Source organism: Eublepharis macularius, chromosome 2, assembly GCF_028583425.1.
Source record: "Eublepharis macularius isolate TG4126 chromosome 2, MPM_Emac_v1.0, whole genome shotgun sequence".
NCBI classification, from domain to species: Eukaryota; Metazoa; Chordata; class Lepidosauria; order Squamata; family Eublepharidae; genus Eublepharis; species Eublepharis macularius.
This window is the reverse complement of record NC_072791.1, coordinates 52588-124676: the sequence shown is the minus strand read 5'-3', so window position 1 is coordinate 124676 and position 72089 is coordinate 52588. Positions and strand designations below refer to the sequence as shown.

At 45.0% G+C, this 72089-nt stretch overlaps 1 protein-coding gene across 2 annotated transcripts; it reads right to left on the bottom strand.

Annotated features, from left to right (window-relative positions):
* Positions 1–19244: 19244 nt before the first annotated feature.
* Positions 19245–54425, bottom strand: LOC129325157 (MAP3K12-binding inhibitory protein 1-like). Of its 2 annotated transcripts, none has more exons than XM_054972728.1 (9): positions 54267–54425; positions 39103–39219; positions 37201–37422; positions 37006–37102; positions 36144–36209; positions 30114–30266; positions 24269–24366; positions 22181–22219; positions 19245–20827 (listed from the first exon to the last, which is right to left on the bottom strand). In XM_054972728.1, exons 1-9 carry the CDS (start codon positions 54393–54395, stop codon positions 20723–20725), a joined length of 1026 nt encoding a protein of 341 aa, XP_054828703.1. In that variant the 5' UTR covers positions 54396–54425; the 3' UTR covers positions 19245–20722. The 2 variants fall into 2 exon arrangements, with proteins under 2 accessions (XP_054828703.1, XP_054828704.1); XM_054972729.1 differs by having other exon boundaries at positions 20726–20827; positions 24265–24366.
* Between the last annotated feature and the right edge of the window lie 17664 nt (positions 54426–72089).

The window sequence follows — 72089 nt, the reverse complement described above, 5'->3', positions numbered from 1 at the left end:
TGGGGTTCGATGAAACATCCATCCCATCCCCATCCCAAACTCTCAGTACTGTCCTTGCCTGCAGTCCACCCCTCACTCCGTCTTCCAGTGCCAGTTCCGCAGCGCAGCCAGTAACCCTTTGTCCTCCTTTCCTTGGAACAGTTAGTGGGCCACGTTTCAACCCGTAGGTATGGAGGCACTTTTGGGCTCTTCTGAATGACCCTCATGTGCTGTGGTGCCGTGTCTGTGATGGTCTGGTACGCAGAGGCAATGACCCGAAGCACCTGTCTTCGACTGTTCTGAGTAGGCACCTGAAGATGCACCACCCGAGCCTGTGGTCTCTGTCCTCGGCCAGTGAAACATCCGTTGGGGGAGACAGAGGGCTACCAGCTCTTCTGACTTGGGATCAGTGGGAGGGTCACTGGAATCCACCCCAAGCAAGAAGTCTTGCCTCGAGGGTGCTGCTGGTGGGAGCAGAACGGTCAGGCAGGCCGGCTGCCCTTGTGGAGGTTTTTCCCTTGGAGTTGGGGACAGTGCTGCTGAAAAGGATGAGGTCGAGGGCTCAGGAGGCGGGCATTTGCGTCATGGCAGAGAGGATTGCCCTACAAAGATTCCCCCTATCCGTTGTGGAGGGCATGGGCTTTCAAAGGCTGCTTCAGCACTTCACCCCATGCCGGCATGGCGCACCATTGAGCGTCGAGTCCTGCCTGTCCTCTACCTGTCTGCGTGAGACTTGGTGCTCATGGAGCTGTCAGTCGCCAAAGACCGTACAGTATGCTTTGCAGCAGACCTCTGGAGCGGCTGCCATCATGGCTACCTTGGCATCACTGCCCACTTGTGGCAACCAGAGGACCTCCACCACCCCAGACCAAGAACAGGCACCCGAAAACAGGTGCCATGCTTGGCTACACCAGGCTACAGGGTAGTTCTTCTCCAGGCCTGGTGGATGGATGATGTCCATACTGGGAAGAACATCGCCACCTTGATAAAGTTGGCTCTGAAGGAGTGGACAGCCGGGGGGGGGAGGGTTTGTCCATGGCTTCATGGTGACGGATGCGGGAAGCAACATGTTTGCAGACCTGAAAGAGGCATCCCTCCCGGGCCTGGTGTGCATGGCACACAAGCTGCACCTGGTAATGAGGGACGTACTCGGGCTGGAGAGAAAGACAAGGGACAGCTGGGAAGAGGGAACGTTACGGACACAATCTGCTGGACAGCTGCCGTTGCATCTCTTCCCACTTCTCCTGCAGCATCAACTCTTCCCGCAAGCTGTTCCAGAGGCAGGGGGAGTGGGGGATCCCAAGCACCAACTCTTCCAGGACCTGCTCACCCGTTGGAACTCCACCTACAACATGATAAGTCATCTGGTGGAGCAGAAGGGCCTGTTTCAGGACATCCTGTCATCGACAGATGTTCTAGGGAAGGGAGAGGAGCTCAGCCTCAGTTCCATAGAATGGAGAGTCCTTGCCCAGATGTCCTGGTTGCTGAAACCCTTTAAGGAGTCCACCGAGCTCTTGTTCCTGGCCCAGGAGCTCAAGCATGAGGAAGAGCTGCTCCTCAGGGTAAGAGACTTTGTGAGGAGGATGCAGGTATGCGTAGCTGAGCGCTTGCATCCTGTGTGCCATGAGATTCTGTACCAAATGGCCTCCCTCTGTGACCCCCGTATCAAGGGCAGCATCACCATGCAGGTGGGCGAGATACAGCACTGGAAAAAGGAGCTCCACAGAGCGATGCTCCATTTCCAGAAAGAGAGGGCAGGATGGAGGGAACCGGGCAGGGCCGAGGGGCAGGCGGGGGGGAAGGAGGAGGGGGGGAAGGAGCTGGGAACAGAGCCACGCCAGGAGAGAGCCACCCAAATGGGTCCACTCGATCTCTGGGCCTCGTCAGTGGACTGTGTGGTTGGCCACAGCACAGTGGGCCCATTTCTCGCAGTGGAGGACTCGTGGGGAACATGGTGCGGGAGTACCTTGCAGAGCCCACCGAGCCCCCCCCTTCCAACTCATTGGAGTATTGGGCGAGTAAATCTGCTGTATGGCCAGACCTGTCCATCGTGGCAACCAACATCCTGTCCTGCCCTCCCACCAGCATGCAGAGCGAGACCTCCTCCGTCCCCACCGCGCTTGTCTGCACCCGGACCTGGTGGACATGTTGACCTTCATCAAGGTCAACCTCCACCTGCTAGGATATCCCTCCGTGAACCTGGACCTAGCTGGGCTCTGTGCCACCCCAGTCTAGGGTTCTAGGTCAAGCTCCTCTGCAGAGAGCTCAAGATCTCTGGCCCACTGCCTGGCTCCAAGGCCAAAGCTACTCACTGCTGTCCCGTGGCTGCTCAGGTCAGGTTTCTCTCCCTGACAAGTTCCCGGTCCCTCTTTGGACCTCTACCTCTCTGGAACCGCTCAGACCCCTCCCAACAACCTCTCCTGTCCTGTCCATCCCGTCCTTTCTGTGAAGGCAGGAAGGTGTTCACTGCTACCTCTACAAAGCTCAGTGGGTTTCTCAGCAACAGGCTCACAAATGTTGGGGGCTTCCCCGTCCTGCTGCGCAATGCAGCCAGCAAGCCTTTGTCCTCCTCTCCCTGACAAGTTCCTGGTCCCTCTTTGGACCTCTTCCTCCTCGGAACTGCTCAGACCCCTCCCAATGACCTTTCCTGTCCTGTCCGTCCCATCTTTTCCGTGAAGGCAGGAGTCCTCCTCTCCCTGACAAGTTCCCAGTCCCTCTTTCAACCACTCCTTCTCTGGAACCACTTCAACCCTACTCAATGACCTCTCCTGTCCATCCGATCCTTTCTGTGAAAGCAGGAAGGTGGGTGATGCCAGCTGCTGCCTCTTCTGGGCACAAGGGACAGATCGGTAGCTGTCTGGTTAGAGGGACACTCAATGGCATCAGCGTTCACTGCAACACTGTCTTGTCTAGGTTGCTGAATCGATTCATGAGGGCAGGACAGTGGGTGATGCAGGGGCAGCCCACAGCTCCCCATGTGGGCACCTACCTGTCTGCCCACAATCCCCTTTCCTAGGGGAACTGATGCCTCCCCCATGACCAGGGGGAAGGCATCCTCCACCGCCTTGGCAGCCAGCATGTGAGCCTCTGCTTCAACATGTTGGGGGTGGGCCCCACCTCCCACCATTGATTTTTTCCTTCCAACTGTCTATTGATGGGACAACCAAGATATTTGGGCAATGCACTTGTCTCCCTAATATCCCTGCACATGGTACCTGTCTCTCCTGTCAATCCAATGCAGGTATTTGGTGTATCCATGCATTCCTCTATCCTATACACCTACCTCTGCACCAAGCAAGGAGCGGAAAACAGCATCGGCCCTGATGCCATGATGTCCCCATCTGGTGATGTATTTTGGTTTCTCTGACCCTAACCCTAACCTTTACCCCCCCCGCCGCCGCCCTCTAGAGGGGAGGCAGCCCACCACCACCTCCCCGAGCCTACCAGACCCAGAAGCTGCTGACATCACCCAGCCTGCGCTGGAAAGTACTCTCAGGCCTGGTGGGCAGGCACATGGGGGATGCCACTGGTGGGTGGCCAGACCCCCAGACCCCTAGAGGGAAAGTGGCCTGCTACAGCCTCCCTGAGCCCTCCAGGCCCGGCAGCCACCAACATCAACCATCTTCCGGCCGTGCGCCAGAAATTACCCTGAGGCCTGGAAGGCAGGCACATGGGGGGTGCCACCGGTGGGTGGCCAGACTCCCACCCCCTAGAGGGGAGGTGGCCCGCCACCGTATCCTCTACCCCACCAGTCCTGGTGGCCTCCAACATCACCCACCTTCCGGCCTGCTCTGGAAAGTATTCTGAGGCCTGGCAGGCAGGCACATGGGGGGTGCCGCTGTTGGGCAGCCAGACCCCCCTCTAGAGGGGAGGTGGCCCACCACCACCTCCCCGAGCCCACCAGTCCCAGCAGCCGCCAACATCACCCACCTTCCGGCCTGTGCCAGAAAGTACTCTGCGGCCTGGTGGGCAGGCACATGGGGGGGTGCCAGCGGGCAGCCCGACCCCCTGCCCCCTAGAGGGGAGGCAGTCTGCCATCTCCTCCCCAAGCCTGCCAGGCCCGGCGACCGCTGACATCACCCACCTTCCAGCCTGTGCTGGAAAGTACTCTGAGACCTGGTGGGTGGGCACATGTGGGTGCCACCAGCGAGCAGCCAAACCCCCTGCCCCCAAGAATGGGAGGCAGCAAGCCATGGGAGTCCTCCACTTGTAAACGGGGCCAAAGTCCCCATTTACAAGTGGACTTTGTGGCTCCAATTGTATCAAATGGGAGTTTCCTGGGGGCATCGGATTTGAGAATGTATAACTCCAAGATCCCTATTGCAATCTTAACCAAACTTGGGTGATGGCTGTAGGAGAGCTTGCTGAACACTCCCTGTGAAAATGGGCTCTCCAAATGCCAAGCGAGCCATTCTGGCCCCCACGGACAACGAAAATGTTCATTAAACAAGTCATGTTCGTCAATATTCATTGTTCGTGGATGACAACGAACAATAAACATCGTGTTCTTATTTTTTTTGTCATTCATGCCCATGTCTAATTATGTACTCTAGCAACATATGTATTTTTGTGAGCTAAACATATAATTAGAGATGGGCATGAACAGCAATACGAACTTTAAAAAGCCAGGAACAGCGCAATCCGCTGTTTGTGAGCAAGCTGTTCGTGAGGCTCCGTTCCTGGCGAACATGTGTTCATTCCAAGCCCTCTTCGTGGCGTTCATCAGCCCTTCATAAAGCCAGACAGTTTGGCGCCTTTCAATCAATTCCCTTGGCAACATAGGTATGGACTGTCTGAACTTTGTCTGAACTCCTTCTGGCTTTCCTTCTGGCTTGTAACCCCTCAAAGTAGCTTCCAGCAGACAGTCCAGTTTTTTCCACTGCAAATTTGGTGGGTATTGGACATTGGGAAGGTCAGTTTGTAACCCCTCAAAGTAGCTTCCAGCAGACAGGCCAGTTTTTGCCACTGTGAAGAGAAAATGACATGAAAGTGGGAGACCCATGGATCATGCGTTTCTTGGGGTGCAATTAGAGAAACTTGGGGGGTCTTCAGAGGACAGTGAGGACTATGTCCCCTGCAAATTTGGTGGGTATTGGACATTGGGAAGGTCAGTTTGTAACTCCTCAATTAGCTTCCAGCAGACAGTCCAGTTTTTGCCACTGTGAAGAGAAGATGACATGAAATGGGGAGACCCATGGACTCTCCTTTCCCTCGGTCAAGTTCAGCTAAGTCCCAAGGGGCCAGTTCTGGCTCCCACAAACCCCCAACTATGAACATGTTCATGAACATGTCATGTCTGTCGATGTTTGTGAATCCTTGTTCGTGGATGGCAACAAACAACAAACATCGTGTTCATTTTTTTCCGTTTGTGCCCATCTCTAGTCAGAAGTAGGGGTGTACAAACCCAGACCGTTTTGGTATTCCTGTTTTGGTTATTACCGAAACAAGAAACTGTTTCGGTAATCGCGAATACCGAAACAGCAAGCCGTTTCGGTATTCGCGATTCGGTAATCATTTCGGTATTTCGACTTGTTTTGGCTATTGATTTCTATGGGAAAACCCTCCCCAGGCTTCCCGGAAGCCTGGGGGAGGCAATTTCCCACCGAATCAAGCCAAACTTGGTGGGGACCTTTTCCTAACTATCCTCTAACTACCCCCCAAGTTTCAGAAAGATTGGACTTTGGGGGGCCATGTTATGGCCCCCCAAACCAGGTGCCCCTATCCTCGCCTAGGAAGGGAAAGCTTTTTGCTTTCTGCTGCTGATCTCCCTTATTCCCTATTATTTGCTTGCTGCTGCTGATCTCCATTATTGCCTATGGGGAAAAAATGAAGAGGCTTGTGTGGCTGGGGGTGGCATTTTGCATGCAAAATGCCCCCAACCCTAGGGGACCTCCTCCCACCTGTCCTCCCACCCTCCACCAAGGCTCAGTCTGCTCCCACCTGGGAGGGGGGCATTTTATGGCCTCCCAAAGTAGGTGCTCTTCCCCCCCCTTTCTCCACTATTTCCAAGGTGGGAAATAACACAGGCTTGTCTTGCTAGGGGTGGCATTTTGCATGCAAAATGCCCCCAACCCTCAGGGGCCCTTCTCCTACCTTTCCTCCCACCCCCCACCAAGTCTCAACCTGCTCCCACTTAGTGGGGCATTTTATGGCCTCCCAAAGTAGGTGCTCTCAGCCCCCAAAATCCACCCCTACAGCCCCACACATACCCAATTCCCCCCCAGCAGCCACACACAGACCAAAATCCCCACATTAGCCCCTCACAGACCCAAATCCATCCCCAGCAGCCCCACACCCATCATAACCCCAGGAACAGGCTGGCCAGCCCTCCCCCTTTGTTCCCTATGCTGGGAACTTTTAAACTCTCTTTCCCAGGGCAATTCTGCACAGCCCAGGGGTGCTACAATGGTGGGCACACTTCTGAGTGCCAGCTTGTCCCTGTGAAAGAGCACCTGATACACCCCTGACACCCCCACCACCTACAGAGATGGCTGGCCAGCCTGCCCCATTTTTCTGGGAGCCAACCTCACAAAAAAGAATGAACCATGAACACACACTGAATCAAGTTTTAAACAATTTATTTTCTCACTTGCAAAGTACAATTGGGCAAAGCATCATGGCACATCACATTAGCTGTGCCCCACACAAAAGGATAACACAATTCACTTCACATCAAATAATCTTTTAAAAAATACACTTTTATAGACACTTAATTTTTGGAACTGCTTTAGGTTACACAGTAGGAGGGCACAACAGGGCATGAAAAAAGCATTCTAGACAGAATTCTAGACAGATTTAAAACAACGAACTTCAAATCAGAGCATCACCAAAACTACAAGACCTTTCCAAAAACACTTTATTTCTTGAACTGCTTTGATTTACACAGCTGTAGGGCACAAAAGGGCATGATAGCAGCTCATTACATAAAAATAACACAACTCAATATCAGACAATCACCAAAAACACAATAACCGCTATAAACACTTAATTTATGGAAAAGATGTGGGTTACATAGCAGGAGGGCACAAAAGGGCATGAAAGCATTTCACCCGACAAAAGTAACACAACACACTTCAGATCATAGAATCACCAAAAATACAATTCCTTTCAAAAACACTTTATTTATTGAAAAGATTTAGGTAGCGCAGTAGTAGGGCAGACCAACAGGCATGCCAGCATTATCCTAGCCAGAAAATAACACAACTCAGTTGACATCAAGCAGGCACAACACAATGCCTGAAAAAAACAGCTTATTTGCTTAACCCCTCTAGATAACACATCCTCCATTGCAGAAAACAAGGACAGACTAAAAAAACCACACACACACTATTTTTTTTTCCAAAATCGCTTTAATTCTTGGTGCGTGAGGCCATCTCCTATCCCTCCAAAACCAAACTTAATTGGGGGAAACCATTGCAACAAGCAACTTGCAGGGCTCCACAAGGTAGTCCCTGACCACTGCCTCCACCGAATCCTTTCTCACATTCCTCATGATCCCAGAGGGGCCGAGGGCCCAGCGGAGCATTTCCATCTCCATCAGCACTCCAGTGGTGGTCGCGGGGGGGGTGTTGCATCCCCTCTGTCGACAGGTGTCCCCTCGCGGCCTGCCTGTGTCTCACCCAAGAGCAGAGGGCGTCTCTGGCTTGGGTGAGGTTCCCGTCCCGCTTGGCAAAAGTGCCCTTAATGCGCGGGTCACACATGGTCGCCAACATGTATGACTCGTTCTGAGAGGAGTTAGCCTGGCAAATATGCCACGCTGCAGCCTTCTCACCAGTGCGCGCACCGCTGGAACGAGGTCAGCACGAGGTGCGTCTGGGTCTACAAGGATGGACAGATTCCTCTGGAGTGTGTGCACCAGGGGAATGACCAGACCCAGGGTCGCCGTGTCTGACGAGACCGTCACAGTGAACTTGAAGGGCTTTAGGACCTCCACTGTCTGGGTGATGGTGAGCCAATCCTCCCGGCTGAACTCACCCACCTGACTCGCACCGTGGCTCTCGGAGAGCCACGCGTGGAGTGCGGCCTACTGCTCCACCAAGCGCTCAAGCATGGCACAGGTGGAGTTCCAGTGAGTGCTGATGTCAGCGATCAGTGCGTGCTCCGGCACGCCTGTCCTGACCTGCTTCTGGCGCAGTTTGTGAGTGGCTGTCACGCTGCACGACAAGTGACTCGTGAGCCTCCAACATTTCTGGAACAGTAACTGGAAGTCACGAGTCCGGGGATCACAGGGTTCCTTCGAGGAGCCTACCCCAAGCACATCTCTCACCACTAGGTGAAGCTTGTGGGCTGCACAGTAAATGCGCTCTTGGCTCACTAGTTGCGCTGCTGCCCTCATGTTGCTACCACCGTCCGTCACCATGCATCCCACAGTGGCGGGTCCCTGGCCTATCCACTCCTCCAACTGTCTCCTCAGGGTGGCAGCGATGTTCTCCGCCGTGTGCGACACGTCGAGAACCTCGGCGTGAAGCAAGGCCTTGCAGTAGCTGGCCCGGTGGTCTCCCATCCTTCCCTGGCTAGCTGTAGGCACCTCCCCCCCACCCAGAACCGCCTCAGTTTCCCACTAGTGAGCAGTAAACGACAGGTACGCTTGCTGCACACTTGGGCAGGTCCAGATGTCAGATATGAAGTGCACAGTTCTCCTGGCAACCCGGGACAGCTGTGCCTTCACATGGTCCCTGGCAGCCCTGTAAAACGAGGGCAACACCGATCTGCTCAACGTCATGCGAGCAGGAATGGCGTGCCAGGGAAAGAAATCGTGGAGCAGCCCTGAGAAGCCGAAGTCTTCAACTATGGAGAACGGTTTTCCATCCACAGCTACCATATTGACGATGTGGCGCGTGAGGCACCGGCTCGCCCTCTGGATACCCTCTCTGGGCACACTAGGGCCCTGCTTACCAAGCATCTCCAGCAGAGAGGCTTGGCGTCCCTGCCCTACAGGAACTCTTGGGGGGAGAGCACCAGAGGAGCCTGCCTCCTTCTGGCTAGCTGGTGGCCGTGTGGTGCCACTTGAACTCTCCCCCCGAAGAAGCACCGCCTGGTGGTGCCTCTTCATGTGGGTCCTCATCCCAGACGTGGAGAGATGGTTCATCTAGATTTATCTCTGGCCTTTCCCCCGGGCCCCCTCTCTGCTTTCCTTTCTGCCATGCTTTCCCCTCGTGGAAGCTACTCTGACTATTCCGTAATCAAGGGAAAACAAAGGTGAACTTTGTTTTCAAGACCTATCTACTTACTTCTAAATCTGTTCTTCTTGTGGCTCTGTAACTTGTCTTGGAGATGGTCAATGTAATGTCTTTTTAAACAACCCTATTTATGTTGGGGGACCTGAGCCTGCCAAACAGCTGAATTCCTCCGGAATTGAGCTGGCCCTAAAGTGAAAAGCCTTAGACACTTACAAGACTAGTATGCCCGGGCCAGCCTGGCTCCATCACAGGTGCCAGAGATGGACAGTGGAACCCTAGTTATGGGGGCACTAACGGGAAGCCTATTAACAGCTATACCAATATGTATATATATATATGAATAGAAATCAAATATAACCTAACTCTAACTACTGCTTGTCCTACTGATCCCTATTTACTGTTTTAAACAAGCTATGCTTGGTTCCCTATTGATTAAGTTGAGGGCAATTAGCCACTGAACGCCTACAAACTGGCCTACCTCCCTAAGACACTATTTAACAGGAAAAAAATGTCTGTGGTGTGTCTGTGTGGGGTGTGGATGTGGTGTTCTGAAAATGTGCCTCCCCCCTCCCAAGCTAGCAAAAACCCACCCCTATGCCCACCCAAATGTAAACCCACAGACTCACTTACCAGTCCTGCAGTCCAGCGATGTTCAGGCAGACAGGCGTGCAGCTAGTCCTCCTCTCCTCCTCGAGGCTGTTAAGAAAGGTGGGATGTTAACAGAGAGTCACAAACTGCACAACCCCTAAAAGTCAAGGCCCAGATCTGTTTTGGGCCTGGACAGGCATAAAGCCACTGTAGAAATCCAGGCCAGAGAGTTAAAAGTCAGGAGACATGCAAGCAGTTCTCCCCCCCCCCCAGTAAACAAGCTCCCAGATAGTTTCGTTCCACTGCTTGCCCAGAAAGATGAAACAGGGAGCAGTAATCCAAGCCATAAGAAAAGCGAGGCCTATCCTGCAGAGTAGAGCATGGCCTGGTTTCGGCCTAGCCAGGCCCACAGGGCCAAAGCCACTGTGCGGAGCCAGGCCAGAGATTTAAAAGGCAGGAAACATTCAAGCAAGCAAATCATCCTGTTTCTCAAGCAGGAATAGTAAGCCAAGCCATGGGAAAAACAAAGGCCCACCCTGCAGAGCAGGCCTGTGGGCCAAAGGCAGCACAGTGAAGAGCCAGGCCAGAGATTTAAAAGGCAGGAAACATTCAAGCAAGCAGTGTTGAACCCCCCCCCCCCTCCAAATTATCCTCTTTCTCAACCTGAAAAAGTAACCCAAGCCAAGCCATAAGAAAACAAGACTAAACTGAAACATTTTTTAGCAGAGGCCAGGCCAGCAAATTGGCCCAGCATCAATTAATTTAAACAAAATCTGTGCCTTCCCTTCCTCCCATCATTCCCCTAAAGAAAAAAAAATATCCTACCAGTCCTCCTCTCCTGATGAATGTCCAGCACAGTTGATCCTCCAGAGGCAGAAGTCCAGGCAGATGTCCACCAGGTACAGTCCAGAAGTCCACGAAGGCAGGCAGCAAAGAAGCAGTCTCTCTCCTCTCTCAGCAGCAACAGAGGCTGACCCAGTCCTGCCACAAATTTAAATCCCCTGATGCAGCTTCTGCCAAAGATTTGAATCTATTGGCTGGAAGAAGGATGCAGCAGTGGGACTGGTCACTCCTAAGTCCCCCCTCCCTTGCCTTACCTCCCCCACACTCCTACGCTATCCTTCCTGCTCCCCCTCCCCTACCTGGGAATTTTGGCGGGAATCTGCTTGCTTCCATTGCTTTTCAAATGCAAAGTGCAATGCTAGCAAGTAATCAAGCACCTTGCATTTGCAAAGCAAAAGGATTCCCTCCTTTGCAAGAGTGGTGAGGGGTGAAAGAAGGTAGTGAGTCACTCACTCCTTCTCCCCCCCCTCCCCTCTTCAAAGAGCCTGCAGGAAGCTGTAGCTTGCTGCAGGATTTTGCCAGACACATGCAATGCAAACGGCTAGCAAAATCAAAATGGCGATTCTCGGTTATTTTATTTATTTTATTTATTTTTTCAATTTATATACCGCCCATCCCCAGGGGCTCTGGGCGGTGAACAGTTAAAATCGATAAAAACAAAAACTAAAATCAATATACAAATAATAAAACAAATTAACAAGGTGCAGTGGTGGGGAGAACCCTCCCCCACCCCAAAGGTGGGAGGCCAACATGGCACCGCCCCCTTCAACCACCGAACGCCTGGTGGAATAGCTCTGTCTTACAGGCCCGGCGGAACGATAATATGTCCCGCTGGGCCTGGGTTTCCATTGACAGAGCGTTCCACCAGGCTGGGGCCAGGACTGAAAAGGCCCTGGCCCTGGTTGAAGCGAGGCGGGCTTCCTTAGGGCCGGGGACCACAAGTAAATATTTATTCGCTGATCAAAGCGATCTCCGGGGAACGTACAGGGAGAGGCGGTCCCGAAGATATGCCGGTCCCAACCCACTCAGGGCTTTAAAGGTAAGAACCAACACTTTGAACCTGATTCGGAATTCAACCGGAAGCCAGTGCAGCTGGCGCAGGACAGGTGTGATGTGTGACTGGTAAGGTATACCAGTCAGGACCCGTGCCGCCGCATTCTGGACCAGTTGTAGTTTCCGGATCAGGCCTAGGGGTAGCCCAGCGTAAAGTGAGTTACAGTAATCTAGCCTGGAGGTGACCATTGCATGGATCACTGTATCCAGGTCCTGGGGCGTCAGGTAGGGGGCAAGTTGCCTGATCTGACGAAGATGGAAAAATGCAGACTTGGCAACCGCCGTGACCTGGGCCTCCATCGATAGGGAGGCATCCAGGAGCACACCCAGACTCTTTACTACTGGCAAAGTTGCCAGTGGTGTCCCATCCAGGGCAGGGAGCTGGATCCCAACATCTGGCAGCCCCCGTCCCAGCTGCAGGACCTCCGTCTTCACTGGGTTCAATTTCAGCCTGCTCTGTTTCAACAATGCTGTCACAGCCTCCAAAGCTCTGGCCAGATAGTCTGGGGCCGTGTCTGGCCAGCCGTCCATCAACAGAAAAAGTTGGGTGTCATCCGCGTATTGATGACAACCCAGCCCAAACCTCCGCACCAACTGGGCGAGGGGGCGCATATAGATGTTAAATAACATCGGGGAGAGTATCGCCCCTTGGGGAACCCCACACACCAAAGGGTGACGGGGCGATAGATCTCCCCCGAGCGCCACCCTCTGTCCCCGACCTTGGAGAAAGGAGACCAGCCACTGTAAGGCTGTCCCCCTAATCCCCACGTCGGCAAGACGGCTGGCCAACAAATCATAGTCAACCATGTCAAACGCTGCTGTGAGATCAAGTAACACAAGCAGCGCTGACCCGCCTTGATCCAGATGCCAGCGAAGGTCGTCTGTGAGGGCAACCAAGGCTGTCTCCGTCCCATGGCCAGGACGGAAGCCAGACTGGAATGGGTCCAGGACTAGAGCATCATTCAGGAATTCCTGCAGTTGTACCGCCACCGCCCGCTCAATCACCTTGCCCAGGAACGGGAGGTTCGACACTGGGCGGTAACTGGACGGGTTGGTGGGGTCCAAAGATGTTTTTTTCAGGAGGGGCCGCACTACCGCCTCCTTTAACCCTCCTGGAAAAAACCCCGAGCTCAGGGAGATGTTAACAATGGCCTCCAAATGGTCCCGTAGCCCCTCTGAGCTGGCCTTCACCAGCCAGGATGGGCAGGGGTCCAGAGGACAGGTGGTTGACCTCATCCCCTGCAGGATCCTGTCAACATCGTCCTGAGAGAGCAGCCTGAAATGGTCTAATACGGACCCAGAAGACGGCCAAGGGGTCTCCAGTTCCCTTACTGTATCAACAGTGGGTGGCAGGCCACGGTGAAGGGACAAGATTTTACCCGCAAAATAGCTCGCAAAAGCCTCGCAGCCAATAGTTGAATTAAGAATTTGGTGGTCTCCCTGAGAGAGGGAGACCAAGGACCGAACTGTTCGAAATAATTGAGCCGGGCGTGAGCTAGCGGACGCAATGGAAGCAGCAAAGAAATCCCTCTTTGCTGCTTTCACTGCCACCTCATAGGCTTTCATAAACATCCTATAAGATGTTCTTGCCTCTTCGTCGCGCCTCCACCTCCACACTCGCTCTAGTTGTCTCCGAGACCGCTTCATCTGGCGAAGCTCCTCGGTAAACCAAGGAGCTACCCGTTTGCGGGCTCGGAGAGGACAGCAGGGGGCAATAGCGTCAATGGCTTCGGAAAGACGGCCATGCCAATCATCCACCAGCTCATCTAACGTACTGCCAGGGGGCATCGGATCCCGTAGAGCCGCCTGGAAACCAATTGGATCCATAAGCCTCCGCGGGCGAGCGTAAATCCGCTCACCGCCCACCTGGGAAAGGAGCGGCATGCTCAGACGAGCCTTCAGAACAAAGTGATCTGACCATGACACTGCATCATAGGCATCCAGGACCACCATCATCCCTGCCCCAAAAATCAAATCCAGCGTGACCTGCTTGATGCGTGGGAGCCGAAACAAACTGGGAGAGTCCTAGGGCCGCCATGGAGGACACCAAGTCAATGGCCTGCATGGAGGCATCGTCGTCAGCATGGACATTGAAATCCCCGAGAACCAAAAGTTTTGTGAATTCCAAGGCCCAGCTGGCCATCGCCTCCAAGAGACCAGACAGGGAAGATGCAGGTGCAGTAGGCGGTCGGTGCACCACGCATATTGCCAACCTCTCCTCGGCGTCCAATGCTAGGCCCACACAATCAATGCCAGTAATTTTTGGGGTGGGGAGTGGTCTGAAGGAGAAAGACTCCCGAATGAGCAAAGCCACGCCTCCCCCCCGACCACTTGTCCGGGACTGGTGGAGGACTGTATAACCTGGGGGGGGCTAGTTCTTTCAAAGCGACCGTCTCGCCCTCCCTCACCCATGTCTCGGTCACGCAAGCCAAAACGATTACCAAAACATACCGAAACGTTTCAGTAATCAGTTTCGGTATTACCGGAACGTTTCAGTAATCAAGAAAAGTTTCGGTAATACCGAGACAAACTGAAACAGATTTGTTTCGGTATTTTTTCGGTTATATAACCGAATTGTACACCCCTAGTCAGAAGTCCTGCTAGGCAAAAGCCCCATCTGGCCCTGCTAACTTTTTGCTGAGCATCAGGAAAGATGTCTACGGGCACCATGTCCCCTGCTTTAGTATTTCTATACTGTGCTCATTCCAACACTCTGCATCTAAACCTAAACAGGTAGCCATGTCAATAGAAATGGACCCTAGCACTTCCTTCTCATGTCCCTTTTTATTTTTTTTTAGCAACAATACAGCAGAAAATTTTCAGGTTCTGCACCAACTCTACGGCCATGGTTCCAAAGTTTATTTACAACCGACCTAATATGCAGCAGCTATGAAATTTGAACTGGAGAACCATATGGTCGCAATTTTCATTTGCTCAGCCTCTACACTACACTTTCTACATCAGGATAGCAATTTTATTTCTATTCTTCTTGACTGGTGTACTAGATCTCCCCCCACCCCCATTCGTGGTTTAAATTCAACACAGCTCTTATTAACAAGGAGTTTGTAAGTTTTCATCAATATTTTCTGCACAATCTATTGTTTCAGTGATATTTTTGTCTGCAGTGACCACTGCAAGCTATAAATTCAAAGTCATCATGAGTAGTTTCCATGAATGGATTGCCAAACTCACTGAAACTTTCTCTCAAGGCACAGACTTTTTGTAGAAACTGAACTTGGAATAACTTTCCATTCTGCCTCCAGTGCTATCAGGTCACCAGAACTTAGCCTGACAGTAAGTTTGTCATTTGGTTGTTCAATTTCACACCATCAGGCTTCCTTGACTATATTGCAAGTTGTAACATTTAAAAAGAAATTGCCAGGCAAAGCTGAACATTCACAAGAAAAACTGGCATCTTTTGTAGTGTGGATTTGAGTGACTCAAAATGACTTGTAAAATCGTTTGCTATTTGTTAGCATTCTCTGCTGTGCATTTTCTCTTTCTCCGTTTCTCTAGCTTACTAAAGTATTGTACTGCTGCACAATTTTCTGTGCCACTTCACTTTTTCTGGAAGAATGTATGTTCCCATTCCACCACGGCCCGCTGTGTAGTGTCTGTGGATGGCTCATATGTACGTGTAAATTCTCTCAAATAGAATAAGTTGATTAGACTGAGGATTAGGCCCAAGGCAGATGCTTTCTAAAGTCATTGGGAGCCCTATTAGTATCTTGTACCGCCAGAGTATCTTGCTGAGCACTTGAGCAGAGAAAAAACCAACAGCCCTCTCTTCTGGGAAGCTACCATGATCTGGTGGAAAGCAAAGGCAACGTGTCTGAGTGAGACTCCTACAGTGTGACCCTAAGAAGAGTTATACCATTCAAGGTCCACCAAGCAATGTACTTAAAAGGTTGTAACTCTCTTTAGGATTGCACTGTTATTGTACCTGGGATGCAATTCTCCTCTCCCCTAGTACAGCTGCCTTGTTTATCTAACAGAGGTGCGTATAGAAAATCTATTTGGGTTGTTTCCATTTTAGTTTGTTCTTTAGTATTTGTATGCCTTTTATTCTGATTACAATTATTATAGATAATTCTGATTACAATTATTATAAACTTTTTGTTTTTGTTGATTTCAATAAGAAATGTGTTTTTGAATGTAACTTTTTAAAATTTTCACACTATTGGGAAAAAGTTCCCAAGATTTATATCCCCTGCCCAAGGGACCCTTCCCTACCAATTTTCAAGGTGTTAGGAGGAGTCATCTTTGCTTTATAGGAAATTCAAATTCTTATGTGCACAGGGGCATCCAGGAGGTACAAATTAGTGTTTTTTCCCCCTCCTTTCATGGAATAAGGGATGAAAGAGTTGGGGTTTTATACAAAGGAGAACACACCATTAAGGAGAGCTAAGTCTTGCCCCCTCGCATTTTTTCTACTGGCCCTGGTCCAACACTGGCAGAGAGAGGCCAGGAGAAAAAAGATCCAAGAACTGAAATAAGGCACAGCTCCTCTTACCTAGGCACAGTTTTTGTTTACACCCCCCTCCCCTACGCATACATGTTCTTGACATGTGAATGGAAGACAGCTTGTCTTTTCTCTCATCAGAGCTAATGGCAGCTGGAGGACCATGTCAGAGAACTGATGCTGCTTTTTTGTGAAATTAAAAGATCTCAAGAAATCTCAGAAAATTAATCTTTGCTGATCTCTTGTGTGGGGGGACAGATACAGAGAGGGGGGGAGAGAGGGGGAGAGAGAGGGAGAGAGAGAGATCAGATACCCTCAAAGTCCCCCCTCCCCAAGTTTTATTTGGTTTGGGATTGCCTTACATAGGGTGGGAGGAAGCCTTTGCCTCCACCCCTTTCCACGAGTATGCTCTGCTACAGCCTGCTTGCATTCCAGTGTGAAAGCAACATATTTTTCTCCTGTTCCCTGCCAGTCTGTTGCTTATTGCAGAGAGAGGGGGGGGCATACTGTGTGGCCTTAGCCTCTGCCTACCTCTCCCCTCCATCCTGCAACTGCCTCACTTCCAGGGAGTACAAGCAAAATGTTTGCCCTTGTCCCTTGAAGGCATGCTGCATACTGTGAGTGATGCTGCCAATGGGTTAAATCTAACCAGCTTTTCAGCTACTGAAAGTGTAAGGAAGGAGCCTCCTTTGAGCAATGAAAGACTATGTGGGGGAGATCAATGCATGGACAAAACAACAAAGGACAGGGGCTGCAGTGAGAAGAATCAGGAGAAATCAACTGCAAAAGCAGGTAGGATCAAACCATATGCCTTCTCCTAACCCCAGTCAGCAACACCGGCCTTCTAGCAGTGCCAAACCAAACATTTACCCAAGGCAAGCAGACAAACAAATACAGAACAGAGAATTGCAAGCAAACAGAATTCCAATGTTTATATAATCCAGACAGTTCCCACAGTGCAATGACTGGCAAAAGGTGCGAACAATATTCAGAGAACGTCTTTTGCAAGAAAGTTGGTTAACTCTTCTTAGTAGGAGTTCCTTATCAGATTATGGGTTACCCTCTCCCCTTTCTAATTTCTTTTCCTACCCTCATGCAACTGTGCCAAGTAGTGATATGTCAGAATGGCAATTTCCAAAGATTTACTAGTTTATTTTTAATGATTGAATTATTAAAGATATTAAGGAACAGAAGGGAGTTAAATTCAGGTTGTTGCTGTTTTTTCACTTAATTTCCAAGATAGCACCTGTGTCAGGTTGAAGCTGATGACATGCATTAATAGGTGGACATTTAAAAATCTATTGCAAAATTGTGCTTTACAATCAGCTTCCCCCTTTAATTTTTATTTCAGATTATTTGCTCAGCATTCAGGAGTGAAAACTCCTCAGTGGTAGTGCAATTCTCTAATTAAAACCAACAAAGAGATCACTTATGATTTATTAAGAAAAAAATCTATCACTGTTCTAAACAATGTTAGAATAGTGAATGGTTCAAGTCTCCCGAACCACTCATATTTCCCGCTGATGTGAGGGCTGTTCAAAAGGGCACTTCACTTTTTGGTTTATTTATTAAAATCTTGCACTCGGCTGTAAGAAATTAGCCTCCTAGAGATGAATCACTCCCTTCGCAAAAGAACTTGCAGGAAAAACAGACCTTCCAGAACCAGACAATAAAGGAAAGACTAACCAGTGCTGCTGTTTTTCCAAGTGTAACATTAGGGATAATATGGATAACAGTCCTCGTGGGATATTTAATTTGTGCAGTTGTGCTTGTTATTGTGAAGATTAACACTAACTGAACAAAAGCTATTGCAAAAACTGCCCGAATGACTAAACAGGAACAGAAAACTGCATTCAGGGCAAACGTATTGCAGAAGATCTTTATTTTTAATCATCTGTAAAATGCTCCGTGCTGTAGTTCAGGATGTTTTAGTGTTCTTGTAATTCTGCTACAAAAATCAAAACTACTCCATCAAAATTCAGACACTAAAGCACAGAGAGAAGAATTTATTGCCCCCTTTTCACACCTACATTCTGGATATAATTCTAGGATTTAAATAAGAAGGTTGGACATTTGTATCTAGAGAGAGGAACTTTCCAATCCATTCTGGTTCAGTGGGACATCCATAGAACCACCTTTTATAGGTACTAACTCGGAAATCAATCCCTCTCATGTAATAACTGCAGAATATCATCACATGGGTCATTTATTTATTTAACAGGTATTCCCACCATTCTTCCATCATGGAAGACAACATGGCACTTATAGAGCTCCCAGAAGGTCTTCCATCCAGGCAAGGACCAGGTCCCAAACAGTTTAACTTTAGCAAGGTGACTGTATCATTTGCCTTCCAAACACATCCTAGCACCATAATATATATGAAATGTTGCTTGAATTTACATATATGTACTTATATATCTAAGTATACATATGGCATGGGTAACTAGCATCCCACCAACTTATCAGTAATTTTGCAAAACCATCATACAGTGTGTGAACCACATTTATATATCACTAAGAGTCAAACCATGCATGATACGAATGATCTGTGATCAGATTTCCCAGTGCATCTGCAACAGACTTGGAAATTGGCCTTGGGTGAGAAGAGCTTAACTTTTTTATCCTGTTCTATTTCCATGTCCTAAATTGCCCTCCACTGACCAAAGCTATTAGCCAGGTTTCTGGGAGGCAATTTAGAATGGGGAAATAGTGCAACATAGAAGGGTTAAATACCCCTATTCCTCAGAAACAATAGTCCTCTGTAGCCCATGCGCACAGCATACCCCAAAGTTTAGTTGGGTGTTTATGAATACGAACACAGAAGACGGAGAGGCTAGCCTCTCCCCTCCAGTCCAAGGCTGTTACTATTTAGGCACTGCCTCTGCCATTGCTTTTGATAACTGTAATGGCTGGTAAGGCTTTAGTTAGACAGGGAGAACAGATCAGCTCATAACGCCTCTTGTTTTAACATAGCCAAACATATACCTTCTAAGACAGGTCAGTTTCTATCCACACACTATAGTGAGCCCCAGAGTGCATGGCTGAGGCTAATGTGCGTTCAGAGCAAGACACCTTTCAATTAGAGAGGAATGGAGCTCACCTCTGTAAAACTCTCTCTCCAATCTTAGTTACAAGTCTGATCATTTTATTTATTTATTTAACAAAATGTACATCCCACTTTTCTGCCTTTATAAAGGTTACCAAGGCAGCTAACAAATTAAAACATACATAATAAAACCACATTTTAAAATAATTAAAACTAACCAAAACAACAACTACCCATCATTAAAACAGTTAAACCAGAAATAAAAGCATATAAAGACATACAAACAATGTGACACTCAATGTGGGAAAGTGGAACACCTATTGGTCTGTACTCTTAACAAACCTATAGCAGCACCTATTGCCCCACTTATTCTGATCTATCCATTTAACTGGAATTTGAAATGCTCAGACAACCTCACAGGGAGCTTGTATGCTCACTGTTTCATTTCCCCTAGCACTGAAACTAAAAATCCCACAGGTAATAAGCATGATTGCCTCAACACCCGTGGCAGACATCAACAATGACATATAAACTGCTGATCTGCCTATTCCCCTGTAAAAGGAGGCAGGATGCATACGGAAGAAATTGCAAAGCAGTATAAGGTTCCTTTAGATGGGTTCTAGGACATGTCATTGAGCAAAATGCCACACAGCAGCCTTCAAGTAGATGATTGCTACTGCCCAATAATACTGTCCGCAATATTCTTGAAAATATCCATAACTACATTTTTTTATCTATTAATGAACTTGGTGTGACAGCAGTGGGTCTAGTACTGGTATTGTGCTGCTGAAAAGCTGGGTGTATAGAGTGTTTAGATTATTTTCTTCCTTTTGTATCTCCTATAGCTTACTGGAGATGCATACTTTACACCTTCAATTCTGGCATCTGTAGCTGAAGGTCCTTAAGATAACAAAGATTGGGAAGGACCATTGGTCCACTGTCAGACAAAGTAAACAAAATTAACAACAACAGTGTGCTTATATACCACCTTTCTGGCCAGATTAGTGCCCACTCAGAGCAGTGAACATTGCTGAATAGTACAAACTATGTGGGTAACTCTTCCTTCAATTTACAAACCGAAGTTAGAATCCTCTGTTCTCCTCCTCCATCAGAAGACCCACTAAATTAATCCTAATCCCATTAAATCCATCATGAAAACTGCAGTTGATTTCCTAGTTATCACAAGTTTTATCATTCTCTTTCATTTATTTCAAAAAGCTATATAAGTTAAATTAAGAAACCACATTTCATATTATATAGTCTCTGGATAGAACAATAGTCACAAAGACACTGTCTGATTCACAGACATCACATATAAAATATATTGTTACTTTTACACAGTGAAACTGAAGTATTCCTTCCATTTATAAACAGAAGGGACAAGATAGTCATAAGGCTACTCCCAAAGCATTCATCATTCTGAAGAAGTTTACTTGATCTCGGTTGCCAGTATCAATTAAACAAGTTTGTAGTACTTGTTTAGTTTCCTTTCTACAATGCCTACATAAACAGTACTCAGACAATCTTAAAAGAATTAAGCACACATGAAAGTACAATGAAATCACATCAGTCTCAGAGAAGCTGATCAACCACTTTGGGCCTGTCTTCATTTGTTTTTCTTAGTAATGTTTGTTTAAGTGCATTGATCTTCTCATCAAGTTCAACCAAAGAATAGTTCTGTAATTTAGAAAGGAAACATGAATTTAACATTTAGCACAGCTTCAAATATTTTTAATAGACTATGACTGTGGTAGGCTATCTCTAGCTCCAAATGTTTCATTGCTAGACAAAGAATACTTGATAGATGGAAGAACTAGAAAGAAGAACATTCAGTTCCAACCACCCTCAATAACTGAGATCCAGTACTACTAGGGGATTTATTTACTTCATTTATATACCACTTTTCTCCCCATGGGGACCCAAACTAGTTTACATAACTCTCCTCCCTTCTATTTTATACTTACTCCAACCCTGTGAGGTTAGACTGAGAGTGTGTCTGCTGGCCCAAGACCACTTAACAAGCTTCCACAGTAGAATATGGAATTAAACTTGAGTCTCCCAGATCCTAGTCCAACACTCCAACCACTATACCATGGCAGCACTGTCAGATGATAGTGAAAATTTGTTCCATTTATATCCTGCCCTTCTGTTTGAAAAGAACACCCAAGGCAGATAACAGATAAGACAACCTAACAAAATACAAATATCAATTAGTCAATCCATGTAATGGGACTAGCTTTTCCCAATGGTGAAAGGTATTTGGAATATTTAGTTTGAAAGGTGATTATTAAACAGAGAGAGAGAAAGCAGGAATTGTTAAGTGGAAAGAAACTTTCTGCTCATTCCAAAAATACTAGAATTCTGGGGTTATGATGGATACTACTTTTGCTTTAAAAGAGGAGAAGAAACATTCATGTAAGTCAGACTTATCACTGGCTATCAGCCACGAGGGATAAAATGAAACCTCCACACTGAAAACATCAAACCACTGAGTATCAGTTGCTGGAGAGCAACAATGGGGCGAGTCGTTGCCTTCAATTCCTATTTGTGGATTTTGCAGGGCATCTAGTTGGTCACTGTGGAAAACAAGATACTGAGCCAGACAAACCTTTGGTGTAATTCCTTGCAGGTGTGCAATACTGTGTAAGAAGCACACATGCCAGCAATACTGGTCCCAAGGAGATGCAATAGCATGGCTTCCCATGCAAGCCAACAGACAGCATAATAAGCAGATTCAAACACTACCAAAGCTGTCTGGACTCCTTTCCCCAGGGAAGAATTTCTGATGGTGAGCCTAAGTGATCACATGTGAACAAACATCATCTCTAAACTTACAAAATTAAGTTTTTTCTAGGACACACACTATGAATACTGACAAACAATGTGTGTGCATAAAAACATTTAAACTACTTGAGGCAGGATACTTTACTCCACAAGCTAGCAAAAGAGGAGCATGGAGATGGAAAGGGAAGGAGTGTTTTTGAATTCCCAATCTGTAGGTATGAAGATACATGAATCAACTGCACTCACTTGATTCGGTTGGCTTTTCCTTCTTTTGCCAGATAAATTCTACAAAACATCAACAAACTGAAATGTAAGTAAATCTTTACATATAGGTAAAACAAATACAATAAATTATTATCTATGACAATAAGAAATCCTCACCCATCTCTTCTTGGTAAATAACTTTTCTACTTTAAAAAGTCCCCAAAGTGAGAAACAATAAAATCAAGCTAAAACTAAGAGTAAATAACAAAGCAGCTTAGGATGGTTCCCAATCAGGGGTCATTTCGTAGAAAAAGCTGGAGGAACTCATTAGCATAACTCATTAGCATATGCCACGCCTCTTACCATCACTGGAAGTGTGTCATTAGTATAACTGATTTGCATATGCCACACCCCGACATCACCTATTCCGGCTGTTTTGGACCCAATCCTGGCTGTTCAGGGCCGAAATTGGGCCCAAAATGGCAAAAAGGGGCTGAAAATGGGCCCAAAATGGTCAGGATCAGGCCGCTAATGAGAGGAAGAGTGATCCACCACCCATCAGAGGCCTGATCTGGGCCGTTTCAGCCCCAATCCTGGCCAAAACAGGCCCAAAATTGCACAGAGTCAGGTGGGCAGGGCTACCTGACATGTGACCTCTTTGGGGAACTGCCGAACTGCGTTCCTGTATGTTCCCCCTTGAAATGAGCCCTGCTCCCAATCAATACCAATCAATTCTGAAAACTTTAAAGGTCAAACACATCTCAATGTAGCACTTTCAGTGAAAAAGAATGTTGGCGCCTTAAGAAGCTATCAGGGAAAATACAGCATAAACAGGGTCCCATGACTAGAAGGCCATGACTTAATTCTGAAGGTGAAAGAACCTGGAAGAAGAACCTCTGATGCTGATTTTCATCTGGACAAGTTCATATAGGAGAAGGCAATCCTGTAAATTTCCGGGGGGGGGGGTCTATTTTCTATGACCAGGAAATACTAGTATCTGAATTCTCTCCTTCTAAAAAACTCTCTTATACCAATCCAACTAGATTGGTATAAGAGCAATAGGGGCACTTATTTCCATCTGTCCCGCACAATCCAGTAGTTTTATTTATTCATTCATTCATTCATTTATTGTCATTTATAGTCCACCTTTCTCACTGAGACTCAGGGCAGATTACACAGTGTGAGATTAGTTCAGTCAATATTAAGGACATTTCCATAAACAATGCCATACGGTAAATAAATACACGTTTACAAAGACATAACATTAGCAGTAATCCAATACAGAGTTGAAGAAATGCTGAAACAGAGTATAAGCAATTCTAGGACTAACATAAGACAACATGAAGCACAGGTAGCTCATAGGAGCACATGTTTAAAGCAACAGATAGTACATAAGGAAACAGTGGTGAAGTCTATGGTCCCCAACTCATTAGTGAAGCATCTGAGACCTCCTCCCTACAATACCACCTTCCTATCTGAGTAAAAAGCCTTTTTGAGTAATTTGGTTTTGCACCATTTTAGTTGCACAAGATTAAAATTCTGACAGTCTGCTTTTTGGGAACGGAACAGTGAGTGGGTTGCATGTCTTCCCTAACAGCTGATCAGTGAGATTTTAACCTTTTTGAAGGGACTCTCTGCATGCACCCCTGACTGATCTACACTTTTCTCTGGATTGGGGCACCTGCAGAAAAACAAAAAAGGGTTCTGGCTCAGCTTTCTCTTAATGTGCTAGTTTTAACCATGTAGGGGAACCTTTGAATTCACACGATCCACACCCCACCCCCATCTGAAGGATATCAGGAGAACCCCACCAGCATCCTTTCCCCTTACATAAGTAGATCAATTCTTATAAAAAGAAGTATTTGCACTTATGTAGCTGGTAATAAAATAAAATAATAAAGTAAAGTAAAATAAATAAAATAAAAACAAGTCAATTTTCCCAGTGCAGAGCCCCACAGAACTGCTTGAGGTAGCCTGACCTCAAGTAAATAATGAAATCAGCATGAAAAGCATTGAAAGGGTCTGCAGCAAGTTTATGAACTGGAACAACTATTTGTTCCTTTATACAAATGCATACCCCCCTCATCAGGATATGGCTATGAATGGGCAAGAGATTTAAGACTTACTTACAACAGACTGAAAATATTCAGGCGACATCCCTTCCAATTCAAGAATTTTATCTTCAAGTTTTTTAATTCTCTGATAAATGTCTTTTGGCACTGGTCCACCTAGATATAATTTTTTTTTTCAAAAATGAAGAGAAGTATCAAAAAAGCTAGCTGGAGTAGAAAGCCATAAAATTACTCTTCCAACCCAAGATGTGAATGTGTGTGTGCGTGTGTGTGTGTGAGAGAGAGAGAGAGAGAGAGAGAGAGAGAGAGAGGGAAAACCTGTATGAATTTGAAATTGTGTGAGAAGTATCCTGCTGGAATTCCTAGCAAAATTAAAAGCCTGGACCCCAGTTGGAAACTTCCCTGCATACACATGAATACTGAATATTGACTCAGGGTACCAAATGTAATTAAGAGACAGTGGTTTTAATGTTTTGCTTTGGAGTCTAACCCTCAAACAATAATGCGGCATTACCGGCTTACAGCTTGCTACCTTAAGCTGGGAGCCATTTCTTTGCCGCCCTAGCAGAGACAGAGGCAACGCTTGCTCTCCCGGGCATACGGGTATGTGGGGATGGGTGGCACTAAGGCCATTTAGGCATCTCCGTTCGTTACTCCCCAGCAGTTGCCGTTCGCTAGGAGAGACGTGGGAGTGTTCCCTCCAAGTGGCGAGGGAGAGCAAGGAAGGCTACTGCGGTGGCATGCGTCGGAGCAGTGGTGAGAGTCAAGGCGGCGTGCTCAGTGCAGCTCAGAAGCAGCAGAGCTTGCAGCAGCCAGCACTGCTCTTGGGAGCACGTGCGGAGGCATTTTGGGGAGGCGAGTAGCGGGCTCTGTCGGCCCGCCAGGCACTGGCAGGTTTTTCTTTGCTTCAGGGCATAGCGTGGAGCAGAGGCATTCGGGGAGGCAGGGAGGCTGTGGCTGGGAGGAGCGGCTTTCCTTGCCTTACCAAGGCGTCTTCTTGGGTTTTCAGGCAGCCTATTGCAGGGTTACAGCTTTAGCCTCAACAGGCTGGGAGCATTTAGGTCCTTGGTGGGCGAGTTTTTGCGGCGGGGCGGGACTGGAGTGAGCAGCCTTCAGTAACACTGTTTGGATCTTTGAGCCCTCGGTTATTGGTGTCTCTCTCATGCTACAGCAGTTGGGCCTGAGCCACTAGGTGGCTTGGCCTTGCTGTAGGTTCTCCCCCCTTGCACATACATCAGAGTACTTGAGCCTGTGGCCAGATATTCCACAGCCGCCCAGGGAGTGCTAGGGCAGGGTGTAGTGTAGGGAGGGGGCGGTGGCCATTTTGGGCCAACTGCCTTACTTGGGACGGTGGCCATTTTGGGCCCATCCATTTACACTGGTGCAGCCATTTTGCGGCCATCCCCGACCATTTGTGCTCAGTCCGTTACACTTCGTTTGATCAGGCAGTAAAAATGGTTAGACAATGTGGGGTTGCTGCAGAGATGGCCAAATGCGACATTAAGTCTGCATTTTGCCTTCTTCCAGTTCATCCAGCGGATTTCGAGTTGTTGTAGTTCGCTTTTGAAGGGCAGTATTACATGGACAGCGCCCTTCCCATGGGCTGTTCTGTTTCTTGCGCTGCCTTTAAACGCTTCAGCTCCTTGAGTGGGCCATTTGTCACCAGCTGGGCAGCCGGGGCATTGTCCACTACCTGGATGATTTCCTTTTTTCAGGCATGGCGGGATCTGGACAATGTGCCAGGCTCCTGGCTGGGTTTGTTAGCTTAACCAGGGACCTCAGGGTCCCTTTGGCCCATGAAAAGACTGAGGGTCCAACCACAGTGTTGACATTTCTGGGCATAGAGTTGGATACAGTGCGGCAGACATTTCATCTGCCCCTGGAGAAGCTAAGGGATCTCCGGGAGCATTTGGCCTTAGTGAAAGGGCAGAACAAAGTTTCTCTCTTGGAACTTCAGCAGCTGGTGGGCCACTTGAATTTTGCGTGCCGAGTGGTAGCGCCTGGAAGGGAGTTTTTGTGTTGCCTATATGACGCTATGGGAGCTCTCCGCTTACCCCATCACAGGTTGAGGATTAACAGAGGTATGCGGGAGGATTTGGAAGTGTGGGAGCAGTTCCTTGACTCTTTCAATGGGGTGACTTTCTGGAGAGGGGATTTACTTTTGGAAGCTGAACTTCAAGTTTCTACTGACGCCTCTGGGTCCTTGGGTTTTGGGGGCATATTTTTGGGGCCATTGGTGTGCTGATCATTGGCTGGCTGACTGGTTGGAGAGGGGCCTTAATCGGGACTTGACCTTTTTAGAGCTATTTCCGATTTTGGTGGCTGTCTACCTTTGGGGCAAGGACCTGTCTAATCACATCGTTCATTTCTGGTGTGATAACCTAGTTGTTCATGTATTGAATTCCCTTACATCTAAATCTCCCGCAGCCATGAGATTAGCGCGGCAGCTTACGCTCCGCTTCTTGCAATTGAACATTCTGTTCTTGGCCAGGCATGTCCCTGGCTTGGACAATGGTGTGGCAGATGCCCTCTCTCGCTTGCAGCTGGAGCGTTTTCAGCAGTTTGCCCCCCAAGGCCGACTCACTGCCAGCTCGGATGCCCCAGGGCCTGTGGGAGTTTGGAAGATGGAGGCATACAGGGCAATTCACCTAGCTATGGCACCCAGCACGCAGAGGGCTTATGGTAGGTCGTTATGCCAGTTTGTAGGGTTTAGGCGGCAGGGCTGCATCAGGTATGGCCAGTTCCTGTGGAACATCTGATGCAGTTCTGTGTCAATCAAAGAGGTAAGGGATTAACAATAGTCTATTAGGACACATTTGTCTGCCTTGGCCTTTGCCAGTAAAGCTCAGGGCCTCAGTGAAGCTACAGGTGATTTTCGAATAAGATGTTTGAGGCTTGGTCCCGGGAGGCCGGGCATCGAAGAGATGACAGGCAACTTATTTTCCCTACTGTCTTGTTGGGACTGAGTTCTTTTTGGGGTTGCATTTACAGTTCTGGATTTGAGGAGAAGCTGTTCCATGCAGTCTCTTTAACTGCATTTTTCAGTGCCCTTCGGGTAAGTGAGTTAGTGGCTTCATCCCTGAAGGATGAATCAGGTAAGGCTCTGCTGGCCCAAGATGTTAAGTTTTCGGGGCACAAGCTCACAATTACCGTGCGTTGCTCAAAGACTGATCAGTCAAGGAGGGGATCGGCTATTGTGCTGGGGAGTTGTGGTAATAAGGAGATTTGCCCTGTTGCCGCCTTGTGGCAGTACATGACAACACGAGGGGATGAGGTTGGGGTGTTGTTCAGTCATTGTGATGGAAAACCCCTCACAAAATATCAGTTCTGGGAGGTCACCGGACGCACGCTGGCCAAATTGGGCCTGTCTGGTGTGAAATTTGGAACCCACTCATTTAGAATCGGGACAGCCTCTACAGCCGCAGCTATGGGTTACCCTGAGTCAGCCATTCAGAAGGTGGGCAGGTGGCAGTCCTCCGCTTATCATACGTATGTTCGCCCCGTCAGGAATGTAAATTGTGTTTGGTTTCTTTGCAGAAACTGTGCTGCGCCACAAGAGGCTGAGGATCCTCATCGTTGGGCACAGCATGGTGTTCTGGGCGGCCCACCAGGCTAAAAGAACGGTGGTAGGGACCCAGCTGGGTTTGAGTGATCATGCCATAGTGGAATGGCAGGGTCGTCGCGGCCTTAGGTGGCCGGGCCTGCTTCCACTTTTGTTCGAAGGGAGGACTTGTCCTCCACCCCGAGTGTTAGTCATTCACCTGTCTGGGAATGACCTTGGTTTAATGGAAGGAAGAGCCCTATCTATCCAAGCAGAGGCCGATTTGCGGGTGGTCAGCCAGCGCTGGCCAGGAGTAATGATTGTGTGGTCCGCAATGCTTCCATGTTGTGTGTGGTGGGAGGCTTTGGATCGGAAGTTGATTGAACGGGCTAGGCGGAAAGCCAACAGAGCCTTTTTCAGAGCAATGGAGGGCGGTTTAGGGATTTATTTGCCCCATCCGCAAATTCAGGCTGAATTTGCGGACCTCTACTGAAGGGATGAGGTTCACCTTTCAGTGAAGGGCAATGGCATTTTCCTTAATGACTTGTGACAAGGGCTTAGTTTGGTGGTAGACCACCTGCGGGGCACAAGGGCATAAGCAGAGGCTTGGCCCTGGCATTGGCAGGATAGAGTTTGGAAAAAATCAGTGGGCCGGTGAGCACCCTTGGCACGTCCCCATTTGTGAGGGAAGCGGGGTCTGTCAGGATCACTGGTATTGTTTGACGGCTGCCAGCAGAGAGAGCAGACTGCCGCATGGGGCCTCCCATACAAGTACGGCCCCTCATGTTTGACGGCAGGGGGTTATTAGGCTGGTTCCATACGCCTGGCCAGCCGAGTGCCAGCCATACCTTGGATGGCTTGTGTCCGGGGCAGAGGAGCTCGCCCAGACGGGTCAGGGCGGAGGTCTATGGATGACCCCAGGGCTTGACCTGTACCGCTTAGCTTAGCCCTTGCCGTTATTATTATGCTGTTGTCAAATAAATGGCCTTTAGTACCCAACATTTGCGTCTGCCTCTTCATTCCGTCTGGGGTGGCAAAGACCCTTTTTCCATTTCTCTGGTCCTCAGAAAATATCATTTATGCCACTCTATTTACCAAGAATTAATGGAATTAATAGCTTGTTCACATTGTTTGTGTGGCCTGTATAGTGGCATTCACTCCATTTATTTATTATTAACTACATCTTGTTATTATAGTTACAGTCTTTCTTCTTTTGAACACCTATATTTATATACTTTCTATGTCGCCTTTTGTAAGTGCACTGTACTGAAAACAAAACATGATCAGTAGACAAAATTAAAGTTGGTACTTCAGATTTACAATTAGTCTGTATCCTGGACCTAGGATAGGAAACACTATTCCACCTAATCTTCATTTTCAAAACAACCTTGCAAGTTATATGTTATTTCCATTTTACAGATAGCAAACTGAAGGTGGTAGTGACCTGGCAAGGCTGCCCAGCAGGTTCATGTGTTAGTGGGTTTTTCACTTAAATAAAGGCTTCAAAGCAATTTACAAAATGGATGAATGGTGACATTAATTAAGGTCACTCTTGTTAAAGTTTGTGATGTAATGATTGGTTGTTAATTAGTCTGTTAAACTGTAATAGCGGCTCTGTCCTCTCAGCTTTTCTGGGAGATGATCAACAGTGAAATCCTAAGCAGAGTTACTCCAGTCTAAGCCCACTGGGCTTAGACTGGAGTAACTCTGCTTAGGATTTCACTGTAAGTTTAAGTAGTCATGTACAATCTCTTCAGAGCCTAAAGTGGAATATACATGCAGCACGTCTCCACAAATCAAGCCCCTATCACACACCCTCAATGACACCTTCCCCTTAACAAAAACAGAACAATGGATGGGCCATAAGCAATGGGAAGGGATATAGAATCCTCTTTCCATGGACAGGCTGATCACCCCAAGTGACTAACTGAAAAAAGTCAGTCTTCAAGAGATTATAGCAGAATACAAAAGCGTAACAATGGCTGTGATGTGAGGTAATTAAAAGAGGCTTTTACTATTACCATATATAAAAAGATCCTAAGCCACCATTACAGAGCAGTATGCCACTTTTCAGCTAGCCGAAAGTGATTGTGAATACTTGCAGAGAAATGATTCCTAAGGAGGACGTGGGAGTTGAGAAGACAGTGCAATTTACAGTACTTATTGTACAATTTAGGCCTACCAGAATCAGCTACTTTAATCCATTTCTCACCGTAATTTTGGAATCCAAAAACTAAGTGGTACAGCATATGGGAGACAAGTGTAGCCTTTTGTACGATTATGCTATGAATTTACATTTTTGCCTGTTTCTGAAAGAATCACAATGTACGGAGTCCAAAATATAAAAAGCCTCTCTACTAACCCATATGTAACCTTAAATGAGCTTCAATATTTTGCAGTCGCTCTTCTATGGCTTGATTCCCACAGTCACGAAGGAGGGTGTTAGCTTTATGACTGGACCCATGAGCAACTTCATTTCTAGTTTGAGGGCCGTAGGTATTTACAACTCGAGAAACTAGAATTAAAAAGGACGGACAGGATTAAACTTTACACACCAAGAAAAGAAGTCATACATACCACCATATAGTGACAGAATATAAAGCTTTCTCATCCCCAACCATATAATATCTGCCATAAACTGCAATCGCTATTCCAAATTCCACCTTTCCTGTATTAATTGAGAAGTAGTATCAGGCTAAACATGCGTGTCACACCCATCCTGCTGTCACACCATTGGCTACCGATCAGTTACCAGGCTCAATTCCAGGTGCTAGTTATCATCTACGAAGCCCTTCATGGCTGCATACCTGTGGGACTCTTTCTCCACATGGCAGCTTTGATATCTAAGCCAAACCTTCTAAAGGCTTCTCCTTGCAAACTGGTAAGATCAGCAACTGCACACTCACATGCATTCTCCGTGGGGGCTCCCATCTTGCAAAACAGTCTGCCTGAGGAGGTCAAGAAGGTTCCCACAGTACTATCATTCCTCAAAATGTGCAAAGTATAATGTTCAGGAGGGCATTTCTTGCAACGGAATAAGAACTGCAGTGGGACAGAATGGTTCTGAAGGGTGCCTTCATACAGGAGTGTGGAATGAGTACTGCATTGGTAAACCCACATTCTGCATCACTAACACTACGTCAGCCTGGGCAGTTTGCTGTTCACATTGTCATTTAATTTTGCATTTCTAGTGTCCTGCTATATGATTACATTTTCTCTTCTTTCTGTACTCTAATCTGCCAAGTCTTAGTGAGAAAGGCAGGCTATAAATAAGCTAAATACATAAAATAAGCAACACCCCCATTATAAAGATATCCGCAATTTCCCTGTAAATATAAAGTCCATTCACATTGTATTCTGATCATTCATCCTCAACTGTCTTTACTGCAGCAGCATGACTGGAATCACTGATGCATAATTTTAAACAAAAAAGGAGGAAGGGGAAATAATACACAAAGAAGGAAAGAATAACTACAAACAGAACCGAGCCCTGGTGGCCAAGCAGCAAATTTTAAGTTAAAGCATTTAAAAAACAGGTTCTAGATTTTTTTTCAGCATTCATAAAGTTTTTCTTCTTTTGTAAGCAATCCATTCCATAGAACCCAAATTTACCATTTCTGCATAATTTGTATTTCTGAGATGCTCTTTGCAGTCCACACATGTAGCTCTGGACATCTGATAATAAACGCAGTATGCTGGAACCAAGTTTGTTGGTAGCTAGTCTATACCCACACCACTTTCTATTCCAGCAGCAGCTGTCATACTGCATTATATACTTCACTTTTGTGTTGCTAATTTTTATTATTGACTTGAGAGGCAGTTTGGTGTAGTGGTTAAGAGTGGCAGGACTCTAATCTAGAAAACTGAGTTTGATTCCTGACTCCTCCACTTGAAGCCAACTGGGTGACCTTGGATCAGTCACAGCTCTCTCAGCCTTACCCACCTCACAGGGTGATTGTCATGAAGATAATAACAACATACTTTGTAAACCGCTCTGAGAGTGGCATTAAGTTGTCCTGAAGGGTAGTACATAAATCGAATGTTGTTGTTATTGTCATTACTCCTGTTCTTTGCAAACATGATGCTAGAAAAAAATTCCACATAAGTATCCCATGCGACCATTCTTTACACATCCAGTTTAGTGCCTACCTGCAAACTACAGTTTGTTGGGCAGCCTGCATTCAGATTATTATTATTATTATTATTAATTCAATTTGTAGCCTGCCCTCCCCACAAGCAGGCTCAGGGCGGGTTACAGCAATAAATAAAAATACAATGATAAAAACAGTAAAATCTCACAAACATAATATTTCAGCAAGTCAAAAGCTGACAGGCATAAATTCCAGTATCCCAAGATGGGGCCCCCTTCATCCTTCACTGCGCACCATATACAAGAAAAGGTTGGAGTTCTGAGTTAGTATTCTGTAACTACTCATGCATATGTGGCAGATGGCCATGTGGCACCCCTGCTGGTAGGAGACCAACAGGGAGGCTTATTTAGTGGATCTAATGCTGGCTTCAACCATATGCCTGACAGAACATCTCTGTCTTCCAGGCCTGCCGAAAGGATGCAAGATCTTGGTGGGCCCGAGTGTCCTCCAACGGAGAGTTCCAGCAGGTTGGGGCCACGATCGAAAATGCCCTGGCTTGGTCAAGGCCAGTCGAGCCTCCCTGGGGCCAGGGACCACCAGTAGGTTTACCTGCTGATCTAAGCGCTCTCCAGGATACCTACGGGGAGAGGCGGTCCCTCAGGTATGCTGGTCCCAGTCCGTTTAGAACTTTATAAGTTAAGACCAAAACCTTGATGTTGTGCTTGTTAGTTTGATCCCCTAAAACAATTCCATCCTACTATTTTAATCAAGCTATGCTTTGTAAACTGTGATTTATTGTGGTAAACTGAATGCAGCCATGGTGTAAAAGAAGCACCCAGGTAAAATAGTCTAACCAAGAAGAAATCATTTTACTATCTAGCCAACTACTCTCAATAGATTATAAAAAACAGTTACTCTCTGAAGGGTCTACACAAAAAACAGCCACAAGTTTTAGAAATGGAAAGCAATTTTACCCCAACTGTACTCACTGCTACTAATATGCATGGTTCACATCTATTTGAACTTCACAGTGCAGGGTGGGGGGGGAGAAGAGATCCTTAAGCTCAAATTTTGTTGGTATTCTTCTCTCCACCCCATGTGCATGGCCAACTAATTTAGAGTTTTCCACTTTTGAGGTTAAGCTAGTTTTCTGGCTCAGGTACATCATCAAACTATGGTTTATCAGAACAGACAAATGGAAATACATACTTACTCAACAAGTAAATTGTGGAATTCCCTGCCAATAGATGTACTGATGGCCATAAGCATGCATGGCTTTAAAAAGGGGTTAACAAGACTTATGGAGGCTAGATCTTTCAATGACTACCAGGCATGATGACATTCATATCCAGAGGCAGCCAACCTCTGAATACCAGTGCTAGTAGGCAACGTGAGGCGAAGGCCTCTATGCTTGCAGTGATGAATTGCTGGATCCAACCCAGTCATTTGTGAGAATGCTAGCAAGCCTAGGGATAAATTAGACATTACAACATCCTTCTGGCAACTACAAGGACACTGCCTTCATTTTGTGTACGTATGTGCAGTCAAGTTGCTTCCAAGTTGTGGTGACCCTGTGAATTAATGACTTCCAAAACGTCCTATTATAGACAGCAAATTGAAGATTGTGGCTTCCTATTGAGTCAATTCAGTGCTGTTGGGGCTTTCTCTTTTCCTACTACTTTCAACTTTCCCAACACTGTTGTCTTTTCCAGAGAGTCTTGTTTTCTCATGACGTGGCGAAAGTACATAGCCCCCGTTTCATCATTTTAGCTTCTAGGAAGAATTCAGGCTTGATTTGACCTAGAACATACTTAGTTGTCTTTTTGGCAATGCATGGTGCCTGTAAAACTCTCCTCCATTAAACATTACAAATGAAAGAACTTTTTTCCAGTCAGTCCAACTTTTACATCCAAGCATTGTAATAGGAAATACCATAGTATGAATTATCTTGATCTTGGTCTTCAGCAACACATTTTTATCCTTAAGGATCTTTTCTAGTTCCTTCATGGCTGCCCTTCCACGTTTCAATCTCATTCGGATTTCTTGGTGCAGTCTTCCTTTGGGTTTGTGATTATGCTCTGTGGATGAGCATAAATCAGCTTGCCGCCTATGCGGGGGGGGGGGGGGGCGCGGCGGGGAGACGGCATACTCAGACGAGCCTTCAGGGCAAAGTGATCTGACCATGGCGCTGCTTCTAATTCAACAAGATCAACATGAAACCCCATACCAAAGAGCAAATCTAGTGTGTGGCCTACTTGATGCGCGGCAGCTGATACAACGTGGGAGAGCCCCAGTGTCACAATGGAAGACACTAGGTTTGTTGTGAGGAGGTAGTATCATGGTGGGGGGATGCTAAAGTCTCCCCAAGACCAAAAGCCTAGGAAACTTCAAGGTCTACCCCCCCACCACCTCCAACAGGCTCGATAGGGTTGCTGCTGGGTGCACTAGGCAGTTGGTACACCAAACAGACAGCCAAACTCTCCTCCACATTCCATGCCAGGCTCACACAATCAATACCAGCAATCTTTGGGGTGGGGAGTGGCCTGGAGGAGAAAGACTCTCATATGAGTAATGCCACCTGTCCAGGACTGATGAAGGACCAAGAACCCGGGGAGGGGGGGTGAGTTCTTTCAAGGTGATCATCTCACCATTCCCCACCCAGGTCTTGGTCATGCATACCAGGCCCATATCATTCACTGCACAGTAATTGTGCAGTGTTCCAGTCTTATTGTTTATGGACCTGGCATTGTGCAACATCAGTGTCGGAGGAGGGTTGTTCAATATCCTAGCCCCAAAACTAGCATGCCTCAGGACAGGATGTAGGTTGGAAGGACACCAAGCCATACCATATTTCCTTAGCCTTCCCCTCCAAAACTGTGTCCCACCACCATACCTCCCTCATCCTCGGAGTACTGGGATCCCCAGCTCCATGTCTTTTATATTGAGGCAAGACATAGCACAAGCTATAGGAGCTATAATGCAAAGTCTGACCAAATAATATCAGTCAGACTTCACAGAAGGCCTATCAACATAACCACCATTCAAATTTAAGCTCCAACTATAGATGCAGAACAGGAAGACATTGAAAGCTTTTATGCAAGTGTCCAGGAAGAAACTGATCATACATCTAAATGATGCTCTGGAATGCAAGTGACTGGAATACAAAAGTAGGAGACAAAGTAGAATCAAACGTTGGAAAATTTGGATTAGGACTGCAAAATGAAGCAGGAGAGTGACTCAAAGGTTTTTGTGAAGCCAATAATTTTGCTTTATTCTCTCTACTAAGACTAGGAGATGATTGTGGTACAGATCACCAACTGTTAATATCAAAAACCAGAATAAAACTAAAGAGAACATTTAGCCTCAAAGCCAAAATATAATCTAAACGAGAATCCTGAACAATTTGAAGACCATGTAAAGAACCGGTTTGCTTTACGAAACTAGGGAACTGGAAGGGAACTGATAGTGAACGGAAACCAAAAACATTATTACGGAAGAATGTGCAAAAGCTATTCCTTTAGCCAAAATAAAGGAGAAGCCTAGACGGATGATGGATAAAACTCTTAAAATTGCTAAAAACAGATGTGAAGCAAAAGCAAAACGTGTCATCATTTTAAAGTCTGTTAAAAATGCAAGGGGTGGATTTCAGCACTTGATAGTGCTGTGGGGGGACACCTCAGCCTGCTGTGCTGCTTCTGGCATTTTTAAATGACTTTAAAATGGCTGTGGCATCTTTATGGCAGCCACAAGGACATTGTCACATCTAGTCTGCCTCCCTCCATCACATTTACTTCAAGCAAGTCCCACTGAGTTGAATGGGGCATAGAAATACAGCTGATGAATTTCCTTTAATTAAAACTGCACACACACACACACATATATCAGCAAAGCTACTTTTGAATACGTAATGGCAAACATTTCTAATGCAGCCACATAAGACGCCTGCTCGTGGCTTATACAATGAACTAAAACAGCAGTTTAGTGCAAACATTTATGAATAAAGCCCAATGTATTTAGTGATAAACATGCATATGATTAAGCATATGTCACATCACTCTGTTTCTGAGAGAGAGAGAGAGAGAGAGAGAGAGAGAGAGAGAGAGAGAGAGAGATTCAGTTGTACTGTGAAACAATGTATTTATAAAGCATTTCTTATAAAGCATTTCTGCTTGGCTCAAGCACCTAATAAAACATAGTCCTTTCTTATCATACTAACTGTGTGCTTTATCTTGTCTTTAAAAATTATTTTAGAGGAATCCCTCATTTAATATATTGATAGCAATGATAATAGTACTGCTTACCCTTTATGTGACTTTTGAATCCTGGATAAGGTGTGAACACTGCATCAGTTCTAGCACAGCTGTTTTCTAAGGAAGTTTTTAAAAATAAGTGATCATTACTGCCATTTTTATTAAATCCCATGTTCTAGAGACTGAACGGAGAAGGCTAACAGATAAGGCTAAACAAAGGCTAAACAAAGAACAGACAGCGTGCAGAAGAGTCGCCGCAGATAATGTTCACATTGGGTTCTAGTTACTTCACCCCAAACTACTTACACAGAAAATAGCCCTTACATCTTCTAGGGAAAGTATGAGAATATTTCAGAAAGAAGCATTAGTTATACCGTAGAGATTTTCTCCAAGGAAGGGCATTCTGGGGATGATTGGAGGAGTCACCCAGATTCAGAAAATCCTTCTCAATGAGTAGGAAACAAATAAACAAAACATCACGCTGGATTTTGTTCACGACAAAGCATATCCTGGAAAAAGGGTAAGTCCTCCTATTTATTTTCAGGATGTCCTTCCCAACAAGCTAAATATCTCTTCTTCAATATGATTCTTACTAAAAGGGATACAAATCAATTCTACAGCTGAACCCCATGAATCCCCATTGGGACTAATATGAAATAAGGACAGTATTTAAATTGGAAATAAGTTTTGTTTAAATAACTGGAACTCAGCTAAGTGTAAGATCATGGTGTTATAAAAAACTAAAAGATATTCTCTGAATTTTGTCTAACAAATAACTCTTACATTGTACTTAAAAAAGATCTACTTTTGCTTTTTTACAAAAAGTTTTTTTTTAAAAAAAGAGATGTTCAATTAAGGGGTGAAAAATCATGCTTGAAGGACTAAGAGCATTAAACCCTGACCGGATAGTTACCTTGATTACAATCAATAACATTGCAAAATTCTCTGACGTTATTTTCATTGATCTCAGCTTGTTTCCTTTCCATGAAGGCTGATATTCGTCTGTCAATCTGCAGGTAACAGGAACAACTTGTATTTAGATTTCATTATTGCCATTCAAAGTGAAATTGGTTAGACTAGGGGAGGGAACGGCCCCAGAGTCACTTACTTCAGCTTTTCTAGCTTTTATCTGTACTACTTCTGGGTCTAAATCAACATAAGTCTCTTTCGGGCTTACAGAACCACAGGCTGTATCTTTCACTTCCATCTGCACGTCTCCCTCTGTTACATTTGAATTAGTCTCACACTTTCTGCCTTCTGTCTTACTAGAATCATCAGTGGGTATAGTGGTTCTTTCTTTAATCAAAGACTGGAGTTTTTCTATAAATGGCTAAGCAAGAAAGAGAGAGAGAGAGAGAGAGAGAGAGATATTAAGCTCAAACTGACAATACTTTTTTAAAACAGGAATTTTAAAACAATTATGCTTAAAATTATTGTGGAGGCCACACGCTATTTATTACCTTTATATGCATAATCCAATCAAACTGGAATTAAAATATAGCATCTCCGAGAGTCACTGCCCTCCTGATCACTGCCTTTTACTAATCTATGTATGAAAAAAAACCCACACTCTCTAGAGGGTCCAGACTATCTGAGTAAATCTGCCTGTTACTCATCTGTTTTGTACCAAATCAAAGCAACAGCCTTTGGCACCAATACCACTTAATTTACATGTCATTCAACTGCTTACTCAGAACATTAAGGCTTAAGTATTTTTCCTTCTTAACATGAGAGCCAGGACTCTCACTCTGTTAAAGCTCTTGCCTTAAACACTACATCATTGGCAACGTCTCCACTTGAAACAGCAGCCATCCAAAATGCATGAGAGAATACAAACACTGCGCTCCAGACGTGTGCTTTTCTCAACATGGCGAAATCCCACAGAAAGCTAAATAAATGCTATTTATTTTCTCATCTCATTCAAATGATTAATACTTGTAAAACTGGCAAAAAAAGATATATGAAATATTAACTATAGTTCCTTCCCTCCTTCAAAAGTTTGTATTTACACTACTAACTGGAATGTATTAGCTGGCACTAGCAAGTAGTTTGAAATAGAATAACACAGAGATTTAAGAAATTATACTATTATTTGGTACACTGACATAAAATCCACTTTCTTTCTTTGCAGCCCCGTTAAGTGTAAAAAATTCTTACATTTTTATTTTGATACAACATAGACACTTGTATGAGGGCACAATCATTTTGAAACTTCTGCAATCTAAGCACTGATAGAACAAATAGGAGATATGTAATAGCATCCTGGCTTTTTCCAGTATGCCTTGCACAGGAGATATTCCCAACAACTTAATTCAATAGTAAGGCAACATTAAATATGTTTGTCTTGTGGTTCCATGCAGAAGCTGCAAGATTTATGCTTAGCAGCAAACCAAGACAACAGCTTAAAGTAGGCAAGAAGTATGACTTAACATTAACAAAGGTTTTAAAAAGTCAAATAAAAACAATGTAACACAGCAATTGGTTGCATGATGAGCTGAAATATTAAATGTCTAAGAAGTTACTTAGAAATAAAAAAACTGTGCTGAAAATATGGTTAATTGCAAAGACATACCAGGATGTTTCATGCTGGGATAATGCCACTTCTTGATCCACTGAAAGCACTCCACGAACCGCAGAACTCACCCAACGCATGGAATCATTATCATAGCATGACACACACCTGCCGTGTTATTGCTTAATTATAACCCACCACAGATGGAAATGTACTGCATTTACAATGAAAGCACAGAAATCAACAGGACTGCATTTGTACAGTCTACTTACCCACAGTTGCCTGCAATGCAATTCCCATAACTCTTCTAATAACCGCATTAGATAATAGGTTTAAGTCCTTTAGGACAGTCAACAGAACGTGAACTGTGCAATACAGTCACACCATACCCTTATCCAGGAGTCCTACCAAAGGAGCTGAGATTTTTGCAGCACGCAAGCTTGCTCAGAAGGATTAGTTTGGGTTCTTCTACTTAAAAGAGTACAACAAAACATTTACCTGTAAATCTAAAATATGCTGCTGCAGAGCATTAAAGAGCAACATGGGCTGGAGTGGTGCTGTATGTTGAAACTTGTTCCAGTCGATGTTAATTTTCACATCTTCTCCAAGATTAAGCTTCAAAAATGTAAACAAACAGTGTCATAAGGGGACTTCAGTACAGAAACCTTATCCACTATACAAACAGGCTAAGATCTTAAATGAGACCCGCCTCTCAGTCAAAAGTTAAAGCACATGCACGTACACACAGAGAACTAGAAAGAATTGCAATTCTTACTAGGCAATATGCTCTAACAATTTCCATTGTTTTATTTCTCTCAACAACTTGTGGTTCTGGTTCATTATACTGATTTCATTACATAACAATCTGCATTTTGTATATGCAAACTTATCTCCTGTTACCAAATTTCTTTGAGCATTGCATTGTTTTAAATCAAAGGGTGGTTATAATCCCGATTATCTTAAAAAATAGTTTCCATGAATGAGTGGCTCTTTTTCTTTTTTAAAAATATTATTTGCTTAGCCTATATAAACATGTGATATCACTTAGGATGGTTCAGTCAAAGAACTTCAGAATGAAGGATTGTAAGTTGCAGCACCCATTTAAATGGGAGCTCTGAAGGTTTAGCAATACTCTTAGCAGATACTAAAATCCTTCATTAGAAACTGTGTTAATTACAAAGCCAGAAATAAAGGGCACCTTTGCCTGAGAACTTCTCTTGTACACATCCCATTAGAAAAAAAGGGATAATTCTGTAACAAAATAAATGCGCTTGTGCAAATCCCATTCACCCCAAAGAGACTTCCACAAGAGACTTTCCTGTTGGATTATTGTGTCCTCTCTCTCTTTCAGATGCGTAGAGTGAATACAAAAATAACTGCTATATGAATTAAAAGAATGTTTTTTCTGTTAAATAATAACATTTTTGTTAATTCAACAGGACTCTCCTGAACATGTGTACTGAAAACTAAATCTCACTGATTTAAACAAGACTTTGGCCTAGTCTAGCAGTGCAATTCTAAGCAAAGTTTCTCCAGTCTAAGCCCATTAAAGTTTAACACACCAAACATCTGGGCTAAAACCTAGGCTTTTTACTCACAGAGAGGTTTCTTTTATGCAAAAATGTGATCCTTAGCTTCCAAGGTCTACTTCACATCAGGATCTGATCACCTTATTTTGCTCCATGTGTAGACCAGCCTGATTCCCTAGTAAGGGTACATGTCTAATAAGCTCACAAAAACACTCAAAAGGTGGAACCATTCGCCATTTTGTTTCAGTAAATACCGTAATTCAAAATCTAGTAATTCTGTAAACACAGATGCATATTCCAAGCTGCTACCGTAAGTCTCTCAGTTCAAACCTTACTTGAGTTAATGAACAAAAAAACTCCCACACAACATTCATATAACGTTCACCTTGGCTTGTTCTATTAGAGAAATGGCTTATATTATGAAGTAAACATCAGATACTTTCTTTGGAATGTTAATGCATGCCCCGCCCCCCGCCCCTACCCACCCCAGTTTTCAAACTTTTCTCCAGATCTGGGTACTTTAGGCTACAGAGGTACTGAATTTTCTAGCTAGTATAGCAATGCTTTAACCATTTAGCATACATTGTAAGTCCTCATTTTAGGGTAAACACAAAGCAATGTCCTGATTTTCTCCTGAGTGTGCACGGTGACAGGCGGAGGAATTCAGCATTCCCTCTCTTCCACCTCATGTACTTTTGTTTGAAGAAAATGCCCATGGGGCTGGCAGTGGGACAAACCACCTGCCCCCAAAGCCATTTTTGTGTAGCAAAAACGCAAGGGGTGGAAGGAAGGGAATGCTGAAGCCCCTCCTGCCACCGCACCGCACTTGAGAGCCTATTTGGCTACACACACACGCGCACGCGTGCACTATTTTTAAGGTGAGTCCTGGGTCATATGTTGAACGCAATTTGGGTTGGGTTTCCCCAACCCAGTTTGTGTTGAACTTAACCCTACAAATCAAATGTAGTCAGTCCTCCATTATGTTTAGCACATGTCAGGTTTCTAGGAGGCACAGAATAGCCCAACAGTTTTTAAATCCCTTGTGAGTCCCGAGGGGTTTTGAATAGTAAACAACTGAAATAAACTTTCTGTGATATTATACTAATCCCATCTTTAGACATTTTCAAGAAATGTCTGTTTAAGAATATTACTCTATTGAGCATGTTTAGGAATAAAATACACAATCCATCTAATATCTTTTATCAGAAGCAATCCAATGACAGTTCACAGATCCTAATAAAGAGTCCACATGGTTTGTGTTCTTGGCTTTCACTTTTGGCTGTAAACAATTTGTCTAAGGATAAGATAACCTGTTTTAGGGCTAGATGACCACTAGATCACTTAGACCAGTAGTCTTCAGTCCACTGGTGAGGTAGTCAGGAATCCTAACCTGCTGGGTTGCGAACACTTACAGAGCTACCATATTTTTCTGCTTCATATTATTTGAAGGACCTGCTCCTCATGTGCAGGAGAGCGCAAAGGAGCACACCAAGAGGAGCAGCAGGTGAGATCAATCTCTGGTGGAGAGAATTCCTCCATGATTCTACCCTTGGCTTCTTCCTCACATTCTTGTTTGTATTTCCTGCCCTTGGATCTCTTAGTCCACTGTTTGACACCAATAAAGGCATAAATTCCCCTCTTCCTGTCAAGTTCTTACAGCTCAGTCATCCTATGTGACCACTTGGGGATCTGGAAAGGACTAGCCTAAACGATCCATTGGATTCTTTCAACTCTATGGGTTCTACAAAAATTGACCAAAAAAAAGAGACAGTTTCTGCACATCACACATTTTCTTTGTAGAATAAACTATCTGCAACTTCTTTTAAAAGTATGTGCAACCTTCAGTCGCAGATCTCATTTAAACCTACAAAGCCAAAGGAACAATTGATTGCAACAGAATTTACTTGCAAGTATTTATGCTTAAAAATCACAGTTAGCTCAAAAACTTCTTGGCAACCGACAACACCCCCATGACCTACTCTAATTTGTCCCCCAAGTTGTGGGCGCACATGTTACTGTGACAGTTCAAAGCACTGAATCCTGCAGATTGCAAAAGAATCACAGTGCAACCTACAGTTAATTTTCCAATTATCGCCACAATCAGGGCTTCCCGAACATGCAAAAAGAAAGAACTAATGACTCTTGAATCAATTCCAAAGACAGGTAAGCCAGAACCATGAGCACATGCAGAGCACTTTTCAGTACCAGAACTTTTCTCAAGAGCACATGGTGGAGAGCTGAAGCTAGAAGGTAAGGGTTTGTTGTCTTTCTGCCTTTTGCCTTTCCTAGCTACTGTGTGAGAAGCTGAGGGTGAGTGGTCCTGGGTAGCTTGCTAGAGAGTGGTTCTGGTTAAGTTCTGTGTGAGGCTGTTGGGGGCTGAGTGAATTGCTGTTGTGAGGCTGTTGGGGGCTGAGTGAATTGCTGTTGTTTGCAGCTGGTTGCTGTTGCCCGTGGTTACAAGCCCCGCCCCCTAGTGTCCTGGGGCCCTGCTGGGCTAGGCAGGAAGGCACCTTTTGAAACAAAAGGCTCCTCCTCGCCAGAGGCAGAGCAGAAGCACCTGAGCTGAGGCAAGAGCACTTGGTGGAGAGCTGAAGCTAGAAGGTAAGGGTTTGTTGTCTTTCTGCCTTTTGCCTTTCCTAGCTACTGTGTGAGAAGCTGAGGGTGAGTGGTTCTTGGTAGCTTGCTAGAGAGTGGTTCTGGTTAAGTTCTGTGTGAGGCTGTTGGGGGCTGAGTGAATTGCTGTTGTTTGCAGCTGGTTGCTGTTGCCCGTGGTTACAAGCCCCGCCCCCCCTAGTGTCCTGGGGCCCTGCTGGGCTAGGCAGGAAGGCACCTTTTGAAACAAAAGGCTCCTCCTTGCCAGAGGTGCGAGCCGAAGGGCAAGAGCTAAAGGGCTCTTAGCCTGGGGATCTGCCTGGGGGACCTGAAACTCTGCTAGTATACTGGTTCTGCTAGTACTCTAGGTACATTTGGAAGGCAATCATGTCTACTGAAGCCCCCTTTGCAGTCACCTGCATGGAGTGTGCCATGTTTGTTTTCCTCCCAGAGGAGAAGACAGAGTTCACTTGCCAGAAGTGTAAGCTGGTCAGAGTTTTGGAAGAAAAGGTTCAGAGCCTGGAGGAAAGGATCACCACCCTTCAGGAGATCAAGGAGGGAGACAATTTTATTGACAACAGCCTGGGGGCTCCGCACAGCCAAGAAGAGGAAAGTCAAGGAGGAGGGGAAAGAGACGATCTCCCTTCTGAGCCTCCTCTCAGATCTACAGTACAAACCTGAAGGCGTCAACGAAGAAGATGCTCTGGTCCACTTGAGCTCAAGAATCGCTTTGAAGTGCTAGGGATGGTGACAGAGGTGACAGTGGAAGGAGAACCGCAAAGATCTGGAAGAGGGAGTGCAGAAGACATGGGGCCTCATGGAAGTGGAAAAAAACGGAAGGTGGTAGTCGTCAGGGACTCCTTACTCAGGGGTATGGAACGCCATGTCTCTGGGCCAGATCCCCTATTTCGAGAGATGTCTTGCTTGCCGGGAGCCAGAATTCAGGATATTACCGACCGGCTGCCAAAACTCATCAAGCCTGCTGATAAGTACCCGTTTGTGCTGATTCATGTGGGAACGAACGACACAGCTTCGAATACTATTGCAAGAATTAAAGAGGATTACGAAGCCCTTGGAAGGCAGTTGAAGACATTGGGGGCTCAGGTGGTATTCTCTTCTATCCTTCCAGTCACAGGAAGAGGAGCACGCCGGGAGCGGACCATACTTGAGGTGAATCGCTGGCTGAGTTGGTGGTGCCGGCAGGAGCGCTTTGGGTTCTGGGACCATGGGATAGGTTTTCTTAGAGAAGGCCTTCTAGCACATGATGGGCTTCACCTCTCAAGGGCAGGGAAGAAAACGTTTGGAACGAACCTGGAGAACTTCATCAGGAGAGCTTTAAACTGATGCCGCAAGGGGCAGGGGACGATCGACATGGTGACTTCAATGATGAAGTGAACACAGTGGGGACCCACCTGGGTAGGAAAGGTCAAACAAAGGTACAAGGCTACAAGTGTTTATATACCAATGCCCAAAGTATGGGCAATAAGAAAGAAGAGCTTGAGCTTCTATTGCAAACAGAGGGCTATGATATAGTAGGAATTACTGAGAGTTGGTGGGATGATTCCCATGACTGGAATGTGCTAGTGGATGGGTATGAGTTGTTCAAGAAAAACCGGAAGAGTAGAAGAGGAGGTGGAGTGGCGTTGTATGTGAGGAGAGGGCTTGATTGTCAAGAAGTTATGGAGAATGGGGCGGACAGCCCGGTGGAAAGTATATGGGTAGAAATAAGGGGAGGAAGGACAAAGGGTATTGTTGTTGGAGTCTGCTACAGACCACCCGACCAGCGAGAAGAAATGGATGCTGCCCTCTTTGAACAAATTGGCAGAGTATCCAGACATCAGAACCTTGTAATTATGGGTGACTTCAACTTCCCCGATGTGTGCTGGGAGACAGGCTCAGCAAAGCATCATGAATCATGCAATTTCCTGACCTGCCTGGCCGATAACTTCCTTTTTCAAAAGGTGGAGGAAGCTACAAGGGATTCGGCTATACTAGACTTGATATTAACCAACAGGGAAGAATTAGTAGATGAGATGAAGGTGGTGGGGACCTTAGGGGGAAGTGACCATGTCTTTCTTGAATTCCAGTTGCTGTGGGGAGCCAAGGAAGTTCGTAGCCAGACTCGTAGGTTAGATTTTTGTAGGGCCAACTTCGATGAACTCAGAGGCTTGATGAGAGTCATTCCGTGGGGGAGTGTGCTGGAAGGAAAAGGAGCGAGTGAAGGGTGGGCCATTCTCAAACATGAGCTTTTGCAAGCTCAAGCCTTCACTATCCCAGCAAGACGGAAACATGGTAAGGGCTCCAAGAAACCGATGTGGATGCACAGAGAGCTCCAGAATAAGCTAAGGGAGAAAAAGGAAATGTTCAGGAAATGGAGAGGACAGACCTCTAAAGAGGAGTATATGAGGGTTACTAGGTACTGCAGATCAGCCATCAGAGAGGCCAAAGCTCAGTACGAGCTGGGTCTGGCCAGGAGGGCTCGCTACAACAAGAAAAACTTCTACAGATATGAGAGAAGCAAATGCAAGGTAAAAGAGGCAATTGGACCACTGTTGGGAGTAGATGGAGAAATTCTGATGCAGGACAGAGAAAAAGCAGACAGGCTTAATGACTTTTTTGCCTCTGTTTTCTCCCTGAAGAACTCAGGCACATCTAGAGATAGTAGAAAATGTGGCAGGACACCTGAGTGGCTAATTGACATTGACAGAGAGGTAGTGGAGAGGCATCTGGCTGCACTGGATGAATACAAATCCCCTGGGCCGGATAGGGTGCACCCAAGAGTGCTGAAAGAACTTTCCAGAGAACTTGCAGAACCCCTGTCCATCATCTTCAAGGCCTCCTGGAGGACTGGGGATGTGCCACAAGATTGGAGAAGAGTGAATGTTATCCCAATCTTTAAGAAAGGGAGGAAGGATGACCCGGGAAACTACAGGCCGGTCAGTCTGACTTCTGTTGCTGGGAAGATATTAGAACAGATTTTAAAGGGATCAATCTGTAAGCATCTGAAGGACTGCTCAGTGATCCGGGGAAGTCAGCATGGTTTTGTTCCTAACAGATCCTGCCAGACCAACCTGGTTTCCTTCTTTGATCGAGTGACCAGCTTACTGGATCGGGGGAACTCTGTTGATGTGATTTATCTGGATTTCATAGATGCAGAGAAGTTAGCCGTGTTAGTCTGTGGTAGCAAAATCAAAAAGAGTCCAGTAGCACCTTTAAGACTAACCAATTTTATTTTAGCATAAGCTTTCGAGAATCAAGTTCTCTTCGTCAGATGCCTGATACAGTCTCTGTATCAGGCATCTGACGAAGAGAACTTGATTCTCGAAAGCTTATGCTAAAATAAAATTGGTTAGTCTTAAAGGTGCTACTGGACTCTTTTTGATCTGGATTTCAGTAAAGCTTTTGATAAGGTCCCCCATGACATTCTGATAGGCAAACTGGAAGACTGTGGAGTAGACTGTAGAACAGTTCGGTGGATAGGGAACTGGTTGGAGGACCGCACTCAAAGAGTGGTGGTCAATGGCGCTTCATCAGATTGGAGGGAGGTGTCCAGTGGGGTGCCGCAGGGCTCGGTTTTGGGCCCGGTACTTTTCAATATTTTTATCAATGATCTGGATGAAGGAGTGGAAGGGCTGCTCATTAAATTTGCTGATGATACCAAATTGGGAGGGGTAGCAAACACCCAAGAAGATAGAATTAAAATTCAACAAGACCTGAATACACTGGAGAAGTGGGCAGCTGTGAATAGGATGCAATTCAACAAAGACAAGTGCACAGTATTACATCTGGGCCACAAAAATGAGAAGCACAAATACTGGATGGGGGATATACTTCTGGGCAGTAGTATATGTGAAAGCGATCTTGGGGTAAGAGTGGACTGTAAACTGAATATGAGCAGTCAGTGTGATGCAGTGGAAAAAAAGGCTAATTCAATCCTGGGTTGTATCAAAGGGGCCATAGCATCGAAATCGCAGGAGGTCATAGCCCCTCTCTATACTGCCTTGGTCAGGCCACACCTGGAGTATTGTGTGCAGTTCTGGAGGCCTCACTTCAAAAAGGATGTGGACAAAATTGAGAGGGTGCAGAGGAGAGCGACGAGGATGATCAGGGGTCTGGAGACTGAGCCCTACGAGGAAAGGCTGAGGGCCTTGGGAATGTTTAGTTTGGAGAAGAGGAGGTTGAGGGGGGACATGATTGCTCTCTTTAAATATTTGAAAGGCTGTCATTTGGAGGAGGGCAAAGAGCTGTTCCAGTTGGCAGCAGAGGGTAGGACGCGAAGCAATGGGCTAAAACTACATGCACAAAGGTACCGACTGGATATTAGGAAAAACTTTTTCACCGTCAGAGTAGTTCAAAAGTGGAATCAGCTGCCTAGGGAGGTGGTGAGCTCCCCCTCACTGGCAGTTTTCAAGATGAGGCTGGATGAATACTTGTCAGAGATGCTTTAGGCTGATCCTGCACTGGGCAGGGGGTTGGACTAGATGGTCTGTATGGCCCCTTCCAACTCTATGATTCTATGATTTCTCCCCTTTTCATTGCAGAAATCAATTTTATAAGCCCAAAATTATTGCATTTAATAGAAAAGAAGTGTAAGGGAACTTACAGTAGTCCACTGAGTTAAAATAATTATTTGTTTTCACAGTTTAGTTTTCAATCCTGATGTACCTCCCACAAAGATGGTTCAAGAGTGTACACCCTTGTCCTGCATCCAGCATGAACGGCCATGGTAATGTGTGCAATATATTCTGCAATACTGACTGAATACAGAATAGAAGATTATAGGTATTCCAGATCTGTCTCCCATTCTATGTTTGTAGCTTTTAAAGAAAGCCTCCATTATACTAAGAAAGATCAAAAATAGGTTAAGATGCTGGTATAGATGCAGGGGCTTTAGTGTGAATGTTCATTCTTTTACAATCTCGAAAACTTCTGTAATCAAAAATCTGTCAACACTGAAACAAACAGAGATGCTTTTGCTCAGCTCATTTGAAGCCTGGTATGCAGAATGGCAGCTTTCTGCATCAGCCACACTGCAATCCTCCAATACGCTTTTCCAAATACACATGGACACACAAGAAACTGCCTTATACAGAATCAAATTATTGATCTAACCCATAATGTCCACTCAGACTTGTAGTGGCTAGCCAAAGTCTCACATCACCATTCACATCTCCAGCTATCTGATCCTTTGAAATGGAGATGCCAAAGATTGATCCCGGAACTTTTTGCATGTCAAGTGGATGCTGTCCCACTCTCTCTGAATAGGAACTGAGTTTAATTAGACTTGCTTCCAAGTAAACAGACTCAAAGGTCCCATTTTTAAAAAAAAAAACATGGAGCTGTATTCAACATCTGTTTCTGCCAGCGGGACTGTACTTCTGGTGGAGAGCAGAAGAGGATCGTCACCAATTTCACCCTTCTCAAGGCAAGCCGTTACATCCTCCCCAGGGCTATTCCTGGGGATCTCCTGAGCCAGTTTTTGGGGGGATGGGGGGCATGGAGGGCTAGAGCAGGAAAAATCTGTTCACTGGATACAACCTACAGCTTCCAAAATGCATTAAGATTGGGGTGTACTTATATAAGCATGATCTTAATATTGTTACAGGTCCTATTCACGCTCCATCAAGACAGAGATAAAAGTTTTGGCCAGGAATCCACAGATTTTAGTTTGGCTTAACCATTTAGTTTGAGGAAGCCATTATTCCCTTCCACTGAGCTATCTAGCACACTCAGAAGCCGTGGACAATGTGTCCTATATCATGTACTGTGGAATGAACAGAAGTAGTAGGAGTCTCCATGCCATTCCTGCCTACTTCATCTCAGCCAGAGACTTTCCTGACCCTCCCCGTAAGTCCTTGACTTGTGGATAGAGAAGAGAGGACCCATGTCAAACTGAAGTTTGGAGTAAACAGTAGTTTTGCCTACTTGAAAGCAGGACAAACAAGATTTCCTTCAAATTCTCAGTTATTTACTGAGAGCTTGAGAGAAGATACTCTGTGTGCACTTCTGGTAGGGGCTAACCAGAGGTATTGAACAGATTGTGGAGGCTTCGAGTTGGCCCTAAATCAAATGCAACTGGATCCTTGCCATAGAAACACAGTGACTATCGTGATGCACTATACATAGGTCTGCTTTTGAAGTCAACTCAGAGACTCCAATGGCTCAGTTATCAAGAGCTAGGCAGAGAATGCATTATATCCATTCTGCAGTCACTCCATTGGCTGACCCTCAGTTACTGGGTTCATTTCAAAGTACTCGCTATCACATACAAAGCCCCACATGGACTTGGAGCCAGTGTGGTTTAGTGGTTAGAGTGTTGGACTGGAACTGAGAGAACCTGCTTTGAACCCCCACTTGGCCACGGAAGCTTGCTGGATGATCTTGGGCCAGTCACACACTCTCACCCTAACCTATCTCACAGGGTTGTTGTGATGATAGAGGAGAATGATATAAGCCACCTTGGGCCCCAAGGAAGAATTTTTTAAAAAATCTGCAGGATCACCTCTCTATGTTCTATGACAGCTTCACTCATCTGTTCAGGGCCTTCTGCAGAAGCCATCCAGCAAACCAGCAAGGTCAACAGCAACCCATACACGTGCATTTTCTGTTGTGGCCCCCACCTTGTGGAATGGCCTGCTGAAGGAGGACAGGGCAGCTCCCACACTTCTATCATATTGCAAACTATGTAAAACAGAGTCATTAGGTTTTTTAAAACAAGACTATACTATACAGAATGGTTTAGGAAGGCACTTTATAAAAGGAAAGGGGCTATGGGCACTGGGTACAGGACATACTATCTATTTGCTACATGTATTATATATATATTTAAAAATCTAAATGAAAACAATACCTATATATATTAAGATTTTTCTTCACCCTAAATCAGTTCAGGTTATATAGTATGCAACCAAGGTATATCTACACAATATATTAAGTTAGGTTTCGGATACTGTCAAATTTAAACAGGCACATCTTCCAGACCCAGAACTACATTACTATAAATGTTTCTCTAAATCTGGGCTTGACAAATCCCAGGTTATCATGGTGTTTAGACATTTCACTGTGGTGCCTGGTATTATCAGCAATGATTTTACTGTAGCATCTCTCAGCAATATCTGTGAAAGTACGAAAGGTTAAATCTAGCATGTTTTTCCATTGGTGAAAAAGGGAAGCGATTCCCTTTGACCACCAAAAAGGCTATGTTTGGGAATACATGGACCAAAGTCATGTGGAATGGGGGCTGTAATAAGTAGAGGAATTGGCTGAGATTGATAGAAAAGATTGGCTGAACCCAACCGTTTATTTTTCATCAAAATGTTTTATAGCATGACACAGAACCAACCAAATGTGTAAAAAGTTCATTCCATTGCGAGTTTATATGTAAGCTTAACTTTACACCAGTCAGTCAGGGTAGATGAGTTCACCTCTTAACCAGGTGCTTTCTATACTGGCTCCAATATTCAATGATATTGTCATGGTGGTAACAACCAGGATTAACCTTATACTAGATCACTTTTGTCATAGCTTTAATAAAATAATGACAAACTGTGAAGAGTTTATGATTAAGCTTTATGGTAGTAATAATTAGAAAATTTATTCATAAAAATACAAAACCTTTAAGGATGAAAAATTAGACTGGTTCCTAAAATTTTGACCTGGTTCCTAGAGGCAAAGAAAATTCTTCAAGGCCTGCTCTAAATTATTTTTCTTCTTGTTGTGGACAAATATTTTATGGAGTAATTTTACAGTTTACACAAGATTTAGTAATGCCATTTTAGACATGGAAGACAGTGGGTGAAGTTCTAGGAACACTCCTCAGATTAAGCCCCACTGCCTAAAATGGGATCTACTTTTGAATAGACCTGTTTAGGATTGCTCTCTGTATAACATAGCCAGCGACACAAAAAATCCAAGGTAGAGATGAGGACTTGAGTTCCTAGATCTAAATTTAAACTTTTATCCATTGGAGTTCTATCACTGGTACTAACTGCACTAGTTTTCATTTGTCTGATGCCAACCCACTAGATGTGCCTGGCAAACATCATATTGTTTATCACCGTGACCAATGCTGTCTCCTCAAAGTTCCTTGATCAGACCACTTCTCAAAACTACACACTCTTGTAATTATCTGTCACTGAAAGTAATCTTTTCCACACTGTAAAGGGTTTAATCTTCTGTTCCCGTCCTCTCTGACTTTTCAACTTAGTTTTTGAAGTTTGGACAAGAGCTTATAGAGTGTATATACTTTATCAGCTCTCATATTTTAGCAGCAATGTCGCTAGAGACAAACATACTCCTAGATCAATATGTGCTTATCTTTAATTGAAAGACATGTATAGGCTTGAAGATACACTGGAAAACTGGGGATGGAACCATCTTTATCACACTTTGCCAAGTTTAACGGTATTGTTATTTTTGTAGAGTGCCATCATACTCTAATCCTTAACGTAAATGATTCTTAGCCCTTTCCAAAGGCAAGCTGTATACTTTCAAGTATATTAACAGACAAATCTTGAAACATTTGTATAAATGTTATGTTTAGATCTGCATGGAATTTTTCTTCCTTAATTACAGCCTGCAAAAAATTTCAGCTAGCTATTGCTTTATATTCTGATAAAGCATTGTGTTGGTTGTTGTGGGTTTTTCCGGGCTGTATTGCCGTGGTCTTGGCATGTAGTTCCTGACGTTTCGCCAGCAGCTGTGGCTGGCATCTTCAGAGGTGTAGCACCAAAAGACAGAGATCTCTCAGTGAGATCTCTCTGAGAGATCTCTGTCTTTTGGTGCTACACCTCTGAAGATGCCAGCCATTGCCCGTTTGTCCCTACGGAGGCCGGCGGACGTGCGCGGCGCCTCGAGTGCTGCCGGGCCATGAGAAACGGCAAAGAGCAGAACTAGGCGAGAGCCTACAAGTAAGCGAATCCCTTCTGTTACTACAAGCGCACGCGAAGGAGTGGTGGGATCTGAAGCTAAGAAGGCTCGTTCTTCCCCTTCTCTGAGTTTCAGAATCTGGTTGGCGGTTCCCCCCCCCTAAAATGGCAACAAAAAAACAAAGTCCCGCCCTTGGCAAGTCAGTTTCGGCTGCCTTAAAGGGAGAATCGCTGGAGGAAATTGTACGGAGGGCGGTTGGTGAAGCTATAAAACCCTTTGTTGACAAGCTGAATGAAACAGATCAAAGGGTGGGCTTAATTGAGAGCGAAGTGAAAACCATCAAGGAAGCAGCGGGGGGGGCAGAGAAGTCTGCTCGGGAAAGTGCGTCACTCGTGAAGGCTACGAATAAAGAGCTTAAACTGGTGGAGAATCAGTTGATCGGGCTACAAGTGGAACGAACACAGACAATTTTGCGCCTCCAGAATGTGAAAGAGGAGGAAAACGAGGACTTACGGGGTCTTGTCTCGGAACTATTGGCGACACCCGCGAGGGCAACTAAAGAAGAAGTTAAAAGCGCCATTTTGGAAGCCAGTCGGGCTACTTCAAAGTATGCAATGAAGCGTCAGTTGCCGCGCGAGATCATCATCGATTTTTCATCTAAGAGGATCCGGGACACTATCCTATACAATTCATACAATGCAGATTTGGACTTCTTGGGCAACAAAATTAAGATATTGAAAGACGTCCCATTTCTAGTCCGGAAAAGACGTTTTAAGTATAAAAAGTTCGCAGCTCTTCTGAGAGAACGTGGAATAAAGTACAAATGGTTATTTCCGGAAGGAATCTGGTTCACCCATAAAGATCAAGCCTTTAAGATATTATCAGAAGATCAACTAAGGGATTTTGAGGACAGGAACCCAGAATTCCAGTGCACCAAGCAAGACGAAAAGGAGAAGTCTGAGGGGGAGGGGGAGGAAACGAGCACTGCGGCTGCAGTTGCGCAGAGAGAACTCCGTCCGGGACCCAGGAGGGGAAGAAAAATTTAACTTGAAATTAAATTGTAATTTGCATTTAGTAAGGTCAACCACTCCATCAATATAATATAAAGCTTTAACTTTTGAATAATGGCAGTATGAAGGGAAAACAGAAATGTAGTGTTTAGTGTTTGTAGGGTACCTTCCCCTTTTTTCCACCCCTCCCTCCCTCTCTCTTTTTTCTCTCCTCTTTCCTATCCCTTGTGCTATTGTAGTCTTTTGTAGTTACTGTTTTGTAGGGTATGTATGTATGTAGTAGTTGTATGTTAGATATTGAAAATAAAAAATTATATATATATAAAAAAAAAAAAAGGAACTACAATGCCAAGACCATGGCAATACAGCCCGGAAAACCCACAACAACCATCGTTCTCCGGCCGTGAAAGCCTTCGACAATACATTAAAGCATTGTGTATTTGACAGCCCCAATGCCCATGATAACCACAAGGTTAAGAGACCAAGGGTGGAATAATAGCTCTTTATTATTTTCACACATTTGGGAATATGTGGGAATATGTGGGACATTTGGGAATATGTGGGAATAAGTTTAACACAAAAAGAACAAGGTAGCAAATGCACCTGACAAAACTATGGTATAAAAGCCTAAACCAGTAGTACTCACTCTGCTAGACACAGAGAGCCACACTCAATTACTGTCAACTCAAATCCCCACATTTACATCCCTGCCTAGCATGAGATCTGCACCTCAGGGAGGCTTGTAGCTTTTCTGTTCCTCTCACAGCAGCTGCTTCAAAGTGGGAACCAACTGCCAACCACATTCCTCACTAGGCAAGAGACTACTTTCCTGAAACATAGGTTAGACTCCACATTGGGGAATGGTGCTTAGAAGAGCCACAGGTGGCATGTCAAAGAGGTACATGTGGTTCTAGAGGCACTGAGTATCACTGGCCTAAACCAAACATGAAACAGCACAGAGTTAACACTCAAATGCAAATCACCTTCCTTGAAAATGAATCCCCTGGATTTTCACAGAACTTTCATTTACAGTGTTGTCCTAAGCAGTGTTGCATTCTTCTAAATCCACTGAAGTCAACAGCTTTAGAAGTGCCTAACTTTGTTTTGAATGATACTATTAACCTGTGAACTTCCGATGTCATTGCCACTGACAGCAATGGTAGTGGCTTCCAAGATGCACGCTTAGAATCGAAAGTTAGATGCCAGGTAATCGCAGTAGGCATTTACATTTTGTTTACTCAGAAGGTGATAGCGATAGTCAAGTTGCAGCTAAACAAAGAAGAGCAAAAGAGCCCTGTGGTACCTCGAAGTCAGATTTACTGGGACGTGTTTATTTGTGCGCTTTTTTAAAACAAAATTTACATTTCAGACTATTTACACAAGACTCCGAAATCCAGCCAGAGCGTGAGGCAGCAAACAGAAGAGGCATTTGAAACACTGTACGGTCTTTGGTCAACGAAGTGGGAATGAAAAACTTTCCCGATAATTGCCCTTATCCCGGTGCCTCCTTGCTGGAAAGAACCTGGGCCCGCTCCCTCCTCTGACCGCGGGCGCCTGCCCCAAACCCCCTCTTCCTATCTTCCCCGCCACTGCCGAGGCTTCCTCCGCGACCCATACAGCTGCTTCTTCCCCAAGGAGCCGACTTCCCTCGTCTCTCACTGACCTGCCCCACCAATCTGGGCAGCGATCGAAGGGAGCCTTCCAAGATATCGAGGGTCGCTTTTTCCGTAGGGTCCCCCGACACGATCGGCGCAGCCGAGCCAAGCTCTCCCGCGCCGGCGACGGAGGCCATGACAGCCAACCAGGACCTATTCCCGCTCGCCTGGACCACGCCCCCGCCCCTCGGCCTCGTCGTCTGAAGATGACGCGTTCGGAGACGCGTCGTCCTTCCCGTTCACAAGGAAGACTGACGGTGGAAGTGGCCAATCTGCTGCAGCCTGCCCGGCCTACGGGCCGAAGGGGGTGGGACTTCTGAACGGCCTTTTCTGATCGGGCGCTTTGCTGCGGGAAGTCGACCGGACAGCATGTCCAGGGGCAACTTGGCCGGCTTTCGAGATTTGAGGGTGTGGAACAGCATCGAGCAGAGGAAAGCATGGTCGAATATGGTGTTGTCGCCTCTACACGTTTGTTTCCCCCATCTTACTTAATGTAAACATTTATGTCCCGCTGTCTTCGAACAAGTTTCATCCTATGGTTTATAGGACAAAACTAATACATGCAAATCGTGCAATGAAATCATAATCATAAAATGTACTGCATTGTCTCAAAGCCTTAGCAAGCAACATTTATAAAACAATCACTATACACGCAATAAAATCAACAGTATATGGACATCGATTAAGGCGATACAATCCAGCGATAGAGAAACCTGTATTTAAGGGCGGGACGGCGGAATAAGGCATCTACTGTGATCCTCCACTTTTTTTTTTTAAGTGCCCTCAAATTCAGTATCAAATTGCACACGACAGCCAGGTCCATATATTGAACCATAAAAAAATAGGTCAAGCACTTTGTGACCCTCCAGTGGTACAAAAACATGGCACCAAGTCAAGGACCTTCAAGAATTCATACGATTTGTTACTTCTCAAACCAATCCGCCATGAAACTCGAGCTCTTATAGTTGATAGAGAGCACTATAAAAATCATGGATCCATCATGCCATGGCATCACCGTGGTGCAAAAACATGGAACTAAAAGGCACAGATCCTGATGGATCCTCTGGATTGTTACATGGGATTCCACGTAAAAAAAAATTAGTTGTTTCTATCTAACAGATTTGATACTCTCCATTCACAGACAAGAACATGACAATCTGTGCCTTGGATATTTTTGCACCATGGTAAAGAGTCCAGTAGCACCTTTAAGACTAACCGACTCTACTGTAGCATAAGCTTTTGAGAACCACAGCTCTCTTTGTCAGATGCAGGCACTTGGAGATTTCTCAGAATTTGAATCATCATGTAGTGATGAGAAGTGTAGTGATGAATACTCGTAAAATGCTAAGTGTACACAACACAGCACACACTCCTGACAAGCTTCTAATCTTAAATTACCCTTAAATTAAAAATAAAATGCAGTCTTAAAATCTCTCTTAAAACTAATAACATTATCAATCAAAATAGCGGCAAGAAGTTAGAGAAATAAACATCCTTTAATTGCTCTCTGGTGAGGATATTTGACATTCAGGAAAGATGCAGTCCTGTTTTTTCTTCAGACAGACATTAGAACTTCTTTGAGTCCCTACTTATTGTTTGTCTGCTGCATGTACTGATTTATTGGAAGTATGTACAGTACTTTATCGAATGACTCATCTTTTTATCCTTATGCCAGAAGCAGAGGCAAATGAAAAAAACAGCTCTCAGCAGCATGGACGCAAAAAAATTTAGAGGAAGCACTTTATTTTGAATTTTTAAAACAAAACAAAAAATCCTATGCCTACATATTAGCAAGAAAGTGCCTATATACTATCTGTGTATCTGTTGTATTTTTACCTTCTTCTTCTCCAAGGAGCTCAGCAACATTTGTTTTCAAGTAAACATGTTTAGAATCAAACTTAACTTGTCTTTCTCTGTTGATTTCAATGTATGTAAGTAGGGTTGCCAGGCCATCTGCTGATTGCTGCTGTAGCCTGCCACCATTCTAAGCAGTAGCAGGAGAAAAATAAAAATAACAATGCTGCTGGCCTCTGTGCTGGTATGTCACCTCCAGGTACAACCCAAAACTGGTAGCTGTATTTTTACCATAGAGTTTCTAGAGACTCCTAGAACCCATTGCCACTTCCATGTATCCAGAAGTGACATGACTACACCGATGTTGCCAATGTCATCATCAATACCCCACACACCCCATGTCCCCACCCCCAAAGCTCCCACTGGTTGGGCAAGGAGCTGCAACCTTTTTGAGTCTGTGGGCACCTTTACAGGGTGGTGGACACAAACAAAAAAAGTGTACTGCAGGAGATGGCACCAACCACAAAATGACAAGGAGTGAGATTATGCATAACTCTAATAGCTCTAACTCTAACTCTTCAACATTTCAGTAAGAAGCTCTGTTTAACAGGATGCCTTTTAAAGTGAACATATTGTTTAAAATATTTTCTTACATAAACAACTTATTGTATTCAAGTACTATGGTGGCACCAGCTGCCAAACCAACTTAAAAAAAATCTCCATAGCCAATCAGATCTGCAGTGGCTAACCAGAAACTCTGCTGGGCAAAAGTGCCTCTTGGCCTTGCCCACTTTCTAAAAATATTTGGCAGATGCCAGGAAAGGAGTTGGCAAGTGCCATGATACCCATGTTGAAGACCTCTGTTCTAGGTTGTACATTTGGATATTTCCAATTTGAAACAGCATCCAAAATGTCCTGTTTGGTTTCAGATCCTAATCTGAAACTAAACTAAAATATCTCTTCTGAAACTAAACTGGGAATTTTGAGCACTGTTTCAATTCAGAAATAGAATGGACATCCCTATTCTACGTCCACACATAGGATTGCCAACTTCCAGACCACAGAGAACAATTATGGAGAAAATGGCAGCTTTGGAGAGTGGACAGGAGACTACCTGTGATGGCAGGAAATCTGCTGGGCAGCCCCTCTTATCTACCAGTGCCTCAAAGGCTGGCCGTGGAAAAATTGGCAGCTATAAAGTGTTTCTGAATTCTAGTGTCTCTCTGACATCATGATGTCTCTTTTGGTTTTTTGCTGGACACGATGTTGTGCCACTGTGACATCAGCATTCCTGTCCCCACCTCCCAAATTCTCCTTAGGGTGCCAGGCAGCAGCTTGGCATGCCTGACACCATGGCATCAAATTCCTGTTTAGCTCCATCCTCTCAAAAAGCTCCACCCTCCCCAGGCTCTGCCCACAAATCCCTAGGAATTCTCCAACCCAGAAATGACAACCTTGTCCACACAAATGGATTCCTGACAGAGCGACCACAATTCCATTGTTACCACATTGTAAACCATTTATGAACATTAAAGGTTTTCATAACCAGATCTAGGAAGTTGTTGAAGGTGGGGGAGTCACTGTATACATGCATGTCTTTCTGCTGCCTGGGGTAGTTTGGGAGAGGGTGTAGCTCAGTAAAAGTATACATGGTTACTAAGCTGTGTACATTTAAAAAATGCATTTTTCAGATTCCAGCATCCAGAATATATATATTTGGTATTCTGTATATTCAGGTCCAAAAATACTAGTATATGGGAGGTGGGGGGAGAATCCAAGGCTTTCTCCGGGATGCAGGAAGCCTTATAGAAACACACAGCAACAACCACTGACCAAAAGCCTCCCAATGTAAACAAAACCAACTAAGCTCAACAGAACCAACATCAACCCAGATAATACTAGCAGACTGTTGTGGGCCCGGTCAGCACAGGCAGGATAGTCCAAGTCTAGTCCAAGGTCAGTGCACGAGTTCAAAGCCAGGTGAGAGTTTCAAGTCCAGAATCCAGAAGCAGGTCAAGAGGTCCGTAGGGCAGTTACCAGTCAGAGCAAGAGCTATCCAGAAGCAGGGTCAAGGCACAGTCTGGTGGTCACACAGCAAGACAAGGGCAGAGCACAGTTCAGCAGCATGGTCACAGCAGGAACAGGTGTCCAACATGTTGCTTCCACACCTCCTGGTTGTCTGTGGCAGGGTTTTATAGACAGGCTGGGCTGACAGCCAGCTGCTTGGGAGCTATCCTGTGCTTACTTCTTCATCGCTCTCCACAAGCAGCTGGTGTCTGGCCAGGAGGCGTGCACTGTGCCGCCTCTCTTGCAGCTCCCCCCGCTGCTTTTGTCTACGGAGCTCTCTGGGTGAAGCTGGAGGTTTGGACGTCCTTGGCAGTGCTTCACTAGTGGTGGTGGAACAGGAGGGCATGGGTGCTGCTGGCTCAGCTGCTGACTGAGGGCTTTGGGTAACTGCTGGCTGGGCGTCACCAGTGGTGCTTTGGCTGCAGGGTGTTGGGACTGCTGGCTCAGCTGCTGGCCTTGGACTTTGATCTGCCAGCAGCTGTTCCTCCTGATTACCGGCTTCAGCTGCATCAGGGCTGGCTTGGCTGGTTACACAAGGCTCCTCTTCCTCCGAGGAGACCTCAGGCTCACTGGGCCCCATGACTCAGACCCAAACTAAAGAAGACCCAACAGAACCAGTGTCATTCACATATGTCAGGTGGAACTCAGGCCACTGCAAGCCCAACAGAACCAACATCAACCCAGAAAATCCCAGCACCCAACCTGGCAAGCCAGTAGTGCCAAGGCAGCCAGCCAGACCTGGCAATGGCATATGGCAGGCAAACAACACTGGCAGAGATTCACCTATTGTGGTGCTGCCTCTCCCCCCTCCTCCTGCCAACTGGGGAATCTGCGAAGGCGAGAAACACTCTGCGGCAACAACTTTTAAAATGCAGTTCCCAGATATTCTGGAATATATCTGGATTATTCAGGAATGTAAATACCAGTTTATTTGAATATATCTGAATAAGACAGATACATCCAGATATACTCGAATACATCTGCCCTCAGATATATTTGAGTATATTCCCTGCCCTCAGCAGGTGGCTGGAGCTGGCAACCCTATTTGTGCATGTTGTTTCATTCTGGCCTTTCACCTCCTATATGTTGCATGGTTGTTTGCAACCCCTATGTGCACCTGTAGTTTGGAATACACTTATTGAACATATTGCAGTTCTGAGTGAATATGCATCAGATCAGGTTCCTTGTGGAGAAGGTTGAGGGGGGCGGGTCATAATCTGTTTGTTTATCATACCTTTATCCTGTTCTTCCTTCAAGGAAATGCAGACCTGATTTTTTTTCTCAGTCTCCATACTATCCTCACAACCCTATGAAGCAGGTTAAGTAAGTTTATGCCTGTGACCCCATTTGTATAGTACATCCTAGCTCACTAAAATGTCCAGATTTTCTATGGCAGGCTTCTGGCCTTTTATAGTGATGACAGATAACATTAGATTAATCCCTGAGGATTAATGGGGACATCCAATTCCAAAATGTGTCTGCTTAAGGGATGTACGCTTCATGCATCTAATAAAGAGAGCTCTAGATTCACCAAAAACTTAAGTCTGTAAAGTGCCACTGGACTCCTGTAGCAGCAAGTTAAGTCTGTTGGGTTCTTCACTGGACCAGCCAAAATGATTCAGATAACCATTTTCTACATGTGCAATTCAATCAACATCGACGTTTTGTTTACCAGGTTGGCATATATTGAACTGGTTTTGTGAATTGTTAGGTATGTCTTGATTTCTCAAGTGGGTTAAACCAAGGAAGGCCAAATTACAATCTGGAAACAGGTTGAATGTTTCACAGTGCAAGCAGATCAAGTGACCTGACTTCAGTACTGTCAGGATGAGAGTTTAGGATTGCTCAAATATGTTTCCTCCCAAGAAACGTGGTTCCTGGAATGAGAACTTGGTTCCTCAGGATGAGAGTTTAGGATTCTCAAATACTTTTCCTTCCAAAAGAATAAGTTGAAGTTATGATGGGGTTTTTGAATGCTATACCGTTTTTACAGCACAACAGTTCAATTTGAAGTTCCCTTTATATCCTTTTTATTTTTATGCATGCAGCCCAAAAGATGGACCTCTGACAGGCCATAATAGACTGCTCCTTTCCCAGGTATCGCCTGCTTGTTTCCTTTATATGTGAATAGGAAATGGCTTAAAGGCACCTGTGTTATGAAGGTCCCAGGGGCAGCTGCCTGGCTAGTGAATGCCTGATTATGTGTTAACATGCTTTGTCAGATATTGGCAGAATCTGTTCTCTTCTTTTGCCTTTTCAGCAAGGGTGCTATTGATGGACTGACTACCCATTTATAGAAATGTTGTCCATCAAACTGTGAGGAGGGACAATGGTGTTTTTCTGTGGCCAGTGACTGTGGGAAACTTTTCTTTGGCTATTCAGGCAATTTTTGTAGCTCTGCTCTGAAGAGGAGAGACTGATGAGTGCTAAAACTACAATTAAGCAAAGCCAGACTTCAATGGAAGGCTGTAGTGTAGTCTGCTGTTCTCATTTTTTTTTATTTGCAGGAGGAAAAAAATCTATGGGTTTTCACTTTGCTGTGTGGCATTCAGCGGGGGGCTATTACAATCCTAAATTTTTTTCTTGGACCACCTAATTCTAAGTAAAAATTAAATGTAATGAGAGCCACTTGGAGTTCTGAATATTTTAAAGCATAATTCCCACAGAAGGGATTCGACCTAAACTGCAGTGAGCATCAGTTGGCTAATTATAGCTGCATTTATATTACAGCAGGTGTCAGATGCAGTCATCTCAATAAAGTCCACATAATACTCAGGGGGGGAAATAACAAAAGCTTTTCTTTGAATGTGGGTACTAATTTCCGTAAGGTGTCATACGAGTGCTGATACTTCTCCTGAGCAATAAGAAGGACGCTGCAGCTCTAAGTTTTATTTTTTTTTTGCTTTCAGATGAATTGACACTGTAAAGCACTTGCTAGTCAGACTTGGCAGATGTTAGTAGTTAATACTAGCATTGCAGAGGTTGGAATATAATGCAGAGAGTCTTATGTAAATACTTTTAGATGATAGGCCTATTTGGAGAAGGAGAGTGAGCACCATTCCAGCTCACTTAACAAAAACTGAAGAGGCCGTAGTGGAAGATCTGCAGTTCCCTCTATTTTAAGATTGTCTTGGATCTTCCAAACATGAGAGACAGGGACTGAAGGCTACTGGGAGATTTGGCAAGGCTTATTAGACAATTCACAGTCACACTCTACATTTATACTAGCTGTGGTTTAGGGTCACTGCAGCTGATTGGTGAGCCCTTCAAGCATCACACTGGAAATCTGTTTGCTGAGGTAAAATGCTGTGGCCTTTCATACTTTCCTGTGTCTTGTTTCCATGGGTTTCAGGCAAGTGACTAAAGCTGGATTAAGACATGCTGAGACCCCCAAACTATGTCAAGTTTAAGTGGCCCAATAACATTACCCCCCATAGTGATTTAGTTTTTTAAAGGGTTTCTTTGTATTTAGGGGGGGGCCCTCCTCATCTGATCCCCAAATTGTAATTTATTTAGCTGGTGTATAAATCCTGCACTGCATGCAACAATGCTTTATAACTAATAAAAAAAAAAGTATTTTATATACGAATAGTCGAATGGCCCTGATCTGGAGACTGGAGCCATGAATGGACAAGACAGATCTTCCTACACACTTACAAAATGCCCCAGGTTTGCAGAAAAATCTGAAATCTTAAATAAGTGTGTGTGTGTGTGGTTTATATTTATATATATGGTTTTTTAAAAAACCATATATTACATATATATGTTTTTTTTAAAAAAACAAAATGATAAAAAGCTTTAACCAGATGCCCTCAGTGACTGTTGCTAGGCAACCATGACAGATCAGCCAGTATTCCAGGCTTGCTTTCTGTCACTAAAAGCCAAGGGGAGGAGGCTTTTCCAGGGCTGTTTGGGCCTTTGAGGGAAGACTCATCGGAGCCAGGCCCAGAAGCAATCACCAGGTGCCTTGATGCTGCATGAATTGCCTGACTCACCCAGGCCAAGCTGCTTGCTACTGTTGAACAGCAGCTCCCCCAAGCTAGTGTAGTGTAGTGGTTAGAGTCGCAGAGTATGATCTAAAGGAAGCTTACTGGGAGACTTTGATCCGGTCACACACTCTCTGCCTAACCTACCTCTCAGGGTTGTTGTGAGGATAATACAGAGGCAAGGAGAATGATGTAAGATGCTTTGGGTCTCCATTGTGGAGAAAGGCAGTATATAAATGAAGAAAATAAATAGACATAGATGAAGATAGGGGGCAGATATAAGGTAAGTTGTTTAATGGGTTTGAAGGACAGAAGGACATAGAGAAAGGTAAGCATATGGAAGCAGCAAAGAGGAGGGAAAGAGGAAATAGCCTGGGTAAAGGTAGGGTTGCCAGGTCCCCTTATGCTCCCAGCAGGAGGCTATCACTCCTGGGACATTGTGCCGCACCAGGAGCGCACCATGGGAAGCTCATTTCCACACCTTTTCCCCTGCTGGCCAGGTGAGTGGTGGCAGGGGAAGGAGGCTGGGAGCAGGGGATCCTGGATACAAGGGAAAGTGAAGTACCCCCAGCAAGTTCTTACTCTGGGCCTGGCTCAACCAGCACCATGCAATTAGGCCACAGGGGAGAGGCTGCTGGGGAGGGAAGAGGGGGAAGGTGAAGACAGGAGGACAGACAAAGGTGGGTGAGCTGAAGAGAGGGAAACAGGAAAGTGGGGAGAGGCTATGGAGGGCAAGGATCAGAAAGAAACATGGTGGGGCAAGGAAATGAGATGGTCCCCATAAGTCCTTGCAGGTCCCCACGTGAAGTCGTCTTAAGTAGAGAATTAAAAGTCTCTGGTAGAAAATAAAATATCTATTTGTCTATGACTTAAAGCCTCCTCCCTCTGTTTAATATCCCCTATCTTCTCTTTGACCTTATTAATTAAATAGTTAAGTTATATAATAAAGTACCAATGATCATGTAAGAGTTTTTGCCCTTAAATAGCAAGTGTAGGTGGCAGTTCAAGTTAGGGCTGCTAGGCCTCCTCCTGGCAATCCTTATTGCCAAAAAGACACTGGCATTGTGTGTGCTGTGATGTCATGATGAGAGGCACTCTCAGTGCCATTATACCTCTCTAGGAATTGCCCAAAACTCTATGGTTTAGAAATAACTGATGTTACTTCTTGGTTTTCACCAGAAGTGACCCCATGCCATTTGCCCAATGGTAATTTTTCCCGCAGTGAGATCTGGCAACCTGTATATTTAGATTTAAAGAGCAGGAAGATAAAACCCCCAAGAAGGCTTGCCCTATAAAATATGAAACTACCCAGACTCTGAGATCATCCAGTATTACCTGATTTATGCATTACCCTTCTATTGGGGGGCTCTGCGTGATAGGGCTTTTTTGGTGTTGGGTCTCCCCTGGCAAACAAGTGGGAGCGAGGGGGGTGGTACTTACATAGCAAAAAGTGATAAAGACTTGGCTCTAGTGCTATGTTGTCACTTCCAGATCACGCTGGAAGTAATGTCATTGACTCGGGCCCCAAGTGAGAGCCCATTTTCTTTGGCTGTCTCCTCCCAACAATCAGCTGGTGATCAAGGGGCAGAAGCAAAAATTGCCATGAGATTGCCAGCCATTTGCAGGCACCAGGCAAGCCTAACTCAGGCTATGAAATGCCCTTCTTCAGGAAGTTAGTTCCTCCTTAGTAGTGTTTACTAATTTAAAAAGAGTAATATGGTACTGTATCAAAGTTAAGGTTGCCAGGCTATACCTGGCAACTGGCAGGAGGGCTAGGGAAAAGGGGGCAAAGTGTGACATCGGTGACATTGCCCTAATTGGGCTGAAAGGCAGGATATAAATCTTTAAATGAATGAATGAGTCATTGTGAAGCTCATTTGGAGTGAGGGAAATGCTTCCTGTACACACTCTGTCTGTTATTACAACCTCCTAAGTCTCCTAACATGATTTGGCAGGGATCGCTGCTTGGAACCCTAGAAAGTTGCAGCCAGTTAGAACAGGCAATGCTGAGCTGGATAGACCGAAAGTCTGAGCTCTTGTCCACATGAGCTGCCAACTCTGGGTGGGGAAATTTCTGGAGATTTGAGGATGGAGCTTGGGGAGGTCGGGGTTTGGGGTGAGAGACCTCAGCAGGATATAATGCCATAGAATCCAACCTGCAAAACAGCCATTTTCTTCAGGGGAGCTAGTCCGTGTAGTCTGGAGATCTCCAGGTCCACCTGGAAGCTGGCAACTCTAGATGCAATGCAAGGGCAATAGGGCCTCCAGATGGAGGCTTTCACCACACTTTTTCTGCCCTAGTCCCCATGGTGACTATTTCTCCCTTCTCCTGTGCTATGTGTGTGTGGGCGGGGGTGGGAGGCGTGGGGGGAGGGTTCAAAGTTTTTTTAAAACCAGTAATACTGCTATCCATATGCTAATTGCTGATATATATTTTTTAAACTTTAAAAGGGGGGGAATTGCTGCTGTGTGGACAGGACTGGGAAAATGCAGTCCTTCCTGCTCACTGTCTTTGCTGAGAGCCTTCATTCAGCAAAGCAAGTTTGGGAAAGATCACAGAAAGTCAAGAGAAACCTGAGTGGTACGCAGAAGCACCCCAGTGCTGTGGGAGAGCTGGAAAATATCCCACTTCCAACAGCCAGAAAAATCACCTATGTGGATGCAGCCTGAGTTAGTATAAAGCAGCTTCATATGTTTACAGGAGGGGGGGGGGAGCATTCTGGAAAGGCTTGGTGGGTTCACTGGCTTCCTCGCCATTGTCACTGTTCCCTGTGTTGAAAACGGTGACCGTGGTGGTGGGCACATTCATTGCCTGCTGGCTCCCCCTGTTTCTTCTCCTACTGCTGGATGTAGCATGCCAGACCCAAGGTTGCAGCCTGTTATACAAGGCAGATTATTTCCTGGGCTTGGCTATGATGAACTCTTTACTGAATCCCATCATTTATACCCTAACCAGTAAGGACCTGAGACGAGCCATCTTCAAGTTACTGTGCTGCCTTCTGACAGTCACACAAGGTGCAGAGGAAAGCCGAGGAAAGCACTTTGGTCTTCCCATACTGGAGGGCAGCACCAGCAAGTCAGACTGCTCCTCACACCAGGGGTAGGGGCCCAATGCCAGCCTGTCAGCCAGGAATGGGACCCTCACAGCTAGCAATGCATTAGTGTTAAAAGCCGCTCATTGAATTCCTCTGTACGCTCTGCTTTTGGTGGGAGTGCTAGGGCATGTGTAGGCAGGGGGAGAGCAGGCTGCTAGAGGCATGCCTCCTAGCAGAACGAGACCAGAGTCTGTAGGAGTCCCAGTCTGGAATGGCAGGCAGAAAAACTGAGGACTAGGCCAGAAGAGTAGGGAATTTGGGCTCGATCTAGCTGTGGCCCAGGCAGTCATCAAGGCCTGGCCAGGATGCATTTATAGCCAGCCAGCCAAAGAGGAACCGATATATTCCCTAGGAGGATGGAGCCACTGTGGGCCCAGGGAGGCCAATACTGTCCCTTTCTCTTTCCCTTGACAGTCTTTTAACTAGGATTGAGCTGTCACTCTTGACCCCGGGATGCAAAATCAGGGTGCTGCTCTAGATCACCTGCCTCTTCTTCTCCCCTTCCTACACACCCCCTACAAACAACCTTCCCTCTTTCTCTCTACCCTCCTCACCTACCTACCATTCCTTGTTATTTATTTATTTTATTCGATTTATACCCTGCCCTCCCCACAGATGGGCTCAGGGCGGCTCCTCCCCCAAACCTTTCCCCCTTCCCAAACAGCCTTCCATGTGACTTGCAACCTGGCCTGGTCATTTGGAGCCCCCTGCGCAGTTTGTGTGTGGGGCTGTCTAGTTGTCCACAGAGGGGAGGGGTGCAGCACTTGCTCCCTGTTGCTGCCAACATGGCATCCCCCTGCCCCGCCGGGTGCCAGTGGTGCTGCTGATTGCCTCCATTTGTCCACGTATTGAGTGAATGATTGGGGAGGGGCGCAAGTTTAAAGCCCCCAAGATTTTTTTCCAGGGTCTGAGATTTTTCTGCAACCCTAGGGGAGGTTGCAGAGAAACGTCTTTTGTTCCCAAATACAGTTTAAGCATGTGGGGAGCACTAAGCACTTTGCAATTAGATATATAATATGTAGTAACCTACAGGTCATTAAGCCTCCAGATGGCTTTATCTCAGCCTTGGATATATGTAGCTTTAACTACCTAATCTTAGCTGGAAACCAAGTAAGCACCAAAGCTAAGGAATCTGGGTTGTTAGAGACAGGAGACAAAGATCAGTGCAATCCGCACAATCATATCCACCAGCTTCTGGAATGGGATGGAACCAAAAGACCTTGGAATTATGGTAACTATCTATTAGTCATCCTTTCAAGAACCATAATCAAGGAACTTCCTGCTAAGAAGGAGGAACTACTACCTTCTCATACATCTTTGCTGAACAGACAAGGAGATCCAGTGGGACAAATGTTCTACTTGTTCTAATGTTCTGATCTACTTTGCCATCCATCCAGATCATATGGGACCTATACAGAGCCAAGGTTTGGGACTTACAAGAGGAAGGGACTAGGGGTACAAAATTCCAGGGATCTAGATTACCCCCTCCGGGGGGGGGATCCATGGAGCACACTCAGCAATGAGCAGTTAGAGACAGTAACAACGCAACAAATCTCATGCGAGAAAATGCGATGTTCTGCATTTTTAGCGTGATGTTCCGCGTCGTTGCGAGTCAAGGTAAGCAGTGTGAAAAGGGCCCAGTTCTAATCAAGCATCTTGTGTGGTTTTGTGTGGGAGGGCAGAGGAATCTTTGTCTAAGGTGGCTGCCTGCAGCACTACAAAGCTCCTACAATATGGAAGAAACAGGGCCAAAATCAGCTGAGGCTGTCCAACATGGAGCAGTCAACAGACCAATATCACAATATGTTCCAGAGCATGCAGGTGACTAGACAGTTTTGTGTTTTGCAATCAGTGTATTAGGATCCTCAATTACCTAGAGTGTTGATGTTTAAAGTTCTGTACCCAGTTCAATCGATCACCTTCCAAATGACAGAAGTGCTGCTGAAGCTAACTCGAGTATTACCTCTTTGTTTCATATTTGCTACTTTTCTGGTGTTAGAGCAGGCACAGTTGCTTGGAGGTTTTTAAAGCTGAAAGAAAATGTATTTGCTGAATGTGTGCCTTCCTGATGAAAGTGAGCAATTTCATGATCTTTACACTTTTCAGGGTTTTTTTCTCTCCCCCATATGATGTTATGAATGAGCAATTCCTTCAGCTGCATTTGTGGGACTGTGGCAAAATTACTGCACTGTGCTCAGTGAACAGCTCTCACTGTGTAGAATGCCAGGTGTCTTAAAACACCTGCTGTAAAGGATGAGACCCTGGGGCTCTTGAATGGTAGCAGAAAGCTCCATATTCAGCATAAAGGTGTAAAGAAACTAATTCAAGATTTATTGAGGAACTAAATATATCTTACATCTCTGTACCTTATGGCACAGCTGTATGTTCATACAGTTTAATTTATTTGGATATTTATACCCTGCTTCTATTCCAATTGGGGATCCAAAACAACTTACAACATTGTTTTCTCTTTCTCCATTTTATCCCCGCAACAACCACCGTGCTGTTGCATATCACCCTCTGGTGCGGGTACAGCAGTCAGACTCAGGAGGACTAAGAGCCCAGCTGCACCCAATGCTCAGTTATCTGGATGTAGAGCACAAGCAGAAGGGGAGACCCTCTTAGATGAGTGCATCCTCTGACATAAATAACTGAGCTCAAGAAAAACACTTGTTTCTAAAATTTATTATATTGGAATGGTAACATAATTTATGGGCATAATTCAAGCATAGTTAAATCCTCTCCAGACTCTTCCTCTACAAAGTTCTCTCTCTGCAGTTTCAGGAAGTCCAAGAAACTTTTATTCTCAGCATTGCCAGACAGAGCAATTAGCCATACTATAAACTTGTTTTTCAGATTGCTAGAAGAATTCAGAAAGCACGACTCTGTCCACAAGTTCAAGAAGGATATCAGGTGCCAAATGTCCAGTAAGATGAGCACCTATCTCTGTCATCCTTTCCTTGATATGCTATGTACATATCTCTTCTGGACAATCTTACGTTCAAAGTGCAGCACCTCAATACTTCTTCTTTCCTACTGTTGTACTTGCTCAGTATCATCTACCATAGCTTTTCTGGGTTAGATGAAGAAGCCTTTGGATGTAGGCCCCTAGCTCCCATGGATGAAATTTATCTAGAGCCCTCAGCAGCCCAGTGTGATGGCTGTTAAACATTTGGTGGATCTAATTGCTTGCATCTTACCTGAATTGGACTTCAGATTAAATGCCATGCAATTTCAGGCTGTTTCTTTAGCACTTATAGTAAGAGTCCAGTAGCACCTTTAAGACTAACCAACCTTACTGTAACATAAGCTTGTGAGAACCACAGTTCTCTTCATCAGATGCAGACTTTGGTTGGTATGCCTGAGGTAGCACATGTTTGAAAAGATGATCTATATATGTGTGTGCTGTCAAGTTGCATCTGATGAAGAAAACTGTGCATCTGATGAAGAAAACTGTGGTTCTCAAAAGCATATGCTACAGTAAAGTTGGTTAGTCTTAAAGGTGCTACTGGACTCTTTACTATTTTGCTGCTACAGACTAATACGGCCAACTCCTCTGGATCTTTAGCACTATTAATACACAAGAGGCATCCACGTGTTGCAGCTCCTTGTACAAACTTTGGTTCGTATGCCTGAGGTAGCACATGTTTGAAAAGATGATCTATATATGTGTGTGCTGTCAAGTTGTGACTTTAGCCTTAAGTCACAACTTGACAGCACACACCAAGGGGCTTTCAAGGCAAATGAAAAGCAGAGGTTTGCAATTGCCTTCCTCTCAGGCCCTTAGCTATGGTGGTGCAAAAAGGGGCAGTGTCCCACCAAAATTTGTCATGTCCCATCAAAAATTTGTCAGTGAGTGTTAGGGGGTGGGTAGTAAAATCATGTTGGAGAAAAAGAAAAAGAGTTTAATGTTGAAAATAGCAATGTCTGGTGTACTCAGCAGCAAGAAGGGAGGAAGTGCCTTCTATGCAGGGGGCAGCAAGGAACACTTAGTTAGGATAGTGAGAGCAGCATCTCGTTTCCTGGGGGTCATTTCCGTGTCTTGTCTCCTATTGGGCTAAACAGGGCAATATCCTGCTTCTTCTCTCTCCTGCTTTATTCACTCTCTCTGCAAGATGTAGTCAGATAGCAAGGACTCTATCCCTATCTCTCCCTCTTCACTATCAAGTATGTATTTCCTCAAATAAACTTTTTGCCTCTTTCATCAGCACAGCGTAACTTCTGCTCTGTTTACACTCAGCTAACATTTAACTGGTCCGGCCATAATAACAACAACATTCGATGTATATACCGCCCTTCAGGACAACTTAACGCCCACTCAGAGTGTTTTACAAAGTATGCTATTATTATCACCACAACAATCACCCTATGAGGTGAGTGGGACTGAGAGAGCTCTGGAAGAGCTGTGACTGACCCAAGGTCCCTCAGCTGGCTTCAGGAGTAGGGAATCAAACCGGTTCTCCAGATTAGTGTCCCGCTGCTCTTAACCACTACACCAAACTGGCCATGATGCTAAAAGGGAGACAGTGCACTGAAGATTCTTGTTCAGGGATCTTCACTGGCTCCCAGTTTGTTTATGGGTACAATTCAGAATGCTAGTGTTGACCTTTAAGGACCTAAATGGTCTGGGACCGTTGTGTAGGACTATTTTTTCCTATATAAATCTGCTAATCCATTGAATTCATCATTGAAGACCTTTCTCATGCTCTTACCTTCTGGTGGTATCTGTTGGAAAGAGGTACATTTCTGTGGCTGTTCCTTGTTTGTGAAACTCTTTCCCAAGGTATATTTACTTGGTACTGTATTTTTCATCTTTTAGGCACCCAGCAAAAATCTGTCACATTTGAGCCTTTGGTGTTCTTTCTTTCCTTTCTTTCCATGGTGCCTAATTCCACGTACATGTGGTCTTTAAATTCTATGAAGTCTTTAAATGTTACTGCTGTGGTGGTTGAATATCATTGTTGATTTTTACTGTTTTGGTTGTATCACATGACTCCGAGCCACCATAAGTGCCAATTAAGACAAAAAGGTGATATACAAACTTTAAAAATGAATCATTATCTCTTTTATTTCATGTGTCTCATGTCACTTGTGGGGGGAATGTTATAGAAATGTATAAAAATATTTTATAGGTAATATTTAGGGAATCTGTATAGGCAATGTGTGTTGCAAACTGAAAGAATATCATGTTGTGAATCTCAATCCAATTCTTTAATAACTTTGTGAGCGTATTTATAAGAACAAACAGTGGCTTTATTTTCTGAGCTGAGCCATGATTTCAAGATTATTCTGTGATAACATGAAAGAACTTCTATTTTTCCCATTCAAGCAGTATTCCAAATGCCTACATACTACAGGTTACTTTAAAGGGCATCTAAGAATCAGAATTCATTGCTGAACAAATTATATCTGCCTGCATAATACACAGTAATTTTCATTAAGTGAACAGCGTAAAAGGCACATGCTCAGACTTTCTTTGACCCAAGAGCACAATAATATACAATCATGTACTTTGTTTTAAAAGCTATCATATGTACTGTAAACTTACAGTTTATTCTGTGTTTCAAAGGTACATCAAAGCAACCTTCAGTTGAAAATCTCACTGTATGTCATGTGATTCTTAATCTCCTTCTGGAGGATATCTATTAAAATTTTATCCCACCCTTTCTCCAAAGAGCTCAGGGTTATATGCATAATTCTCTCAATTCTATCCTTATAACAATTCTTTTAAATAGGTTAGGCTGCGAGACGATAACTGGCCTCAGATCACCCAGTGAACTTTATGTTTGAACCGAGTTCCCCTCCATCCAAATCTCAGTATTCTTGACTAATGCAGCCCACTGGTTCTCACATGTCCCCCCCCTCCCCTTTCCTGTTGATCAATGATCATGTACATCTTGGCAAAAATATTGCTTAAGATATCCTTTGTTCAAAGGGAAGGAGTAGTGTTTTTCCCACACTTCACCAGTTTTGGAAGCCTTGGGCATGTGAGGTAGAGGGCTAATGTGGCCCTCTACATTAGTCCAAAGATGCTGCAGAGAAGAAAAGGTAAAAACATGATTCCTCCACTCTTTGTAGGCCTCAAGGCAGGCACAGAGAGTGTTGCTAAATATGAGAATTGTCATCCATATGTGAGATTCTTGAACTTCTCTATTATGGATAAAACTTTTATCCTCTTGTAAAATTCAAGTTATCTGAAAAGTACATTCAGAATTGTAGTAGAGGTTGTGGGAATTGGAGGTGTGTCTTTGTTTATGAAGAACGTTTCTATGCTGACTTTCCGGAGCAGATGCCCAAGGCACCTTACAAAATAAACTATAAAAACATAACACAAGAAAAGCTGTTAACAGTTAAAACTTAAAAACACCCTCAAAGAGGTGCAAGGTGTTTGTCTTTAGTCCTCTCTTCTCACTGTTAGTACGCTTATCGCCCAAAATGTGGTTTCTTGTTCAAAGAATTCCTCCCACAGATTTGTCTCCCAGCATTTAGGGAAGCACACAGAAAACACATATAAAAGTTATTTGGGTCATTTTGGTTCCTATGGTTCTTTAAGAGTTTTTTTATCATTATTATTATTAAAGGTGTGCACTGAAGAAATTTCCGTTTCCATTTTGGATCCAGGGCTTCTGAACAAACCCTGTTTTATTATCGTTCTATTCTGGGTAGGCTAGTAAACAAAACAAGAGAACCTACCACAGTCTAAATGACAGAAACAAAGGGGATACCCCCATGGTATACAATAATAACACTGTTATATAGAAAACAATTTTTTAAAGTGCAAAGTGCTAAGTACAATAAAAAACAGTATCGAAATATTACATATAAATAAATAAATAAATCACATGGATGAATGACAGCCAAGATTTACCAAATAGCATTAAATAACAAT

What these genes read in the sequence shown, in the direction of transcription:
- LOC129325157 (XM_054972728.1), bottom strand. Translation starts at nt 54,395, where the DNA reads ATGGCCTCCGTCGCCGGCGCGGGAGAGCTTGGCTCGGCTGCGCCGATC. An exon ending in TGTTATTGATTGTAATCAAG is followed by an intron (nt 36,210 to 37,005) that starts GTAACTATCCGG and finishes AAACTTCCTTAG; the next exon opens with AAAACAGCTGTGCTAGAACT. An exon ending in ATTCAAAAGTCACATAAAGG is followed by an intron (nt 30,267 to 36,143) that starts GTAAGCAGTACT and finishes TTTTAATTCTAG; the next exon opens with TTTCTCGAGTTGTAAATACC.